The sequence below is a fragment of the Anolis carolinensis genome, chromosome 1, assembly GCF_035594765.1.
Source record: "Anolis carolinensis isolate JA03-04 chromosome 1, rAnoCar3.1.pri, whole genome shotgun sequence".
Taxonomy (NCBI): domain Eukaryota; kingdom Metazoa; phylum Chordata; class Lepidosauria; order Squamata; family Dactyloidae; genus Anolis; species Anolis carolinensis.
In genome coordinates, this window is record NC_085841.1 from 9,926,606 (window position 1) to 9,998,694 (window position 72,089).

Genomic DNA, 72,089 nt, shown 5'->3' on the forward strand with positions numbered 1-72,089 from the left:
TGAAGGAACCCTGGGATGTCCATTCTGAAGGAAAAACAGAACATCTATGAGGAAATTGTCCCCTCATGAAAGCCTTCACTTGTGTGGGGGGCAGGATGGTGTTTGTGGAGGACATGGGCAGAGTTTGGGGTACATGTTCCTGATGCTCACTATAACCTGCATGTCAGTGGGTGTCTCCTACTTATGGGAAGTATAGCTGTTTGTGAAGGCCAGAGGCTGTCTGTGTACGTGGACACCTTCACCACATACACACTGAGCTGCTGAACTTGCAGACCAAAAGATCCCAGGTTCAAATCCCGGGAGCGGAGTGAGCGTCCGCTGTTGCTCCAGCCTCTGCCAACCTAGCAGTTCGAAAACATGCCAATGTGAGTAGATCAATAGGTACCGCTCCGGCGGGAAGGTAACGGCGCTCCATGCAGTCATGCCAGCCACATGACCTTGGAGGTGTCTGCGGATAACATCAGCTCTTCAGCTTAGAAATGGAGATGAGCACCAACCCCCAGAGTCAGACATGACTGGATTTAACGTCAGTGGAAACCTTTACCTTTACTAGTTCACCTTTATCCAGAGAGCCCTGAACCCAGTCGACGATGGATCTGGACCAAACTTGGCACACAGACCCAACATGGCCAACTGTGCATACAGGCCTGGTTTGGAAATAATTGGCCTTGGATCTGAGAGTTGTAGTTCACCCTTATCCAGAGAGCCCTGAACCCAGCCGACAATGGATCTGGACCAAACTTGGCACACAGACCCAACATGGCCAATTGCAAATACTGGCAGGGTTTGGGGGTGATTGCTCTGGGAATCTGGGACTTGTAGTTCACCTCTATCCAGACAGCACTGAACCCAGTCAATGACGGATCTGGACAAAACTTAAGTGATCTTACCTAACGTCTCAAAACAAACAATGCCTTCTTCTAATAACCTGGGCCCTGCCGGGTCCTCAAGCTAGTATCCAATAAAAATACATTTGAAGAGCTAAGCGAACCTCAAACGCATACTTTCCAGCTATCCTGATTTGGCAGGGATAGTGCTGGTAAATCCTGGCATGCCACTTTTTCAGCTCCTTTAAAAATGGTCCACTTTCTCTCTCCTCACATTTTCTGCCTTTGTTTTCTGCTTTCTTCAAGTGCTTCAAATTTAGTTCAAAGTGCAAAGGTAATTAACACTCAATGAATTCAGGGAGAGAGAAATGGGCAGTATCTTAGACATCCCAGGAGGCTCGGGCAAAAGCAAACTGCGGGTAATGCACAGATATCTATAACAACATAGAACAACAATGTATGTGCATATACACTCTTATATTATTCAAAACTGAAGTAGTTATTTTTAAACACAATATCTAATAGTGTGTGGGAGGAACTAGGGATTTGTGTGTATCAAGTATATCTTTAACCACTGTCCTGGCTTCATCTAATAGGATGTTTGTATAAAGGGCCTCGATGTCTTGGAGGCTGAAGTTCTTTACTACGATTGACATTGGCTCAAGATTTCAAACAGCTCCAGGAATAAGATGGACTTGGTTGTTTCCATATGCTTTACTTTATGTCTGTTACTTACTCCTTGAACATTATACCCTTTGTTGGATTATGATATGAAATTTGTACCTTTACTTTTGATACTCTGGAAGTAATTTCTTTATAGATAATATATTTTAAAGTAACTAGTTTGAAGGTCTATAGGACGGCTGGGTTCCCTGTTATAAAACCAACAGCCGCAAATGTATCCTAAAGAAAACGGCAATGTTTTGTGAACTTTGAAGCCTATCCACAGAAATGCCAGCTGATATTATTTCTTTTTCTTTCTCCTCTGCATAAACACACACACTCTCAGGAGACAGGCAGTGAAACCTGTAGGTTTGTTGAGCCTGATTGTCTCCTATATACAACACTCAGGCTGCGTTCGGTTTTTGCGTAACCTGGCTCCCGTTTCTTGGTTGGGAAATGGCACTGGCATACTTCCATGCCTTCTCTTTTCACACCAAAGATCACAACCTCAGCTAATACCGAATCAGGCGCCTGGATCATCTAATGTTGTTTTATCTCCTTGACTGGCAGCAGCCATGTGTGGACTTAAGAGACAAGTGTCTTGCTCAGCCCTTCTACTGGCCAAATCCCTTAAATCGGAGATCTTTGCCAAGGATTGAACCTGAGACCTTTTGTGTACAAAACGCTTTGTCGAATGTCAAGCTGTGAACGTTTCTATAAGGATGATTTTGGGCTGAAGCTTCTCTGACATCTATATATTCTGTATCAGTACACCATCCTGAATCCACCCAATCTTGTCTAGTTTTGGCTGCTAAGAAGGGTTGTGTCGGAATAGCATTCAGAGGCCACCAGGAAATACCTGAGATCTCCAGGTAAGACCAGGAGAGACCAATATCCTACATTAGGTACTTAGTTATGTCAATATCAATGGAGGCTTGTCTAAACAGACATTATAACATGGGTTCAGGCTTCATCTACACTGCGATATCATCCAGTTTCTAAATCTGCTTTGAATTGGATTATATGGCCGTGTAGACTCATATAATCCATATAATCCAGTTTCTGAATCTGGATTCAGAAACTGGATTATATGGCAGTGTAGATCCAGCCACACACTGAGTTGGCTTCTGGCTGTCCTTACAACGTTTCTCCACTTCTGGTAAGTATTGCAAGTTTCTAAATCCAGATTATCTGCTTTGAATTGGATTAAATGGTAGTGTAGACTCATATAATCCAGTTCAAAGAAGATAATCTGGATTCAGAAACTGGATTATATGGCAGTGTAGATCCAGCCTCACACTGAGTTGGCTCCTGGCTGTCTTTACAACTTTTCTCCACTTTTGGTAAGTATTGCAAGTTAAACCAAATTAATATTAGTACAAATTAGTAATATTAGTACAAATTGGAGGCCCCATCCACACTGCTGTATAATGCCACTTGAAATGGCATTATGTGGTCAGTGTAGACCAGAGCTTGCCAAACTGTGTGTCATGACATGTAGGTGTGTCACATGAACATAATGAGAAACCTCTGAGTCTATGTGAAATGAACAATAATTCATATATTTCAAAATACCTATAAATAACAGATTTTCATGAAATATATTGTGTTCTTGTGTATTTCGTTATTACAATTTATGTATGTGTTCGTATCTACTATAGGGGTTGGTTTAACCTCTGGTTTGCTAGGAAACTGAAGTACCGTGTCACAATATGACGCATGTCTAAAACATGAGTCTGGTGTAGACTTATATAAATGCAGTTTAATACAGTTAAAATTGCATTATATGAGTCTACACCAGGCATGGGCAAACTTGGGCCCTCCAGGTGTTTTGGACTTCAACTCCCACAATTCCTAACAGCCTACCGGCTGTTAGGAATTGTGGGAGTTGGAGTCCAAAACACCTGGAGGGCCCAAGTTTGCCCATGCCTGGTCTACACTGACTATATAATGCAGCTTTAAACTGCATTATATGGCAGTCTAGCTGGGTCTGGAGATACTCCAGGATCTGTTTGAAACTCCAGAGCAGGGGTCCCCAAACCTTTTGAACAGGGGGCCAGTTCACGATCCTTCGGACTGTTGGAGAGCTGGACTGTAGTTGGCCACCGAGCAATAATAATAATAATAATAATAATAATAATAATAATAAAAGAGAGTTGGAAGAGATCATTTGGGCCATTGAGTCCAATCCCTTCTGCCTTTGTGCAGAATAATAATAATAATTAATATTAATTATTATTATTAATATTAATAATAATAATAATACAGGGTTTTGGAACACAATACTCCTGACCTTACAATCGTGTTAAAAAACAAAGTATGGATTGTCGATGTTGCAATCCCAGGGGACAGCAGGATTGAGGAGAAACAACTGGAAAAGCTGACACGATATGAGGATTTAAAGATCGAATTACAAAGACTCTGGCACAAGCCAGTCAAGGTGGTCCCAGTGGTGATCGGCACACTGGGTGCAGTGCCTAAAGACCTTGGCCTGCACTTAAACACAATCGGCACTGACAAAATTACCATCTGCCAGCTGCAGAAGGCCACCTTACTGGGATCTGCCCGCATTATTCACAGAGACATCACATAGTCCTAGACACTTGGGAAGTGTCTGGCGTGTGATCCAGTACAACAGCCAGCAGAGTGTCTGCTGTGGACTCACCTTGTTGTGTTTCAAATAATAATAATAATAATAATAATAATAATAATAATAATAAGGGTTGTAAGAGAAGAAGAGACCCCTTGGGTCATTTAGCCCAACCCCCTTCTGCCCTTGTGCCATGGGGGCCGGATTAATGGCTTCGATGGGCCGCATCCGGCCCCTGGGCCTTAGTTTGGGGACCCCTGCTCCAGAGTATCCCTTCAGGTCAGAGGCCATATGGACAACTGGATTGGGTCTGATTTGGACCTGTCTACATGGGCAAAAATTGCATCTGTATCTCTGCTTTTGCCTCTCGCAGCCACCTTCAGAGCTCCAGGTGAGCTTCTGCCCATTGCAGGTGCCCCATTTTGGCATCAACAGAGGTGCCAGCTTCTTTACCTTGCAGAATTACATGTTTGTTTATTTTCTCTATTGGCAGCCTTGGTTAGTTTTTAGAGAAAATGAATTCTATGTATGTATGAAGATTTTTTTTTCCACACCAGTTTCTCCACTCTACTGTGTTCCCACCGCATATATAAACTAATGAGGCAACTGGCTTATCATTTCTTCATCTCCCGTCTGCGTTACAGCTAATATATCATGCCATCACCCTGAGGGTTAAGACAAGCCAGCCTGACCTAACTGTAAGCCTCAGATGCGAAACCTACTCCCCTGTTTCCTTGTCTCTCTTTCTTACTATCATATTTTCAATTTTTTTTGGTCATACAGAGATGTAACTGATTTGGTTAAAATGCTCTGTGCTCCGGCTATAATTCAGTTTGGACTGGGGAGTGATATGAATTTAACTTTTGTGTTATGTACACATTCATCACAAGATGAAAAGACAAGGTGCATTTCGCTAGTCTGATTTTCCTTCAGCAAAATCACTTTCTTGAATAGCACCATTGTTTCTTCTTCCCCATCCCCAAATTCCTAGTTTCGTTACGAAAAACAGGCAAGAAGCTACATCAATGGGTTGCTGTGAGTCTTTCGGACTGTATGGCCATGTTCCAGAAGCTTTTTCTCCTGACATTTTCCCCACATCTGTGGCAGGCATCCTCAGAGGTTGTGAGGTATGTTAGAAACTAGGCAAGGGAGGTTCATATATCTGTGGAGAGAAAACTTCTGGAACATGGCCATACAGCCAGAAAGACTCACAGCAACCCAGTGATTCTGGCCATGAAAGCCTTCGACAATACATAGCTAAATCTTATGGCTGCCTTCAAAGGGTTATTGAAACTATGGATGGAGAATCTGTGGATACAGAGGGCCAACTGTAATGTTTTTATATCTTGGTCAGGACTCTTTAGTTTTTATCCAGTTTGGGTTCCCAAATATAAGGTAAAGGTAAAGGTTTCCCCTGACATTAAGTCCAGTCGTGACCGACTCTGGGAGTTGGTGCTCATCTCCATTTCTAAGCCGAAGAGCTGGTGTTGTCCATAGACACCTCCAAGGTCATGTGGCTGGCATGACTGCATGGAGGGCCGTTACCTTCCCACCAGAGTGGTACCTATTGATCTATTCACATTTGCATGTTTTCGAACTGCTAGGTTGGCAGGAGCTGGGGCTAACAGCGGGTGCTCATTCCGCTCCCGGGATTTGAACCTGGGACCTTTTGGTCCACAAGCTCAGCAGCTCAGCGCTTTAACACACTGTGCCATCTAGGGCCCAAATATATTAATATTCAATAGAGAAGAAGGCAACAGGAAACAAGGAAATTGATTGATATAGTGAAGGAAGCCACAACCAAGGATCATGGACATTGGGTTGTTGTATGTCTTTCGGGCTGTGTGGCCATGTTCCAGAAGCATTCTCTCCTGACGTTTCGCCCACATCTATGGCAGGCATCCTCAGAGGTTGTGAGGTACCTCACAACCTCTGAGGATGCCTGCCATAGATGTGGGCGAAACGTCAGGAGAGAATGCTTCTGGAACATGGCCACACAGCCCGAAAGACATACAACAACCCTGTGATCCCGGCCATGAAAGCCTTCGACAACACATCATGGACATTTCTCATTCATAGGATCACTCAAAGTCAACTTGATGGCAAATAGCATCAACAAAAAGGGAATAAACAGAGTCTGGATAACCATCTTGTGGGAGTGCTTTGATGGTGTGTTTCTGCATGGCAGGAGGTAGACTACATGGTCCTTGTAGTCTCTTCCAAATTATGTGATTCTAAGAATGCATTACTTTTCAAAACAAGGCTGATTTGCTTCAATGGGATTGGAAATCGGAAATATCCATTTAATTTTCCTTCCTACACACAAGTTTGTGGGGTTGTTGTATGTCTTCCGGGCTGTATGGCCATGTTCCAGAAGTATTCTCTCCTGACGTTTCACCCACATCTATGGCAGGCATCCTCAGAGGTTGTGCCATAGATGTGGGCGAAACGTCAGGAGAGAATACTTCTGGAACATGGCCATACAGCCCGGAAGACATCCAACAACCCTGTGATCCCAGCAATGAAAGCCTTCAACAACACACACATTTGTGTTGAATGACAATAGTAGTCCCTTCCACACAGTTTTGTAAAATCCACATTGAACTGGATTATATGGGAGTGTGGACTCAGATAATCCAGTTCAAAGCAGATATTGTGGATTATCTGACTTGATATTCTGGTTTATATGGCTGCCCATTGTGTCATGGAACCAAGTCACCCAATGCGCAACAGAATACACAACCTAATGTGCATCCATGCATACTGTAATGCAATGCATGTACCTGTCTATGTACATTGTGAACCTGTAATATGCTAATCTACTGGATGTGCAACTCTGCTTCTGCCAATGTGAACTCAATGTAGATGTTTTATTAGGGACCAAAGTTGTTAACCATCTGCACAAGTCACCAACTACAAATAGCCAATATCTTTTGCTGTGACTCTCCACTAAACCCCTCAGAAGGACTTATAATTTATTTTTTTATTATTTATTTACAGTATTTATATTCTGCCCTTCTCACCCCGAAGGGGACTCAGGACGGATCACATTACACATTCAATGCCCTAACATAGAACAAAGACAGAGACAAACACGGGGCTCCGAGCTGGCCTCGAACTCATGACCTCCTGGTCAGAGTGATTCATTGCAGCTGGCTGCAGCTGGTTGCTCAACAGCCTGCGCCACAGGCCGGCCCGGCTATGAGGTATTTGCTACAATACCTCATAGCCAAATGAAGACCAATGATATTTTCCATGAGAATCTTGGAGAAGTCTCAATGGCTATTGTCATCATTAGGCCTCCGGTGGCCTAGGCGATAAAAGCCTTGTGACTTGAAGGTTGGGTTGCTGACCTGAAGGCTGCCAGGTTCGAATCCCACCCGGGGAGAGCACGGATGAGCTCCCTCTATCAGCTCCAGCTCCATGCAACCAACTCCGGTTGCTCCTGACACGGAAAAAAGTCATCATTTTGCATCTGGTTGTGGGAATGGCTCACGGAGGGGCTATCGCGGAGATTGGAAGAAAATCCTCCGAAAAAATCATTATCAGGTAGACTTATACTTGATGGGTCACCAGGAGAATGCCAGTCTCCATGGCCAAGCACTGGTGGCTTGCCTTTCCTCCCTGGCTTGTTGCTCACAAATGTTTGCCTTTGAAGATTTAGACATGAAAGGCCTTATATCATGAATCTAAAACAAACAGAAACCATGATAGTGTGTGTGAGAGAGAGGCAGGGTGAGAGGGAGGGAAGTGCGCTGCCCAACCTCTGAAGTTTCACGGTTTCCCATCACAATTATATATCAGCGCTGGGATAGAGAGCTCAGGGCCAAACAGTTCTGGCAGACGTTCAACACTTTCCATGCCTGTAATCTGTCACGACCCAGGCAGCAGAGCACCAATAACCATACGCAGAGGCCAGAATCTATCTAATATCTTTATTAAGGAAATATATAAAGTTAATAAAAGCAAGCGTATGAATTAGTCCAGGAGTAGACCTTTCAGGAAAGGTCAAAATTAGTCCAAAGAAACAATGTCCAATATGAAATATTAAGGTCCAAAGTTGTAATCCAATAACCAAAACACTCACTTGCCAAGCAAGTGAGGGGAGATGACAAGGTCCTTTAGTCCATGAACTTGAGCAAGGCTAGGAAATAACTTGATTCTTGGAACACAAGGCTTGATTCAAGGCAACAAGGAAACGAGGAGCAAGAATAGGATCCGTGGAATTACTTGGCGAGGTCCGGAAAACAAGGCAAGATCCGGAGAGTAAAACAAGGCTGGAAACGAAGGCTTGAAATCGGGAACAAGGCTTGAAACAGGAACGAGGCTTGGAAACGGAGTAGCTGTCCACACACGCTACTCCGGTAGCTGACGAATTGACTCCGCAAGATCCCTTTGTGGGTAAAACACCTAAATAGGGTCCCGTTTTCCCGCCAAAGAGCAGTTCTCTGGAGAACCAGAAACGAAAGCTATTCTCTGAGTCCAGATGTGTGACTCCTTAAAGTTTCACATGGAAAGCAGACTTAATCAGCTGAATGCTTAGCAGCTATCCTCGCACTCCTGCGAGAGGCCGCTTGAACTCCCCTCTGTTGTTTACAAAACTCATGGCGAGAAAACGTAGGAGATTTAGGTTCAGGACTTGTTTGACAGACTTCTGGAAGACAAATCTCTTGCAGGTGCAAGGTTTCCAAATCTGGCTGGGAAAGTTCCAATTCTGACTGAAACGGTGAAAAACCCAAGTTTTCCTCTTCATCTAGCACAACAGTGCCAGGAACGGGACTACATGGCCCATGACTCATCACATAATCCTGGAAAAGAAAAAGAAAAAGAAGAAGAAGAAAAAGGAGGACACTCAGGTGCCTGACCTGTTCTTCTGGACTCTGCTCAATCAGATTCCAGCCTCAGGTAAAATACTCTATTTATCTGAAAGCATTGCTTGGTTGGGCAGGTGGGTGGGTGGGAGGCGAGGAGGGGAGGGGCTCCTGGCTGGTGTGTGGTTTTGCTCATGGATTTTGATATTGCAGTCACAGACCAGGAGTCTTCTCCTTTTCCTTCTCTTCCTCTTTCTCCTCCTCCTGGACCTGAGCCATATAAGTTATTTCTTTGACTACACTTTGCAGAATCCTCTAACCAGCAATGTCTGCTACAGGTTTGACTACTGAAGTTCCCTTCAATAAGGGAGTGGCGGGATGATGACAACATTTTATGTGCACAGAAAACAATACCGTGACACCAAAATACTAATCCCTTTACGAAATATACTTCCCCCCCCCTATACGAATCCCAAGTGTAAATGTAGTCCAGAACAAGTTTGAAGCTGTGAATACTCATCCAAAGCTGACATTTTGATGATATGTTCCTGAATAGCAGAAAGGGGTTGGACTAGATGGCCCTTGGGGTCTCTTCCAACTCCATAACAACCACGACAAAAGTTTTAAAACTAAGGATTGCTCCCTATGTATTGTCAAAGGCTTCCATGCCTGGAATCACTGGGTTGCTCTGAGTTTTTTGAAACTGTATGGCCATGTTCCTGTAGCATTTTCTACTGACGTTTCGCCTGCATCTGTGGCTAATGCCATCTTCAGAGGTTCTGTTGCCAGTGAAGAAAGTGTAGTGTATATATACCCATGGAAGAATGTCCAGAGTGGGAGAAAGTACCCTTGTCTGTGGTTGTTGCAATTAGCTAGCTTGAATTGGCATTGGAGTAGCCATGAAGTTTGCAACGTCAATCACTGAAGGTATCTGCATCAAAGCAGCCTGGTGTCTGTTGCCTGGAGACATCCTCTGTTTTGGATGTGTTAACTGGTCCTTGATTGCTTGTTGTCTGGCCATACAGCCTGAAAAACTCACAGCAACCCATTGTTCCCTATGCTTTCTTCAATTTCCTGATATTCCCCCGGCTGGTGCAATGGGTTAAACCCTTGTGCCAGCAGGACTGCTGACTGACAGGTCAGCAGTTTGAATCCAGGGAGAACGGTTGAGCTCCCTCCTGTCAGCTCCAGCTCCTCATGCGGGGACATGAGAGAAGACTCCCACAAGGATGGTAAAATATCAAACATTTGGGTGTCCCCTGGGCAACATCCTTGCAGATGGCCAATTCTCTCACACCAAAAACATCAAAACATCTGGGCATCTCCTGGGCAAGGTCCTTGCAGATGGCCAATTCTCTCACACCAAAAAATCAAAACATCTGGGCATCTCCTGGGCAACGTCCTTGCAGATGGCCAATTCTCTCACACCAAAAACATCAAAACATCTGGGCATCTCCTGGGCAACATCCTTGCAGATGGCCAGTTCTCTCACACCAAAAACATCAAAACATCTGGGCATCTCCTGGGCAACGTCCTTGGAGACGGCCAATTCTCTCACACCAGAAGCGACTTGCAGTTTCTCAAGTCACTCCTGACACACACAAAAAAACCCTCCATTCGTATTCCCTCTGTTCTGAATTCATATGTTTGCCCTGGATTCATTAAAAAGACTTTTAAGGGTTAAAAAAACTTATTTTGTGAAAGACAGTAAATTTCTCATTGAGCCAAGAATAAGACTGATCAAGAAAAATAGAAAAGGTAAAATTGAAGGGGCTGTCCAGTTGTCTCAATATTAGATTTCACTGCATTTAGGAAATCACACAGTGTTCTAAAAGTGGCTCCTTGACCCTTGCCTTCTCTCAGGGACAGAAGAGTTTCCTGACCTCTCAGTGATCAAAGTCTCGGATGCCTCGCGTAACTGAATCATCGGCTTCGGCTGAAGCATTTTGCTGGACAAATGCAGTCTTCCGAGGCATTGGCAGCATCTCGGCGAGTAAAGGGGACAGCTGGCCCCGGGGGAGACAGTGGGACGAGGAATGAGCAGTGAAGGGTGACCTGCCTGGAGTTCAGCTAGCCAGCCAGCCAGCAAGCTGGGTGGGCGGCCGCAGCGCCCCTGGCATTCAGAGGGCACATTTGTCTACAACCGCCGTGCACGGAGATGGCGTGGCCTTTTCTTCTTCCAATGCGAGTGGCTGAAGAGACACAGCACAGGATGGGTTGCTGTAGAATCACAGAATTGTAGAATCACAGAGTTGGAAGAGGTCACAAGAGCCATGCACTCCATGGTTGGAATCACTAGGTTGCTGTGAGTTTTTCAAGCTGTATGGCCATGTTCCAGTAGCATTCTCTCCTGACATTTCACCTGCATCTGTGGCTAATGCCATCTTCAGCGAAGCAAGTGGAGTGTATATATACCTATGGAGGAATGTCCAGTGTGGGAGGAAGAACCCTTGTCTGTGAATGCTGCAATTAGCAAGCTTGAATTAGCATTTGAGTAGCCATGAAGTTTGCAAAATCTATCAGTGGGGGTATGCATCGAAATAGCCTGGTATCTGTTGCCTGGAGGCATCCTCTGTTTGGGATGTGTTAAGGGCTGGGCTATGGCGCAGCTGGCTAAGTAATCATGAGTTCGAAGCCCGGGTCAGGTTAAGCCCCCGACCATTAATTAGCCCAGCTTGCTGTTTACCTAAGCAGCCCGAAAGACGGTTGCATCTGTCAAGTAGGAAATTTAGGTACACTTTATGCGGGGAGACTAATTTAACTAATTTATAACACCATAAAACTGCCAGCAACACATGGAAAGGAATGAGGAAGTGCAGCACTTGGTGTCACTCATGGATGATGAAGCAAGAACTCCTCTTGTGGTCAGAATCGAGCATATCCTCATGAAGCTGGAAAATGTTAAAATGGCCTCTGTGTGTGTCTATACTGTATGTTGTTTGTCTGATGGCATTGAATGTTTACCATATATTTGTTCATTGTAATCCGTCCTGAGTCCCCTTCGGGGTGAGAAGGGCAAAATATAAATACTGAAATAAATAAATAAATAAATAAACCCCATTGTGCCGTGTAGAAACACACAATCCAAGCCCACCCCACTGATGGCCTCCCAGCTTCTGCTTCGAAACCTCCAGAGAAGGAGACTCCAACATCTTCTGAGCATATTCCACTGCTGAACATCTCTTACTGTGAGGAGGTTCTTTGTAATGTTTAGGTAGAATCTCCCTTCCTGTCATTTGAATGCATTGCTCCGTGTCTGAGTCACCAGAGCAGCAGAAAACAAGCTTCCTCATCCTTTCAAATATTTAAACATGGCTATCATGTCTCCTCTCAGTGTTCTTTTCTCCAAGATAAACATACAAGGCTCCCTCGGCTGTTCTTCATAGGACTTGGCTTCCAAACCTTTGGTCATTTTCCTTGCTCTCCTCTAAACACTTTCCAGCATGTCCATGTCCGTCTTGAATGGCGGTGCCCAGAACTGGACACAAGGTTATTCCAGGTGAGGTTTGACCAAAGCAGAATAGAAGGAACTATGACTTGCGTTGATCCTAACACTATACTCCTATTGATTTTGTTGTTATTTGTTCAGTCACTTCCGACTCTTAGCAACCCCATGGACCAGCCCAGGCCAGAGCTCCCTGTCGGCCGTTGCCATCCTCAGCTCCTTCAAGGTCAAGCCGGTCACTTCAAGGATAGCATCCATCCATCTTGCCCTTGGTCGGCCTCTCTTTCTTTTTCCTTCCGTTTTCCCCAGCATCATTATCTTCTCCAAGCTTTCCTGTCTTCTCATGATGTGGCCAAAGTACTTCATCTTTGCCTCTAAACTCCTATTGATGCCGCCAAAATCAGATTGGCTTTTTCGTTTGCTACATCACACTGTTGTCTCATGTTCAGCTTATGGTCTACTTAGACTCCTAAATTCCTTTTACATGGGCTGTTTTCAAGGCACGGTGAATATCTTTCCATGGCATTCGAGTGGGTCAGACAAAATGCTTATCTTATGTACGGTATTGCCAACAACAACCTGGCAAGGTAGGGTGTGATTATTATTATTTTTTCCATTTTAAGGGATGTGGGACGTGAGATGTTAGTCAGCCAGGCTTTGAATTAAAAACAAAAATATGCTGTTTTAGCAAAACAGGAGGAGCCCCCAGTGGCTCAATGGGTTAAACCCTTGTGCTGGCAAGACTGCTGACTTGAAGGTTGGGCTGCTGACCTGAAGGTTGCCGGTTCAAATCTGGGGAGAGTATGGATGAGCTCTCTCTGTCAGCTCCAGCTTCCCATGTGGGGATATGAGAGAAGCCTTCCACAAGGATGGTAAAACATCAAAAACATCCGGGCATCCCCTGGGCAATGTTCTTGCAGACAGCCAATTCTCTCACACCAGAAGTGATTTGCAGTTTCTCAAGTTGCTCCTGACATGAAAAAAGCAAAAATATGACATCAAGTAAGACCTCCATGACTGAGTAATCCTGCGTGCATTATGTGTTCTGTTTGTATATCCTTTGCATATTATGTATTGTGCAACTTATACTCTGCATTTCAGGTGTGCCGTTTGATGTACAGTAGTTGTATATTGTTCACTGGAGAATGTGAAGACAAGAAATAAAGTAAGAAGAAGGAAATAGGAAACTCAAGGATAAATAGCCAAAACTGTCTGTACTGCCAGCATCTTCCCATGATGAAAATGCCAATACAAGCCACTGGATAAGAGAAGGTGGGCATTTATTTTTGCAACAGAAGTCTTTTAGCGGCCTAAATGAAGAATATCTCTTTGGTTCCCAGGCCACGTAACAACAGGTTCATGTATATGTGCATTTCTTACAGCCTCGCATCAAAACTCAAAGAAGGATTCTCATCACCACAGCCTGCGGGATCTCTTCTGTAAAAAATGAAAAATGAATGAATTATTTTATGTGTCGATAGAGCGCCAGGCATTGATCGATGCAAAAAAGCAGCAATGCGATTCTTCCCGCTCCCCGGCGCTACGAGAGAGTCAGGTTGGGTCGGCAGCTCGGCCTGGCCGGGATTCCACATTATTTCCCCCTCTCCCCATACTCCACCCCACCCTCCCTCCATGGCTGGGCTTCCAGAATGACTCTCTGACAGCCAGCCATTAATTACTATCATCCGCGCCTAATTCATTCATCCCTTTCTCTTCTCATGCAGAGGGACAGCTAGGGCTGAGGGCACTCAGGAAATGCAGGCATGGTTCCATATTCTTTATGCAGAGTGCGCCGCCTGCTACTTTGTTGGGTCGCACTGGCTTTAATTGAATTGGCTTGCCAATAAAGCCGCTGTCATTCAGTAAGTGGAGTGTTGTACTACTCATGCCACAGCTGCTGCATACATCCAGACATTTCCTGAAGGCGAGCCAACCGGCCACTCTCCCAAGTCGCCTGTTGTTTCCTCTCCCTCCTCCTCCTCTTCCATAATTGATCCATACGTTTGAAAAGAAGAACAAGAATCATGCTGGATCACACCAAAGGCTCATCTAAGCCCAGATTCCTGTTTGCACTATGGCTGGTCTGATGCCCATGGGACACCACCAGCAAGGCACAAGTCCATTTCATGTGTCTCCTCCTCTTTTTTCAAAACATATTCATAGATAGAGTGATTTTGGATCAGACCAAGGGCTTATCTAACCTGGCATCCTGTTTGTACCATGGCTGATCTGATGCTCACGGGAAGCTACCAGCAGGACACATGTGTCTTCTCTTGCTTTTCCATAATGGATCCATAAATAGGAAGAGAAGAGTGAGACTGGATCAATTCAAAGGCCTATCTAGAACTGAAACTTGCTTGTGCAATGGCTAATCTGATCCCCAGCAGGACACAAATCCACAATACGTGTCTTCTCTTCCTTTTCCATAACAGATTCATAAATAGGAAGAAGAGAGTGAGGCTGAATCAGACTAAATATGTATCTATTTATTTATTTTATTTACAGTATTTATATTCCGCCCTTCTCAGCCCGAAGGGGACTCAGGGCAGATCACATTGCACACATATAAGGCAAACATTCAATGCCATATAACATAGAACAGAGACAGACGCAGAGGCAATTGAAACCTTCTCCAGCTTCCAGCTTCCTAAGGGTATGCTTGATTCCTGCCACAGGGGAGCAGCTGCTTCATCATCCACTGCGACGGCAACTTCCTCATTCCAATGGTGGCTGGGTGATTTTTATGGTGTCGTAAATTAGCCTCCCCACATATAAGTGGTACCTAAATTTCCTACTTAATAGATGCAACTATCTTTCAGGTTGCTTAGGTCAACAACGAGCAGGGGCTATATTTTTATTTTAATTGTTGGGTGCTCACCCCAACATGGGCTGGCTTCGAACTCATGACCTCTTGGTCAGAGTGATTTATTGCAGCTGGTTGCTAACCAGCCTGCGCCACAGCCCGGCCAGCATTTATACAGTAACCAAATTAATTCCCATTGGAGGTCACCAGAAAAATATTGGGGGAAAAGGTCAAATATGGGATTTTTTTTTATTTATTTATTTATTCATTTATTTATTTACAGCATTTATATTCCGCCCTTCCCACCCCGAAGGGGACTCAGGGCGGATCACATTACAAATATAGGAAAACATTCAATGCCTTTTAACATAGAACAAAGACAAGACAAACATAGGCTCCGAGCGGGCCTCGAACTCATGACCTCCTGGTCAGAGTGATTCATTGCAGCTGGTTGCAGCTGGCTTGCTCTCCAGCCTGTGCCACAGCCCGTGTTAGGATTCCTGACGAGAAGACTCCAAGTGGATGAGCATTTTCACATTTTGGAACATATTCTGCATAAAAATGCACAAGAGTTATTTTGCACAGAAAGTGGCCTTTTCCTCTCAGAAAATATGTTTTCTGCACAGAAAACGGTATTTTCTGCACAGAAAATAACATAGGATTCATTTTTGCACAGAAAAAATCCTTGCCTTCTAAAAGTGTACACTTTTCTTATTACAGTTCTTGTACGCTTGTTGCAGTGAGGATAAAAAGGGTAAAATGATTCATCCTTGCCCGTAAGAATGAAATTTGCAGAGATTTACATCTCTCGGCAGAATACCAGTGTATGTGGTGCTGTGTGCGTGTGTGCCTTCAAATCATCTGTTGACTTTTGGTGACCTATGAATTTCATAGGCTTTTCTCTACACAAGAAATATTCAGAGTGTCTTAGCCAGTTTCCTCCTCTGAAATAGAGCCCACAGCACCTGGTGTTCATTGACATTCTACCAGTCAAGTGCTAACCAGTGCTGACCCTGCTTATCTTCCAGAATTAGACAGGATCTGGAACCTTTAAGGTGCTTAGGGCCTTTAGCCATCCTGATGGGTAGCCATGAATGGCTCTGTCTGCAATGATTTGCTTTTAAAAAACTGAGTTGGCAACCATCACAAGGTCTCATGGTTGTGATTTGTGTTGAATGTAATTCCCACATATAGGACATGTTTAACTATGTCCTATATGACCGCTTCCCTTTCTGTCTTGATTGCTGAGGATATCCCGGTGTGTTAGGGCAACATAACATGACTGCAGGGAATACATATTCTCATTAACAACTACTTTTAGCCATCCACATTCGTGGGTTTAACTTTTGCAAATTTAGTTATTAGATTAATCTGTTCTCTCTAAGAAGCACTATGTCCTCCAGAGTGACCAGCTTTTAGCAGAGGTTGACCATACAGTTGCTTTGGGAGACCTAGATTTCTAGACAGGTTAGGTTAAAAAATTACAGTCTTAAATTCATGTTTTTCCCACTTCTGTGGGGCTCCTATGTCTGTAACCCACATGTGAGATCTATAGGAGTCCAGCCTGTAGTTTAGGTGCAAACGTTGCATTGCCATCCTGGTGCAATTTTGTTCCTGCCCTGTGCCAGTATCACAATTAAAAAGCAACATCCCTTCAATGTAATAAAATTAAAGAGCAACAACGCAATCAGACAGGCACGGCATTCAACACAAATCACAACCATAAAGGCAGGAGACATCGATCAAGCCAACAAATCAATTTACTTGACAAAAGCCCGAGGAAGCAGGAAAGGTTTTGCTTGGCACCTAAGGAATAATAGGAAGGCTTCGGGTTATTTTTCCTCGAGAGGAAACAGTGTGACAATCAGTAGCTGTAAATCCAGCTTCCCTCTCAGTATAGTGTAAATATGCAATGGCACTACTACACAGCCCCTTGCAGAATAGCAACACTACCCAACTCATGTCAATCACTGAGTGCCATTGTGCAACTAGCATCACATTGCTACCTGCACAACTTCATTTCCTCTGTTGTTAGCTGTGTTTGCTTCATCCTAGTGTGACTTATGCTTGTGTGGATCAGACAACCATAGACTTGTTGAGTCAGAATTTCTCAATGTGGTAGCCCCAAAATCACAGATTCATATAGTTGGAAGAGACTCCAAGGGACATCCAGTACAATCCCCTTCTGCCATGCAGGGGTACAGTCAAATCACTCCTGCCAGACAGCCATCCAGCCTCTGTTTAATGAAAATAGGAGATTCCACCACACTCTTAGGAAGCATATTCCACAGCCAAACAGTTCTTACCAGCAGAACATTCTTCCTAATATTCAGGTGGAATCTCTCTCTCCTTTTTTGCAGTTTGAACCCTTTGCTCCATGTTCTAGTCTCTGGATCAGCAGAAAACCAGTCTGCTTTCTCTTCCATAGAACATCCTTTTAAATATTACAAAATGGCTATGGTGTTACCTTTTCATGTACTCTTCTCTGAGTGAAACCAGCTTCCTAAGATGTTTCTCATAAGTTATGGCTTCCAAACTTTTCATCATTTTGGTCACTCTCCTCTGGACACATTGCACCTTATATATATCTTTCCTGAACGATGGTGCCCAAAAGTGGACACTGTAGTATAGATGTTGCCTGACCAAAGTAGAATAGAGGGGTGCTATTATTTCCCTTGATCTAGACATAGAATCATATAATCATAGAGTTAGAAGAGACCTCATGGGCCATCCAGTCCAACCCCTTGTCAAGAAGCAGAAAAATCACCTTCAAAGCACCCCCGACAGATGATAGTCCTATTGATGTCACTTTGAATTGCATTGGCTTTTTTATGCTGTTGCATCATGTTTCTGATTCATAATCAGCTCATGGGTCTCTTGACCCATGCCAGCCCTTTAGCAATTGGTTGCTAAGTTTCCTAGCAGTTGCTTCAGAACAGAAGGAAAGAATTCTGCAACAATTCAATAGTGCAAATGCAATGGTGCACTGGGGAAGAAAATACTAGTCAGATACCATGTCAGATACCCTGAAAAGAACCATCCGAAGTTATCCAAGCTGCTGCAGGAGGTGCCTCCCCATTTGCTGAAGGACCAGGAACAATGTTATGCTTCTATCATGAGTGAATCAACTACCGTGTACATTGATCTCATGTACAAGTTGAAGACATGTTTAAGGGCCATAATTGTGAATTTTGATATGACCCATGGATAAAGTTGAGGCTTATTCTACAGAGAGGAGAAAACACATATACAGGGAACGCTGTGGATGTAAAATACCTGGATTTCAGTAAGGCCTTCAACAAAGTCCCCCACGACCTTCTGGCAAACAAACTAGTAAAATGTGGGCTAGACAAAACTACGGTTAGGTGGATCTGTAATTGGCTAAGTGAACAAACCCAAAGGGTGCTCACCAATGCATCGTCTTCATCATAGAAAGAAGTGACAAGTGGAGTGCCGCAGGGCTCCGTCCTGGGACCGGTTCTGTTCAACCTCTTTATTAACGACTTAGACGAAGGGTTAGAAGGCACGATCATCAAGTTTGCAGACGACACAAAACTGGGAGGGATAGCTAACACTCCAGAAGACAGGAGCAGAATTCAAAATGATCTTGGGAGACAGGGCCGGCCCCACTCATGCGGCAGCTGACGCCGCCGCCTCGGGCGCAGGCCCGGGGGGGCGCCGTCAGGCTGGGCGGGAGGCGGGGCACCGCCCTGACGGTGCCCCGCCTCCCGCCCAGTGCGCCCTGGCCCGTCTGGCCTGCTAGAAAAGGCCAGACGGGCGAGCGGGAGTAGCGTGGGAGGCGGGGCCAGCTCTGACGCCGCTCCCCCCCCCCCGCCCAGCGTGCCTTGGCCCTGCCTCCCACGCAGCGTGGGAGGCGGGGCCAAGGCACGCTGGGCGGGGGGGGGGGGAGCGGCGTCAGAGCTGGCCCCGCCTCCCACGCTACTCCCGCTCGCCCGTCTGGCCTTTTGTAGCAGGCCAGACTCAGCGGAGGTTTCTCCAGGCCGCGATTGCGGCCTGGAGGAACCTCCGCTGAGTCTGGCCTGCTACAAAAGGCCAGACGGGCGAGCGGGGGTAGCGTGGGAGGCGGGGCCAACTCTGGCCCCGCCCCCCCGCCCAGCGTGCCCTGGCCCCGCCTCCCACGCTGCGTGGGAGGCGGGGCCAGGGCACGGGGGGCGGGGCCAACTCTGGCCCCGCCCCCTCACTATTCGCCCTGGCCCCGCCTCCCACGCAGCGTGGGAGGCGGGGCCAGGGCACGCTGGGCGGGGCCAGGGCGCCGGTGGCGGGGGCGCTTTTCAGCACCCCCGCTTTACATCAAAAAATATCTCCGGCCGGCCCTGTTGGGAGACTAGAGAGATGGGCCGAAACTAACAAAATGAAGTTCAACAGCGACAAATGCAAGATACTTCACTTTGGCAGAAAAAATTGAATGCAAACATACAGAATGGCTCGACAGTAATACGTGTGAAAAAGACCTTGGAGTCCTTGTGGACAACAAGTTAAACATGAGCCAACAATGTGATGCGGCTGCTAAAAAAGCCAATGGGATTCTGGCCTGCATAAATAGGGGAATAGCGTCTAGATCCAGGGAAGTCATGCTCCCCCTCTATTCTGCCTTGGTCAGACCACACTTGGAATAATGTGTCCAATTCTGGGCACTGCAATTGAAAGGAGATGTTGACAAGCTGGAAAGTGTCCAGAGGAGGGCAACTAAAATGATCAAGGGTCTGGAGAACACGCCCTATGAGGAGCGGCTTAAAGAGCTAGGCATGTTTAGCCTGCAGAAGAGAAGGCTGAGAGGAGACATGATAGCCATGTACAAATACGTGAGAGGAAGTCATAGGGAGGAGGGAGCAAGCTTGTTTTCTGCTGCCCTGCAGACTAGGACACGGAACAATGGCTTCAAACTACAGGAAAGGAGATTCCACCTGAACATCAGGAAGAACTTCCTCACAGTGTGAGCTGTTTGGCACTGGAACTCTCTGCTCCAGAGTGTGGTGGAGGTTTCTTCTTGGGAGGCTTTTGAGCAGAGGCTGGATGGCCATCTGTCGGGGGTGCTTTGAATGCGATTTCCTACTTCTTGGCAGGGGGTTGGACTGGATGGCCCATGAGGTCTCTTCCAACTCTACTATTCTATGAGTCTATGATTGTACCATGCCCTGGGTGCCAGAGGCCACTGCTGGCCTTCCCCTTCCCAGGCATTTAAACAGGTCAGAAGTGTCATCCTAGCAGAGTTAGTAGAGTAAATGATGCTTCTTCTCTTAGGATGAACTAAGATCTTGTTTTCTACCATTCTACTTGGAGAAGAGGATGGTTCCTTTTTTTTAAATAAGAGTTAAGGAAAAGGACATAGACTGACTCACAGATAAGTCAACCCAGTGTTTTTGGGTTGATTTTTTGACTATGTTTTCTAGACTTAAACATGAGTACATCTTCAAGCGGATTAATCTTCTGCTTGATCTTCCAGCCAAAGACATAGTCCACAAATTAGCAAACAGAAAAGCCACCTCTCCCTCTTTTCTGAACGAATGCATCTCGAAGGCAAGAGGGGTGGGTTCTGCCCTTGGCAATGATGCATTGAAAAGGCCTGGAATGGAATTTGTCGGAGTAGAGGGATTGGGTGTCCAGCCAGACGGTGTGTTTTTTCAATTAAGAGACCGGCTCTGACCCCTTTGCTACTCCGTCCTGGCTCTAATAGAATATCATTGTTTCTCATTGCAAAAATAAATACCAACGATGACAGTTAATACATTTCGTTAGCCTGGGAGCTTAAAGATCTCATTAAGAAGTCAAGCAGCGTTGACGAAACGAGGCAACATTAGAGGCACGCATTTGTTATCCGGCCCGAGAAGCTGTTTGGATGGCAAGATCCGAACTTTTCCGCCACAGTTTTCTAAAATGTTAGTGAGGTGGGGTTGCCGGGCGGGAGGGGGGAGGCTGGCTTGATTTATGAGCCCTGTAAAGTGATAGCAAGACTGGAGCAAAAAGATCTGAGGAAGTACGGCAGCCTTCTGCATTTTAATGCATGGCGAGAGGAACTGGATAGGTACTGAGGCACAAAGAGATGAAGTAAGAGCAAGGAGCCAGTTCTACCATGAGCCAGGTAGCAGATTTGGGTGTTATGAATGGGCAGTAAATTGTTGGGTATTTAACTGATTATTTCACAGCCTGAGATGGGGAGATTATTGCCAGGAACATGGAATTTATTTTGGTCACTTGTGCCATAATACCTTTTGCATAAGCAAGGAGTGTCATTCCCATACTCTCCATAATTTCACAGATAAAACTGGGACAGAGATGGCTGAACCACACCAGAGTCAGGTCAAGATGGGAAAAGTTATCTATAAGAAAGAACACATGAAGTGGGAGAGGCTGCAGCAGTTTGCTTTTTGCTGCGTCTACTGGAAAGGGCAAGATGCTGCTCCTTCCTCCTCTTTCCCTTCTCCTGAATTAATTGAGTGCACTTTGAACTCAATCTGCACCAAATGAAGTAAGAATGAAGAGGGAAAGTGGGAAGAGGAACAGCAGCTGGAAACATGGGATTAATTGGGACCATCCCTGCCAAATAGGAAAGGCGTTATTTCTTGTAGTAAGCAAAAGTCTTAGACGAGTGGTTCACAACCTTCCTAATGTTGCAACCCATTAATACAGTTCTTCATGACGTGGTGACCCTCAACCATAAAATTATTTTCATTGCTACTACATAACTGTAATTTTGCTACTGTTATGAATCGTAATGTAAATATCAGATATGCATTATGTATTTTCATTCACTGGACCAAATACCCGATGCACCCAATTTTGTTGGGTGGAGTTGGGGTTGATTTTGTCATTTGGGAGCTGTAGCTGCTGGGATTTATAGTTCACCTACAATCAAAGAGTATTCTGAACTCCACCAATGATGGAATTGAACCAGACTTGACACACACAACTCCCATGACCACTGGAAATACTGGAAAGGTTTAGTTGGCATTGATCTTGAGTTTTGGAGTTGTAGTTCATCTATATCCAGAGAACACTGTGGACTCAAACAATGATGGATCTGGACCAAACTTGGTACAAATACTCAAAATGCTCAAATCTTGAAGAGAAGGACAGGAGGAGAGATCTTCAGCCTTCTCTGCCAAAGGGGTTCCTAAGACACATATAGAGTTTCGTGCCAATTGTACAATGTGACCATTGCTTTGAAAGGCATAGTATAGTAGCCAAGCTATTCAATGGTGGACTATGCTGCCTGGGAGTGTGGTGGAGTCTCCTTCTCTGCAAGTTTTCGAGCAGAGGCTGGATGGCCATCTGTCAGAAGTGCTTTAATTGGATGTTCCTGCCTGTTATAATGGGATTGGACTGGATGGCCCTTGTGGTCTCTTCCAGCTCTGTGATTCTACAGTTCAAATGTTCAGGTGAATGCACAACAAAATGCAAAGCTGAAAAATAGAACCACCAATTTCAGCAGATGCATATGGAAATAACGTCTGCTTGCCCATACAGATATGTCAGAATTTGAGTCTGATTTCACCAATGGTTCTCAACTTGGGGTCTCCAGGTGTTTTGGCCTGAAACTCCCCAAAATCCCAGCCAGTTTACCAGCTGTTAGGATTTCTGGCAGTTGAAAGCCAAAACATTTGGGGACCCACAGGTTGAGAATCACTGGATTATACAGTTGTACCACATGAGCAGCTTTGTTTCTGTGAATTTGAACTGAGTATGGAAGTTGCACATTTGTCTTAAAAGCCTAATTGTTGCCATCAGAAAAATCATGCATATGTTGTTCTAGTTAGCAACCTTTGCATACCTATATTCATTAACTGTTAGGGTGCATGATTGTAGTTTCCTGGTTTCTTTCCTTTTAAACTTCCTTTCTTTTTCTGCTTCACTCTAAGGTGCGGTCATTTTTCTTCTTTGCTTTCTCAACTCTACTAGACTGTATACACAAGAGATTGTAAGTAATGCTGCTTTCTGTTTATTTACTTTCTCTACTAAACCCTGTGGACTGGTTGTTGTTCAGCTTCCGCCTTGCCCATTTGTTTACTATGCTTAAGAGACCCACTACTATCTCTCACATTTCCTATTACAATGCATAAGATACCAATAGAATTCTAGTTCTTTTCCTAAAGAAGCTGTGAAGCACAGACAATTCATGGAGCCTTCAATAAATTTCCTTTGGTGTGTTTTTATCGGCTCTGCCACCTGGACTCTGCCAGTTATGATCCTCGGCATGACCTGGTTATGTATTGGCAGAAACAGGTCCAACTTTCATACAATTAGTTTGAAATTCACCTGGATGAGACATGCTAAATCGAGATGGTTATCACTTAAGAGAAGCTGATCCATAAAAACCCATTGTGTTGCTCCCACAGTTCCTGATACGGAGTGTGGGCAAAAGTAACCACGCCTTGTTTATTCCATTTGATGTGTCAAAGCTTCTGCCAGTTAGCCTTCTTCAAGTCTCTGCTAGCTAAACTCTCAATCTAGGGGTAATTATCTGCGTAGGAGGTAGAAAAGCCCCAAGGCTCCTGGGATACTCAGCTCCCATTGCATTTTCACATTCTTGTTGTTTGTAGTAGCACTGAAACTCGTATGTGTGTGAGTGTGTTTGTAAAACAAAACAAAAAGAACGACCAAGAAAAACAAAATAAACTTTGAGAGCTCTGAGAGAAACAGAAGTGAAATGCTGATGTGCAGTTTTGAAATTGCATGAGAGGAAAGGCTTTTTTTTTATTGCCAGTGACTTCACTCTTATTGGAACAATGCAAAAACCACACCTACTGGGTGATAGTTAGACTAAGGTTTAGGGGTATCACGAGGCTGGGCTTCCATCTCGCCAATCATAGAATCTGAGCCATGTGACTCTAGATTATAAAAAAGCCCAATCAATCAATCGATCAACACATCATATTTCAAGATAACTCAAAAGTTGGATTCTGATATTTGCATGCAGGTGTTTCATGGTCCAAGTACAGGAATGAGTCTCTTTCCCACTCCGGGGTGTGGTGCCTCCGATCCCGTCTTGTGCTATGGGCTACCCCTGCAGTCATGGGAAATGGAAATGTGTCAATTAAGCAAAAAGTTTGAGAATGAGATGGAGGTGAAATTGGGCCAGACTTGCAGGGCTGGGGAGGAGTAGGAACAAGTTTATTTGAGCTATGAAGCTGCAGTTGTTTCCATATTTACCTGGGAGTCAGTTCTGTACAATACGCTGGGCTAAATCCTATTGTCAGCTCCAAACAGATTAGAGCCATTGAATCAATAGGATTTAATTATGTGTTGACTCACCATTCAATAATTGACTCAATGGGTCTACTCTATTTGGGACTAATGAATGGGATATCAGCTATTGTGATGTTCTTCCATGGTTATGGTTCATTCCCTCCCTCCTGGGTCATAAAAAAATCATAGAATCATAGAATCATAGAATAGTAGAGTTGGAAGAGACCTCATGGGCCATCCAGTCCAACCCCCTGCAAGAAGCAGGAAAATCGCATTCAAAGCACCCCCGACAGATGGCCATCCAGCCTCTGCTTAAAAGCCTCCAAAGAAGGAGCCTCCACCACTGTCCGGGGCAGAGAGTTCCACTGCTGAAGAGCTCTCACAGTCAGGAAGTTCTTCCTGATGTTCAGGTGGAATCTCCTTTCCTGGTGATAAAAGAACTAAAATTAGAAGGAGAAAGATATAGAGTTATAGAGTTCGGCTATATAACCCATTGAGTCCAATCCATCAGTCAATGCAGGAATTCCAGTTAGAACATCCCCACTAGATAGATGTTAAGCCTTCTTTTGAAGACGTCAAGAGAAGGAGATCCCATTTCTTCTCTAGATAATGGATTCCATTGCCAAACCACTTCATCAAAGAAGTTACTTCTAATGTTTAATTGAAATCTACTCTCCTATAATTTCAAACCATTAGACCAAGGCCTATAGGCTTGCCCCATTCTCTCTATGACAGCCCTTGAGATATTGAAAGACTGCAACCCTGTCACCCTGGGGCCTTCTCTTCACCAAAATGAACATGCCCAGATCCATTCGCCTTTCCTCATACGTTTGTTTTGTTCTCTATTTCAAGGTAACTCTTATTATCCTTGTTATTCTTCTCTTAACTTGCCCTTATTTGTCTATAATAGTGGTTCTAAAACTTTGGTCCTCCAGGTGTTATGCGTTTCATCTACCAGAATTGCTGACTGCTGACCAAGCTGCCTGGGACTTCTGGGAACATGTGGAGGACCAAAAGTTGGGAGCCACAATTGAGATGACCAGAAGTGAACACAACGTTCTAGGTGAGGTCCAATTAGTGAAAAATATAGTGGGACTATTATTTCCTTTGTCTTGAAACTATGGCTTGTTAATGTAGGCCCACAAATATAGGGCTCCTTTACCACCTTGGTCACTGTCTTCTGGATGCATTCCACTTACCAATACTCGATCTATGGTGCTCAGAGCTGGACACAGTATTCCAGCTGAAGTCTGATCAGAGCAGATTAAAATGGTTCAACAGTTATTTCCAATTCACTATGGCTGTCAGCTTAAACATAAATAGGATAGTTTGACTAAGAGACTTTGGGACAGTTGGAAAGTTAAGGGAAGTGCTACTTGCTTGATCTTCCCCAGAGAAGCTTGATAATAGGCAAGACACCATCAGTCTTGTTCACCATAATTTGGAAAGAACTTGAAAGCCACAACAAGCAAACCAAAGATAAGTACAGGCAGTCCCCAAGTTACAAGTTTTGTAGGTTTGTTCTTAGGTTGAATTTGCATGTAAACCAGAACAGGTACAAGTCTAACTCCAGCCATACACACACAAACACACACACACACACGTGTGCGCGCATTGGATAGCACAGAGAAGGGTTAGCACCCTGTGGTGTGTGTTTTGCTATCTGTGCCCCTGTTCAGAAGATTTCACCTCACTTTCTGTCCCTGTGATGATTGGATTTTGAAAAAATTGGCTTATTGTAGAAACAAGGATTGGTAATGAAGCTTCAGTGGAGACACCTTTTCCCTATAATTGTTGTGGTAATCTCTGAGCGGTTAGACTCAATTTAACCCTCTCTGGGGGAGATTCCACCAAAAAGCAGCAGAGTAGCAAAAGCAAAAGCTTTCAAATGCAACAGTTACTTACACGGGGTGAGCAAGAGAAGCCTTTGACCATTTAGGATTGCAATGGACTGCAGAGTCTCAATAAAAGTTGAAAAAAAGTATTTATTCAGGTAAAAAGAACTCCATTGTAGATAGAAAGGCTTGGGAGCTGTCTAGTCTACTCTAGACTGGTTTCTAAGGAAAAAAAAGAAAGGAAAAATAACAAACATCTAAATAGTCACATCTTGCCAGGAGAGATGGCGTGTTGTTAGCTAGAAGAACAAAGGGAGAAGAGAGAACCGAAATGGTTCCAACCTCATGGTCCAGTTTATTGGGGCCATAAAAGACATTCTGACCAATGAGAAGTTAGTGTCCCTAAAGATTCACATTTCAACTAACTTCAAAGTAAGGGATGTGATGTACACAGGATAGAGTGAAACACACTAAAGCCTGTCTAGGCATGCTTTGGAAACAGGGAAAGGATTCCCTCAATCTAACTCTATCATCTATCTAACTACATCTAGACTTGAGTAGTCCAGGATGATTCCCAACAATAATAACTTTCAGGAGTGAATTTCCTTCCAAGGAGTAGATTTCTCTCACTTCCTGTTCTCTCCACTGTTAATTATGTGTACTTTATAAGTTGGATGTTTGGAACTTGGGGCCTGCCTGTACAAAGCTTCTTCCGAGTTTGGCCATACTCATCCAAACAATCATTGAATTATTGTGTCTAGGCCCAGCAGCTTATGGAAGGCTATCCTTCCACCCCAAATGCCACCTCAAATTTCCTCCCTCCTAAATTCCACTACCCATAGAAGGAAAGAAGAAGAGGCAGGAACAACTCCATCATGCATCAGAAGCAGATGAAAGGGCCTCCTTCCACCCCAACTGCCACTGCCCTAGTCTCTGAGGGAGAGAAGAGCAGCCAGAACTTGTTTTACTTAATCCCTTCCACAATTGCCAGGCTCGGTTTGTAAGTCTGAGGGGCAGGGAAACACGGAATCATAAGCTGTTCCAGGAGGTCTTTTGTCTAAATGGCAAAATATAAATAAAGAATTAAATGAATAAATACATACAGTCAAGCACCAACATTCATGGGTTTGACTTGTGCAGATTTGATTATTCATGAATTTGATGAAAATATTCATTCTTGCTTTTGAACTTTGGTGCTGGAGGAAAATCCTGAGAGTGCCTTGGACTGCAAGAAGATCCAACCAGTCCATCATCCAGGAAATAATGCCCGGCTGCTCACTGGAGGGAAGGATACTAGAGGCAAAGAAGAAGTATTTTGGCCACATCATGAGAAGACAGGAAAACTTGGAAAAGATCATGATGCTGGGGAAAATGGAAGGAAAAAGGAAGAGAGGCCGACCAAGGGCAAGATGGATGGATGGTATCCTTAAAGTAACTGGCTTGACTTTGAAGGAACTGGGGGCAGTGACGGTCGATAGGGAGCTCTGGCATGGACTGGTCCATGATGTCACGAAGAATTGGAAACGACTGAACTAATAAAGAAGACATTCATTCTTGGAATTTCTAGCACCTCCAGTGCAGTTCTAAGATCCGTATCCACTGGAGGTTGCCCATAGAGTCATGCTGGCAGACCTAGAGATTGCTAGAAAGAAAGCCTCTTTAGAGCCTCCTTCTTAAGGTACATAGTCATCTAGAGATTTTAATAGCTTTTTCCACATTCATGAGGCTCTGAGCCCCTAACTGCAGCCAATGTGGAGGTCTGACAATAACTGCCTTTGACTGAGGCATATTTTGGCCCATCTAACCCAGTAATGAGGACACTGACTGCTCAGAGTTTCAGGCAGAGATGGCCAACAATTGAACCTGGGACCCTCTTCATGGAAAATCTGTACTCCACATCTGCACTTGATGGGATGTGCTTGCTGCTTGGGAATCTCTCTGCCTCGAGCAACTGCTCCTTTGACAATTAAGTTTCTGGCTGTAATTAGGCACCTAGTTCGAGGTTGTGACTGAAGGCCAGGCCCTGGGAAAGGAGTGGTGTGAAAGCGGCAGTAGTGCCGGGAGGCACTTTGACTCATAGAGGCCCCTTGTGAGTCATACAAGCCCTTGCTCCAAGGGGTGAACAAAGGCACAGCTATGCTACTGTGGCTGTCTCACATTTAGCTAACCTGGCGGGTTAGGAGATCAAGCCCTGTCCACTTTCCAGAGCTTGGGACATGATTTTTTAAAAAAGAAATGTAGCCCCATTATTCACATTCTCATTCCAACAGTTGGCACTGGTTGCTGTTTGTTTGAAGTGCAACCCACGGCTTTCATTTCTTGTTGCTTTTTCAGAACCTTACTCAAACATACACACAACAATCATAGGTCACTCAAGCCTGGTATTCCACTACAATTGCATTATCATTGATAGAGGATACATACTGGATAGAGCACCTTTCCTATTGCACCTCTATTTATTAAGGAGCCTCCGGTGGCCTAGGGGATAAAAGCCTTGTGACTTGAAGGTTGGGTTGCTGACCTGAAGGCGGCCAGGTTCGAATCCTACCCGGGGAGAGCGCGGATGAGCTCCCTCTATCAGCTCCAGCTCCATGCGGGGACATGAGAGAAACCTCCCACAAGGATGGTAAAACATTAAAACATCCGGGCATCCCCTGGGCAACGTCCTTGCAGACAGCCAATTCTCTCACTCCAGAAGCAACTCTGGTTGCTCCTGACATGAAAAACAAAAACAAAAAACCCCTCTATTTATTCATGCAATTGTGCCATTTGCAATAGTTTTTAGCCTTCTCTGACAAATAGTGCCAGAGCCTTACCAAACTACAGGTTTCATGACACCATGGTATAGATCCATGGCAGTCAAAGTGGTGTCAAACTGCACGGCTGTGGCGCAGGCTGGTTAGCAGCCAGCTGCAATAAATCATTATGACCAAGAGGTCATGAGTTCGAGGCTAGCCCGTGTCGGAGTGAGCACCCGACAATTAAAATAAATAAATAAAAATAGCCCTACTCGTTGTTGACCTAAGCAACCCGAAAGACAGTTGCATCTGTCAAGTAGAAAAAATTAGGACCGCTTATGCGGGGAGGCTAATTTAACTGATTTACAACACAGGATGAGGAAGTACTCCATCAAAAAAGAACTCCTCGTCACAGTGGATGATTAAGCAGCATCTCCTCCTGTGGCCGGAATCGAGCATACCCTCACAAAGCCAGAAGCTGGGAAGTTAAATAGCCTCTGTGTCTGTCTGTCTCTGTGTTGTTTGTCTAATGGCATTGTATGTTTGCCATGTATGTACATTGTGATCCGCCCTGAGTCCCCTTCGGGGGTGAGACGGGCAGAATATAAATACTGGAAATAAATAAATAAATAAATAAATAAATAAATAAATGCACCCTAGGACTATGGAAATTTGGGTTTGGTTTTCTGCTCAGCCATGGAAACCCACTGTGTGTCCTTGGGCAAATCACACACTTTCAGCCCCAGAAAAAAACTCTCGTCTTAGAATCGCAATAAGTCATCAACATTGTGAAGGCATGTAACAACAACAACAAGGTAGAAACAACAATAGTATTTGTAAAGTAACTGGAACAAGTTATTTATTACACAAAAGATTAACATTACCCTCATTGCCCCGAATACTCTTGACAACGTATGCTGATGTAATCAGAATTTACACCATTGTAACCCTCATCTGTGATGGGTTGGCCTTGAGGTCACCATAAGTCAGAAACAACTTGAAGGCGCACAACATAAATCATTTTGGCACTATTGTATAGGGAGGCATCCAGTATCATCTTATGCAATGTATCCCTGAAGCTGTGCAGTGACAGCTAGATTATGACCAGGAGTAGCTGCTCCCTTACTTAAGTGGCTACTGATTGGCTTTGGAGATGCAGAGAGGAGCTACCTTGGATTGCCATATTTCTGGACCTTCAGATAACTATGTTTAGCTAACATACAGCCTGGAAACTACACAACACTCCAGTACTGTGTAAGCGTTTGACAATACTGTTTTGCAGGTTCAAATCCCCGGACCGGAATGAGCGCCCGCTGTTAGCCCCAGCTCCTGCCAACCTAGCAGTTCGAAAACATGCAAATGTGAGTAGATCAATAGGTACCGCTCCGGCGGGAAGGTAACGGCGCTCCATACAGTCATGACCTTGGAGGTGTCTATGGACAACGCCGGCTCTTTGGCTTAGAAATGGAGATGAGCACCAACCCCCAGAGTCGGTCACGACTGGACTTAACGTCAGGGGAAAACCTTTACCTTTTATGTTGCCATAGCTTGAGAACAGACTTTGCAAACCGGGCTAAACCAAAACTTTATTTGACTTTGATCAATGAGCTGACAGAATGTGATTGCAATTTGCAAAGTACAGACAACCCTCCACATTTTCAAGTTGGATCCATTGTTCATCCTTAGAACCAGAGCAATGTGAAGCACTGTAAGATTTATATCACGAGTCTGTAGGATATGGGCAACCTTCGGTCCTCCAGGTTTTTTGGACTTCAACTCCCACAATTCCTAACAGCCTACCGGCTGTTAGGAATTGTGGGAGTTGAAGTCCAAAAAACCTGGAGGGCCCAAGTTTGCTCATGCCTTCTACAAACCATATGTATCAAAATCCATGCTGTTGGTTTCTTGGCTTTGCTTTCACGAAGAGGGAACAGGGTCACCCAGGGTAAGTAGGACCTTCATCTCCTGGGATTTTGGAGGAATTGGCAGGTATGTGGCTGCTGATGGGCCCATTTCACATAAAAGCAGACAGATTACCCAACCTGGGAGACACTCGATAGCCCAAAGCTGCCGAAGGCAAAGAAAGGAGGTGATGTCATCGTAATTTTTTCTCAACGCCTCTCAAGCAATCTTCCTTTGAAGGGAAAGTCCCCCAGAAGCACATTAAGAAACAAGCAAACATACTTGGAATTCAAATTAAAGCGGGAGGGCCTGACCTGAGGGCCTCATGTGAGAATTAAACCGTATCAGCACAGAGTGATTTGGCAGTGACCACAGGTTCAGATCTGATGCATGGTGCCGCCAGACTGGCGAAGCGGAAGGCCTAATGGAGACGTGGCGGTTCCCACACCTCTGATGCAACCACGGTGTATCAGGTAGGGATGCCAGATCTCAGGGCCTGACCCTGAAACTACAAGTTTGGACTCTCTTCTCCAGCCCGCAGGCTAAAGGGGATAAATCGCAGCATGGCAGCACTGCTTTGAAAATAGTGTGTTCTTCTTCTTCTTATTTTTTTAGCATTTTATTTGAATGGCATACTCTGTAAACTTGGGTGAGTCACACACCCTCAGTCCCAGAAAACTCTGTGATAGAGTTGCCTTAAGGTTACTAATGCTATACGCTGGAAATGACTTGAAGGCACACAACAATAACTCAACGGAACTGTGGTTGCTACTTAATATGTCATACTGTTTTTCTTAATAATAACTTTATTCAGGAAGGAGACAAAATAAAGCACACAATCAAATATTTTAGATATACAGTAGAGTCTCACTTATCCAAGCTAAACGGGCTGGCAGAACCTTGGATAAGCGAATATCTATGATTCTATGATTAAGGAAAAGCCTATTAAACATAAAATTAGGTTATGATTTTACAAATTAAGCACCTAAACATCATGTTATACAACAAATTTGACAGAAAAAGTAGTTCAATACACAGTAATGGTATGTTGTAATTACTGTATTTATGAATTTAGCAAATTAGGTTATGATTTTACAAATTAAGCACCAAACCATCATGTTATACAACAAATTTGACAGAAAAAGTAGTTCAATACGCAGTAATGTTATGTTGTAATTACTGTATTTACGAATTTAGCACCAAAATATCACGATATATTGAAAACATTGACTACAAAAATGCCTTGGATAATCCAGAACCTTGGATAAGCGAGTCTTGGATAAGTGAGACTACTGTATAAAACTACTCGTACTATACAACCACATATTATTCACTTCAACTAAATAACTTTTTTTAAAAAACCCAACAACTTCCAATTTGTTGTCGAAGGCTTTCATGGCTGGAATCACTGGGTTGCTGTGAGTTTTCTGGGCTGTATGGACAGGTTCCAGAAGCATTCTCTCCTGGCGTTTCACCCACATCTATGGCAGGCATCCTCAGAGCTTGTGAGGTCTGTTGGAAACTAGACAAGTGGGGTTTATATAATTGTGTAACGTCCAGGGTGGGAGAAAGAAATCTTGTCTGTTTGAGGCAAATGTGAATATTGCAATTGGTCACATTGATTGGCATTAAATAGCCTTGCAGCTTCAAAGCCTGCCTGCTTCCTGCCTGGGGGACTTCTTTTTTGGGAGGTGTAAGCTTGCCCTGATAAATAAATAAATAAATACAGTAAATAAAGAGCAACACTCAGAAAACAGGGGAATTCCAGACAGGAACAATCAGGGTCAGCTAACACCTCCCAACAAAAGATTCCCCCAGGCAGTTAGCAGCCAGGTTTTGAAGCTGCAAGGCTATTCAATGTTAATCAAGGTGGCCTATTCTCTACCTGATGCTTGCTATCCCTTATTATTCTATCTCTTTAAATGATAATGTGATAACATTATTATTATTATTATTATTATTATTATTATTATTATTATTATTATTATTATTATTACCTCACTTTATCTCTCCCACAGGAAACTCAAAGCACTTTAACATAGAATCATAGAATCATAGAATCATAGAATAGTAGAGTTGGAAGAGACCTCAAGGGCCATCTAGTCCAACCCCCCGCTAAGAAGCAGGAAATCGCATTCAAAGCACCCCCGACAGATGGCCATCCAGCCTCTGCTTAAAAGCCTCCAAAGAAGGAGCCTCCACCACGGCCCGGGGGAGAGAGTTCCACTGCCGAACAGCCCTCACAGTGAGGAAGTTCTTCCTGATGTTCAGGTGGAATCTCCTTTCCTGTAGTTTGAGAAAAGCATCTGCATACAATTTAAAACATACAAATATGCAAACATTAAAACAGGATTAGCTAAAAACAGTATTAAAAATCGCCAGTTAAAAACCATTAAAACATGTCCCAGTGTTGGCAACACTCTACTAATCCACGAACCTCACAGTTGATAAATTCCCCATCATTGTTGTGACAAAGTAATGAACAGGTCCCAGTCTTTCTTAAAGATAGTCAAAGATTTCTCCTTAGTTAGCACAGTCAATTTAATCACCTCAGCTAACTGACTCATCTTCATCAGCTATTTGTCTTGTATTGGGAAACTGGTTCCTTTCATTTTTGAGCATATAGATGGCATAGCATTCGTGGATGATGTTCAACCGACAGTGCCAGCATTTCCAACCCGAAAGACAGTTGCATCTGTCAAGTAGGAATTTAGGTACTGCTTATGTGAGGAGGCTAATGTAACTAATTTATGATGTGCTGAAGTAAGTTAATTTTTTAACTGATTTATAGTGTATTGTACAATTTTTATATATGCATTTTATTGTAAGCCGCCCCGAGTCCCCTGTTGGGTGAGAAGGGCGGGATATAAATATTGTAATAAATAAATAAATAAATAAGTGTGAGGAAATATTCCATCAAGGACTCGGTGTCACAAGTGGATGGTGAAGCGGTAGCTCCCCTTGAGGCCGGAATCGAGCATACCCTCACGAAACCAGAAGCTGGAACATTAAATTGCCTCTGTGTCTGTCTATATGTGTTTGTCTATATATGTAATTGCATTGAATGTTTGCCATGTATATGTGCAGTGTGATCCGCTCTGAGTCCCCTTCAGGGTGAGAAGGGCGGAATATAAATACTGTAAATAAATAAATAAATAAATTCTTGCTACAGTTGTCATATATTGTAGCATTGTCTCAGATTTTATTTCTGAATGATCATTCAACACTCCTAGCAAATAAAGTGTCACACTGTTGGTGCTGAATATTCCAGGGACGTGTAAGGAAAAGGGTGTAACATTATAAAGTGTACACATCCAGTAGCATCACAGGATCTCGGGTTCTGAAATCTTAGGGCCTGGACCTTGATCTCTCAGTCCTATATCAGAAGACTTTATGAAAGGAGAATAACTAGCATGCAAGTGGAAAATGGTGGTGGGAGCGAGAGAAGGGAGGCCCTTCTCTCGTTCCCATCACTGTCTCAACCACGGCTGGTGGGGACGAGGGAGAGGGCCTTCTCGGTCATGGCCCCCTGGCTCTGGCACTCTCTTCCGAGAGAAATCAGATTAGCTCCCACCCTGGCCTCATTCTGAAACGATTTGAAAACCTGTTTTTTCAAGCTACCTTCAATTAAGATGAACAATTGACTGAGTCCCTACCCCGCCCCCCCCCCCCCCAATATCCTAGCCTCTGCACTTTATCACTGTTATTAGTACTATTAATATGATGCACAACTATCTCTGCCCCATGATTGAATAGCCATTGTGTCACCCTTGGCTACTGGCTAGGCTTTTATTGTGTGATGTTGTGATTTTTATAGTTCTGATGTATTCATTTGTTGTAACTGGAATGTATTTTATGTAGTTGTATTTTATGTAGTTGTTTATTGTATATTGGTCCCCATGTAAGCCGCCACGAGTCCCCTCGGGGAGATGGGGCGGGGTACAATAATAAAATTATTATTATTATTTTATTATGACACAGCAAACAAGATAGATATGCTGGATTTCGTATCACAAAATCACAAGTCGAACACTTCCCAAGTGTCTAGGACTGTGTGATGTATTTTCGGATGATCCCAGTAGCGTGGCCTTTTTCAGTTGACAGATCGTAATTTTGTCAATGTCTATTGTTTCCAAATGCCAGCTGAGATCTTTTGGCACGGCACCCAGTGTGCCCATCACCACTGGGACCACCTGCACTGGTTTCTGCCAGAGTCTTTGAAGTTCAATCTTGAGGTCCTGATAGCGGCTGAGTTTTTCCTGTTGTTTTTCGTCAATGCGACTGTCACCTGGGATGGCAACATCAATGATCCAAACCTTTTTCTTTTCCACAACTGTTATGTCTGGTGTGTTGTTTTCCAGAACTTTGTCAGTCTGGATTCAGAAGTCCCACAGTATCTTTGTGTGCTCATTTTCCAATACTTTTGCAGGTTTGTGATCCCACCAGTACTACTACTACTACTTCTTCTTCTTCTTCTTCTTCTTCTTCTTCTTCTTCTTCTTCTTCTTCTTCTTCTATTAAATGGTAGCTTGTTGATCTAGTGCTGGGGATTTGGATAGGGATACAACTCCTAGATATCCCACTGCTAGCATGCTAAGCAGTGGGTTACAATGTTGATGATGATGATGATGATGATGATGTTTATTATACTCCACTTTATCTCACCACAAAGGAGACTCAAAGTGGTTTCCAAGGGTTTCCAGGGTGTATCTGAGGGTCCTTCCAGACATGCGTTATATCCCAGGATCAGATCACTTTCTACTTTAAACTGGATTATATGAGTCCGCACTGCCAGATAATCTGGGATAAACAGAAAACCTAGGAACAGATCCTGGGATATAGGATCTGTCTGGAAGGGTCCTAAGAAATCTTTAATCTCTTTTCTGTTAAATTAAGATCCTTCCAGTTTAAAACATAATATGGGATCTTCTGTATGAAAAGTATAAGGGGAGCAGCACGGATATACTTTAGCCATGTGGGAAATTTCAGTTTCCTGTTGCATCTAGGAATGGTAAGAAAGTCATTATTACTTCATTAATAGCTACATGTGTATCCTGGTGTTCTTGTGACGAGCTCCTCCTCATTTGGTCTTCAAAGAAACCTTGGAACATAGTCAGGTGGAGGGAAATAGAGAGACAACTCCAAGATCACCCTGTAAATTTCCTGAGTCAGGCTGTATCTGCACCGGTGGTTCTCAACCTGTGGGTTCCTGGATGTTTTGGCCTTCAACTCCCAGAATTCCTGGTAAACTGGCTGGGATTTCTAGTTGTAGGCCAAAACACCTGGGGACCCACAGGTTGAGAACCAGTGGTGTACGTGAATATTAAAGCCCATACATCAAATCCACTGCTGGCTGTCTACATGACTCAAGGGGACCCCTGCAAGGGGCCGGGCTGTGGCGCAGCTGGCTAGTAACCAGCTGCAATAAATAACTACTGACCGAGAGGTCATGAGTTCGAAGCCCGGGTCGGGTTAAGCCCCCGACCATTAAATAGCCCGGCTTGCTGTTGACCTATGCAGCCCCGAAAGACAGTTGCGTCTGTCAATTAGGGAAATTTAGGTATGCTTTATGTGGGAGGCTAATTTAACTAATTTACAACATCATAAAACTGCCAGCAAAACACGAGGAAAGGAATGAGGAAGTACAGCCACTAGTGGACAGTGAAGCAACAGCTCCCCCTGTGGCCGGAATCGTGAAGCTGGAAAAAAATGTAAAATGCCTCTGTGTCTGTCTATATATGTTGTTTGTCTGTTGGCATTGAATGTTTGCCATATATGTGTTCATTGTAATCCGCCCTGAGTCCCCTTTGGGGTGAGAAGGGCAGAATATAAATACTGTAAATAATAAATCTTCCTGGGGTTTTTGGCTTTTTTAATCTCCTCTTTAAGCAATGTCAGGGGAAACTCTGGAATGTTGGTTCAATGTTCTGTCATTACACAACACAGGTGTAATGTGGGAAAGCCTGTCTCTATGACCCCTTCTAGATTGCCACATAATCCAGATTATCAAATCAGATATTCCTCACTGATTTGAACCAGATTATATGAGTCTACACTGCCATATAATCCGGTTCAAAGAAGATAACTTGCAATGTAGAAGGGGCCATGTTGCCTTCCTTTCATTTTTCTTCCAACCTCCCTTTCATTGTCACTGTATAGCCTGATAAATATGACTTTCTAATTCACCATAGCCCCAATGATGGTGATTTCTGGACAATGGGAAGCCGGATGGTGCAAAGCCACCGTGAATTACCTGTCATCCTGGAGAGCTGGGGCGAAAGGGGAAGTTATTTACATAAATTATTGGAGAGCAGTAAATATTATTTCATGATATCACATCACGATTAAGTTAATGAAACTTGATATTAAGAGGCACAGAGATTTGCTCTTACTCAAAGACAATTAAAGAAGGTGCTTGAGGGTAAAGAAGAGAGCCTACTTAGCAATGTTCTTTTCTTCCCCCCGAACACAAAGGGCAGGCGAACCTCTACCGGAGGTCATTTTGATTTTCCAATTTATACAAAGGATGCTAACTTCACCGTCTTCCATGTTTGCTCACATTTATGAGAACCTTTCTTCCTCCCCAGCCCTCCCTTAATTCCAAATTGCAACTTTTCAAGTCTACCAGGATGTGAATAAGTGTGCTTTTCTGCTCTCACCATTTCTCTATGCATAGGCTGAACTATTGGAAAGTGCATGGGGAGAACCCCAACTAACTATGGTACCCATGTTACGTCTCAACCCATCTCTATGTATTCAATGAAATAGTATATGAATGGTGTGCCATGATGGGACATGTATAACTCTCTGCCCTTTTTTGGATAGTAACTTCAAATATCTCCTTTCCCACAGCCATGATGGTGAAGTGACCCTGGGTTTGTAGTCGCAAAGCAACCTTTCCAAGCTCCGCATATTTGCATCTCTTTAAGTACAGGTTTCTATTCTCATGTTCTTCTAAATCAGAAGTTCTCAACCTGTGGGTCCCCATGTGTTTTTGCCTACACCTTCCAGAAATTCCAGTTGACCAGCCGTTAGGATTTATGTGAGTTGAAGGCAAAAACATCTGGGGACCCAAAAGTTAGAAACCACTGTTCTAAATGCACAAAAATTGGGAGTCTCCCAGTTTTGGTGGGCTTAGTTTATTTATTTATTTATTTTATTTACAGTATTTATATTCCACCCTTCTCACCCCGAAGGGGACTCAGGGCGGATCACATTACACATATAAGGTAAACATTCAATGCCTTGACATAGAACAAAGACAAAGACAAACGTAGGCTCTGAGCTGGCCTCGAACTCATGACCTCTTGGTCAGAGTGATTGGTTGCAGCTGGCTGCTCACCAGCTTGCGCCACAGCCCGGGCTCACTTCGTTGTGCTCACTTCGGCAGCACATATACAGAATTGGGAGTAGTCCCAAAAATTGCATTCAGTATACATTTGGCAGGTCAAAAACAAGTGAAACATTGCTAAGGATTTGTATAGAATGTGAAAGATATTTTTGGCGAATCAGGTGGGACTAGATTAGCAAAACTGATGCAACTATTTCACACAGTCTTTTTGCCTTCCATTATACACTGTGATGGAAGGTCCCACAGGGACATAATTCATCATTAATTTTCTACTTGAAGTAAGCAATGTGTAATTTTAGCAGCTTCCTTCATGTTGCAAGAAAGAATCTGAAAAATATGCAGTTCTGTGCAAAATTTTCAAGTGGTTAATTTTCACTGAAAACAGTGATCCCCACTTCTCCCTGGTTATGCTAGTGCCTTTGCTGTTGTCAACAAAGGAGTCCTATGATCACCAGGAGTTCTCCAAAGCTCTGTGGCCACCTTCTGTGGCAACAAGGTTGGGGTGGGGTGAGAGGGACCTGGGCACAATTGTCCCATTTTCCCTGTGCTGCTGAATAGAAGGGAAAGGGAAGAGGCCTATGTGGACAATGGACACATAGTGCAAAGCTGTTCTGGAATTTCAGTGAAACTCCAGAGCATTCCCAACTTTGCTTAAGTTTAACACAGGTTACACTGGGTTAAGGATTGGAAGTGTCTGGATGTCATCTGGACATCTGGGTTCCACTCCTGGCCCACTTCAGGGTAAAGGTTGGGTGCTGATAAGTCAGAGGTCCCCAAACTAAGGACCATAGGCTGGATGTGGTCCTCCAAGGCAATTTACCCACCCCCCGCCTTAAACTTTAGATGTGGGGTTGCCCTAAGTCTGAAAAGAGTTGAAGGCACACAACAACAACCCTAATTAACTTGACTATCTCATCAAAGGCAGTCCCATACGTCCCACTGAAATACTAGCAAGTTTATGTTGATTAAAATGATTCCCTATTTTAAATATTGTATTGTTCTGTCATGTTTTTGCACTACAAATAGGATAGGTGCAGTGTGCATAATAATTCATTTGTGTTCTTTTCAAACTGTAGTCCAACCCTCCAACAGTCTGAGGGACCATTAACAAGCCCTCTACTTAAAAGGTCTGAGGGCCTCTGAGATAAACCCTTAATCTATGAAAGCTTAGGCTTCCAACTTTGTTCTCTTGCGAGTTAGTTTCTAAGGCAGTGGTTCTCAACCTGTGGGTTCCCAGATGTTTTGGCCTTCAACTCCCAGAAATTTTAACAGCTGGTAAATTGGCTGGGATTTCTGGGAGTTGTAGGTCAATCCACAGGTTGAGAACCACTACAAGGAGTTACAAGCTCCTTTCATACAGATATTCCAAAGTAACGTATTAGCTATGTCTTTTAGTTCTATATTTCAAAATGCTTAATTCAAGTTTTTACATATTGGGGATTGAAGGAAAAAATCATTCGGGTAGGGAAAAATTCTTATTTTGAAGGGAAGTGGCCTCAATGTATCTTTCCATAGCTATATCTTTCCTGTCAATTTTGTTGTTGTGTCCTTCAAGTAATGTTTTATTTTACTTATGGTGACTGACTGTCTGACTGACTTATGGTGACCACAAGGTGAACTTATCATGGTTTTTTCTAAGCAAGGTTTGTAATAGTTGTCCTCTAAGACTGAGATAATTGGACTTGCCCAAGATCACCCAATGGGTTTCCATGACTAGGAGGTGATCCAAACCTAGGTCTCCTGGAGTCCTACCCCCACCCAAGCACACTCCTCCTTTCTTATCTTTATTACTATCCCTGATTTCTGTATGGTGACATTGTTACTAATTACTAAGGCCTCTACTCTGCCTTGGTCAGACCACACCTGGAATACTGTGTCCAATTTTGGGCACCGCATGTTGACAAGCTGGAAAGCGTCTAGAGGAGGGCGACTAAAATGATTAAGGGCCTGGAGAACAAGCCCTATGAGGAGCGGCTTAAAGAGCTGGGCATGTTTAGCCCGCAAAAGAGAAGGCTGAGAGGAGACATGATAGCCATGTATAAATATGTGAGGGGAAGTCATAGGGAGGAGGGAGCAAGCTTGTTTTCTGCTGCCCTGCAGACTAGGACGTAGAACAATGGCTTCAAACTACAGGAAAGGAGATTCCACCTGAACATCAGGAAGAACCTCCTCACTGTGAGAACTGTTTGGCAGTGGAACTTTCTGTCCCAGACTGTGGTGGAGGCTCCTTCTTTGGAGGCTTTTAAGCAGAGGTTGGATGGTCATCTGTCAGGGGTGCTTTGAATGCGATTTCCTGCACGGGGTTGGACTGGATGGCCCATGAGGTCTCTTCCAACCCTACGTTTCTATGATTCTATGATTCTATCCATTTCATTGTCCTTTGAGGGACAACACAATCTATTTTCTTTTGCTTTCATGACCTTCACCGTATTCATATTAAACAAACAACTGGTTTCGGAAGAACTGGGGGGGGGGGGATCCACCAGTCAGTTGTTTCCTTTAAATCTTAATGTTTTAGGCCTCAGGAACATCTGAGTAACTGTTTAATGAGAAGACGTCTGGTGGAATGTAGGTAAGATCTTAAGGAGTTTAATTGTTCCCAGGAGGCAGCTGTCAGGGTTAAATAACAGCATTGAACTTGTGTATGAAAAGCATTTGAGAGCCAAAGAATGGTTCTGAATGGGAGACCAAAGACAAGAGCTGCAATGTTGAACAACGCAACCGCCCTCCTGTTTTATTTAGTGTGCTCTCTGTCTTTCTCATACTCATGCTCTGCTATGCCAGAGGTTGTTTGCTGTCACCTCTGATGGTAAAAAAAGAGCCCGATGTCTTTCAGCCCGTGGACGTTGTGGGGGTGAGTAGGTTGGCCTGCAAACCCTCCACCCAATGCGCCTGGCCGTGGTAAGCAGAGAGCATGGCCGTTGTTCCCACCAGCAATGGGAAAGCGGGCCTCTCTCCCCTGTGGTGATCCAGACACCAGAAGCGGAAAGCAGGGCAGCTGGGAGATCTTAAATTTCAAAGGTTTGAAGCCTTGTGGTCAGAAGTGGGGAGGGGAGGGGAGGAGGGCAGAAAGGGGAAGCCAGCAAAGGCAGAAATGTAAAGAAATTGGAAGCAAAGACTTCTCAAAAACTATACCATAATGTCTCAGAGTGAAACACGTTTAACCGTTGTGGCTCCAGCCTACAGAAGCCAAGGATTTGTAATTTGTACGTGCATGTGACTTCAAGTTACCCCATGAGTTTCATTGAGTTTTCTTAGGCAAGAGATACTCACAGGTGATTTTGCCAGTTTCTCCCTCTGAAATACAGCCAACAGCACCTGGTATTTGTTGGCAGTCTCCTATCCAAGATTCTGCTTAGCTTCCAAGACCAAATGGGACCAGATAGTTTGATAAGGAAGATTCAGTTCTTAGAATCAGAGTTTTGTTCCCAAGGAATCCTGATTTACGGCCCATTCACAATACGTAATTGTAGCAATATGATCTCGCTGTAACTACTATGGACACATCGTATGAGATCTTGGAGTTTGTAGTTTTTCTGAGTTCTCTGATAAAATGCCCTACATGCTTCTACTTAAGTTGCAAATGGGAGTTGTGCTTTGGTGAAGCACCAGCACAATTTGGCAGTGAAGACTAAAGGCCTTGCAAAATTACAGCTCTCATGATTCCATAGCATTGAGCCATGGCAGTTCAAGTGGTGTCAAATTGCATTAATTCTTCAGTGTAGATGCACCCATGGTGTTGTCATTGTGTCATGTGATTGTGCCCTGTATCCACAATACTTCTTCTCATGCTAATTTGTAAACTGTTGTCCAGGCAAGGCACTAAAGCTCTCTAGCAGAGAATTCAGAGCAGAGAGGAGGAAATCTCCCTCATCTTCTCCCTCCCTTTCCAGTTTTCCCAGTTGCCCCAGTTTATGTGAGGGCAAGTGACAAGGAACATGTAGGTCCCATGTCATGGCTGGAAACCCAAGTTTGGGGTACATGTGATGGCACAGTAGACAGTCCCAACTGTCCCCATTGTCTCTAAGTTGGAGAAATGTCTAACACCAGATGCAGGATTTGGACCTTCATCTGACTTTGGTCAATGTGGGTCAAGGCCTTGTCAAGGTGACCTTGTCTACATTACCACAGATCAGCTCCACGTGGTGCTTAGCAGAGCTGAGCTTCATCTATACTGATCTACGTGGTCAGTGTAGATGGGGCTGAAGAGATGATGATGAGGCCCAAAGCTGTATATAATATAATGAAACCTGTCCTGTGCTCATGAAGCTAGTCTGCGGTGTGCTCATGAAACTAGAAACTAGTGTAACGAAAGACATCACCCCATTGTCAATGTTAAAATAAAACTAATATGTTAGTCTGGTCAACTTGTGTATATGGGAATGTACAAACATTATTGTCTCGTAGGATCCATGCCAATGCGGTAATGAATAATCTCTAGAGTTTAGTCTCAAGTTTTAATGAAGTGTCAAAGATTTTGAAACCTTATTTCCAAAATAACTCTTTTAAAGTTTGGATCAAAATACAGAATGGATTCACTGCCTCACTGGCATCGAAGCTACCAGCCATCATTGATGGGTTGATGCCATCTTGATCTTTGTTCAATCAGTCAATAGTCATTTTCTAGTAGCAATGTAATTCTCACTAACCCACTAAACAACCAGCACACAATTTTTAATAATTGCCCTTTTGCTGCTGGAAAGCCCATGAAAATTGCAGTATTCGCTACTTTAGATTTGTTCTGCACAAAATTTGGAATTGCACAGAAAGCAGCATTTTTCATACAGGGGGTAGAATTTCTGTGCAGAAATATTAGTTTGTGCAGAAGCCTTTTTCTGTATGCACAAAAATTTCTGGTTGTCCTTCCCTTGGCAGGCAACATTTTAAAGGGCTGGCTTACGGTGGTGAATCGCTTTAAACTGAATTGTTTTCAATTAATGTTTATCTTTTAGTGTATATGTTTACCTATCTGAATACATCTCTCTTTGTGAGCCAGTTAGAGCATTAAGATCAGCTGGAGAGGTCTTGCTCTTGGTCCTGCCGCCATTGCAAGTGTGATTGACGGGGATGAAAGACAGGGCCTTCTTGTTGGTGGCCCTTCGGCTGTGGAATTCCCTCCTCAGTGAGATTAGATCGGCTTCCTCCCTCCTGGGGTTTAGAAAACAATTATAAACTTGGTTTTGCAAACAGGCATTCAGTGAATGACGATAGTGAATCAGACAGATGACAACCTCGGGATTAGTGCAAAATTGTTTTATGTTTATTTTTGATGGTTCATTGTTTTTAATAGTCTTATAAGGTAAAGTTTTTCCCCTGACGTTAAGTCCAGTCGTGTCCGACTCTGGGGGTTGGTGCTCATCTCCATTTCTAAGCCAAAGAGCCGGCATTGTCCATAGACATCTCCAAGGTCATGTGGCCGGCATGACTGCATGGAGCACCGTTGCCTTCCCACCGGAGCAGTACCTATTGATCTACTCACATTTGCATGTTTTTGTACTGCTAGATTGGCAGAAGTTAGGGCTAACAGCGGGTGCTCATTCCGCTCCTTGGATTCGAACCTGCGACCTTTTGGTCCGCAAGTTCAGCAGCTTAGCACTTTAACAAATATGGCTAACAAAAGGCAAAAAAATGGAAAGTTAAAATGCAATTGAACTACTCACAGTATGAAAACCATTAAAACATATTTATTTATTCATTTGCATTTATATACCACTTTTCTCACCCCTGGGAGTGACTCAAAGCGGTGCACATCAAATAAATAGGAAAATTCAATGCCTCACATACAATAAAAACAATATGTCATGCATCTAAAACAATTGCATATGACTATAAGTGTGTTAAAGCGCTGAGGTGCTGACTTGCAGATCGAAAGGTCCCAGGTTCAAATCCGGGGAGCGGAGTGAGCGCCTGCTGTAAGCTCCAGCTTCTGCCAACCTAGCAGTTCAAAAACATGCCAATGTGAGTAGATCAATAGGTACCGCTCCGGCGGGAAGATAACGGCGCTCCATGCAGTCATGCCGGTCACATGACCTTGGAGGTGTTTATGGACAACGCTGGCTCTTCGGCTTAGAAATGGAGATGAGCACCAACCCCCAGAGTCGGACACGACTGGACTTAACGTCAGGGGAAACCTTTACCTTTACCTTAAATACATAAACAAAGAAATAACTGCTGTGGGCAGACAGGGCATTCACTAAGTTTTGGGGAGATTGTTCATACTGTATTTTTTCACTTTTTAGAAGGGCAGAAGGAAGGCTCCTTGACTTACCACAAGCCAGCTTCAGCATTTCATATTCAACAGAAACCTGAATACTCCAGGAGGGCATTTGCAGCACGGTCACGGGAATACATGTGGCCGAGCAGAGATAACATGAGAAAATAAAGGTTGAAAACCCCGAATATAGGGCAGAGATAAGTAACAGTTGTGTTTCAAAGAGTGAGGTTGAAGCGAGGAAGCGCGTTGGGTTGATGTTATGGACAGATGAACGTTGAAGACTTTGATGTAATCCTAGACCTCAGGCATGAAACTTTGCTTGACCTTTTCCGTTGGGTTCTTTTATGCAATGCTACTGGACATTTAGTCACAAGAAAGGAAACGAGGAAAGGATATCAGTTCAACCACATGTCAGCTCTGGGATGTTAAATGACAGGGAAAGGAAAGCCTTAGATGTGCAACAAGTTCTGGTTAAAATATATTTTTTAAAAAGGAGCGTTGCTATGAAAGATCTCAGAGGGACGTTTGCCTTTGCTGTAGGGAGGCTACTGGTTCAAATTTTGCCAAGGTCAGTGAGAACTGAGACTTGGGTTGAATGAATGAACTGTGACAAGAATGTCTTTCAGTAGATGTTTCATAAAATATTGATTCTTTTTATATAAAAAAAGAAATGGTTAGGTCTTGAGAATATTCCTGGGAGACTTGGTGCTCACTGATGCAGCCAGTCAGTTTGCCCACAGAAACCATTTAAAGCCAGCCATGGATGCTGTGGTAATGTAGATGCAGTAGGTTAGTGTGAGAAGCAACTATCACCATTAATCCTTTTGAAAGCTTTCTCTTCTAAGTTACATCCTGCCTTACCTCAAGGTCTCTGATTGGGCGACAGACTTAAAAATGTGGTCAGTATTCTACATCAGCTACTTAGGGACTAAACAACACAACATAATTGCCAAAACTGTCATGGCTTTATTGGCCCAATAAAAAAGCAACAAATCCATCATGCAAGCTTTCAAATTTTGATCAGCTTTTTCATCAGGGAAAGATGTTAAAAACCATAAGAGGAGAAGAATAACAATAGTAGGTAAAGGTTTTTCCCTGACGTTAAGCCTACTCGTGTCCGACTGGGGGTTGGCGCTCATCCAAGATGAAGAGCCGGTGTTGTCCGTAGACACCTCCAAGGTCATGTGGCTGGCATGACTTCATGGAATGCTGTTACCTTCCTGCCAGAGTGGTACCTATTGATCTACTCACATTTGCATGTTTTCTAACTGCTTGGTTGGCAGAAGCTGGGGCTAACAGCAGAAGCTCACCCCCGCTCCCCGAATTCAAACCACCGCAAGTTCAGCAGCTCAGCGGTTTAACCCACTGCATCACCAGGGGCTCCATAACAATAGTAGTCCCATCCATATGGTAATCCCCGCAGATTCATCTTCAACTCTGATGAGTATCTTGAGTTTTCTGCCCTTAACCTGACTAAGTCCTGGCTTTAGGCAAAGTTGGGGGAAACTCCAGACTTTGCATCAAACACCAGAGTATCCATGGGCTGCTCATTTGGTCTGATCCACTGAAGACACCAGCAAAAGGGAAGGGAATGGATCATCGCCATGTCACTGCCACTTTTCATTGCTGGCCGTCGAGCTCACTGTGAGCTTTTGGCCATCCCAGTTGCATCTACATCTACATCTACCTTATCAGCGAGAAGGATAGGGTTGCTCTACCACTACTTTGCTGGTTATGTGAGCTCCCACCTCTGACATCAGTAGATGTGACGGACAATGGTCAAACGCTCACAGTGAATGCCGTGCACAGCGGGGAGTGGTGGACAAGGTGATGTTACAAAGAAATCATGGACTCTTTGGACTTTCTGGATGTCAACATGGCACCAAAGTCGGTTCGGCCAGGGGAGGTCCCACCATCCTGGTCACTGCAGGGATTTAGTGGTGAGTGAAGATGCAACTTTACACACTGTTAGCATTGTTTAACAAAATATGTAATAAACACAAATGCATACAATGGATCCTTGGAATCCGCTGCAGTTTGGTTCCAGGACCTCCATAGACACCCAAAATCCATGGATGCTCAAGTGATGGAGCCTATGAAAGTCCTTATTTCATTTCATTTTTAATTCTGAGATCAAATCATAACAGTGCCAAGGGTTAGTTCAATTGAATTTCCTTTCTGATGACTTCTAAAGGATCTCCTCCTACTATTTTTTTTTCGTGTCAGGAGCAACCGGAGTTGCTTCTGGAGTGAGAGAATTGGCTGTCTGCAAGGACGTTACACAGGAGACACCAGGATGTTTTTTGATGTTTTTACCATCCTTGTGGGAGGCTTCTCTCATGTCCCCGCATGGAGCTGGAGCTAATAGAGGGAGCTCATCCGCACTCTCCCCAGGTGGGATTTGAACCTGGCAGCTTTCAGGTCAGCAACCAACCTTCAAGTCATGAGGCTTTTATCCCCTAGGCCACCGGAGGCTCCTTCCTACTACTATGTACTACTCTGTATACTATGTGGTGGAGGCTCCTTCTTTGGAGGCTTTTAAGCAGAGGCTGAATGGCCATCTGTCAGGGGTGCTTTGAATGTGATTTCCTGCTTCTTGGCAGGGGGTTGGACTGGATGGCCCATGAGGTCTCTTCCAACTACTATTCTATGATTCTATGATTCTACTCATGTATAAGTCTAGAAATTTTAGTCAATTGACCCACAAACCTGGATCAACTTATCAATGGCCAATGTAAATTCGACACCTTAATTTTGATTTTTTTAAAGGAATATTTTTCTGTAAATAGAGTGGCAAAAGACAATAGCTTAGTCTGTCCCAGCAGAACTTCAGAGAAACATTGACTCCTTTTATTTTCTCTACAGAAATGCAGCTTCTGAGCTTTTTGAAGGCTTGGATTGGAAAACAGCAGCGTCTAGAGGCAACTGACCCCTGAGGTGACACTGATCCTTCTCCATGAAATGCCCCTCGACTTACTCACGGGCCACATCAACATCCATAATGTTGGCCCCCAAACCTACCCTTGAGTAATACATGAGGTTGACTCATATATGGGTATCTACAGTAATTTTTTGGTCAATGTTTGACCTTGCATGACAACAGGTTTAGGGTGCTCTTAACAAAGAGCATCCACTATATTTTATAAGACTATTTTTGTAGTCTTTTTCTCTCTCTCTCTCTCTCTGTCCCTGCCTGCAGCACCCTGGGCAAGGCAAGGATATTACGACGAGAAGTCACGCACCAGATTGTATTCCAAACATTGCTTTATCCCTTGGGGTGTTCAAGACAAAGAGCAACGGCTGCTACTGTTCTTTCGGCTTTCTGGATGATCTTTTATATTTTCCTGACCCCAGGCGAGATCACAAACAGAGCATGGGCTACAGACAGAGAGCCGACCTCTTTATTTCCTGACTGTGTTGGAAGCAGCAGACCTCACCCGAAACCTTTCCCTGAGAACCATCCCAACAGCTTGGTAGAGCGCTGTGCTAATTCCAGAATGTCACTTTAACTCTGTGCTGGTAGACCTCTGGGCAGAAGGGATAATGTCTGAATCTGAAAATGACATGGTATTTATCCTTAGTGTTCATTATTTATTATTAGGGTTTTTTTCATGCTACCCCGTTATGACACTTGAATTGCCATGGGCCCACCCTATGGAATCCAAGGATTTATAGCCAAGTATTTAGAAATTTTCTCAGTAAATTCAAGGGCCCAACCAAACTGCAAATCCCATGAATTTGTTGGGTTCAGTCATGGGAATTTCCATCAAATTCTGTCAAACTCCTGTACAACTTCCTTAGTTGGAATCCTTTAACCAGAGATATTCTAAAATCCAAATATTTCCTGAGGGGTGGGTGGGGTGGGGGTAACACCATTACTTTTTGATGGTTCAATGTACACCAACTTTGTTTCATGCACAAAATTATTAAAACATTGCACATAATATGGAACATAAATGAATTTTGTTTTTCCATCATCAGCAAGGAGAGGGTCTTTTCCCCAAGGTATTTCATTATGTATATGTAAGTGAAAATCTTAAAGAAAAAAAAAAACAAAATATGAAAGGCTTCTTGTCCTAAGCATTTCAGATAACGGGTGCGCAACTCATATCAGTTTTCATAGAATCATAAAAGAGACCACATGGACCACCCAGTCCAATCCCCTGTCATGCAGGAAAACCAAAATCAAAGCAACCCAAACAGATGGCCATCCAGCCTCTGCTTGAAAGCCTTCAAGGAAGGAGCTTCCATCACACTCTGAGGCAGTGAGTTCCATTGTTGAACAGTTCTTACGGTCAGGAAGTTCTTCCATTTTTAGGTGGAATTAATTCAGGGTCTTTGTCATTTCCAGACTGAAAATTGGATATGGCTCCCTTATCTTTAATGGTTGTGTAGAAGAGAGGTTTTGAGAAGGAGTAGACGGTTGCTAATGAGGAAGTGTTTTGAGGAAACTTTCCACGGAAAGAGGCCTTGATTTCAGCTTTAAGAAGAGCTGCTTCTGAGAAAGATTTTCAGAGGTGGTAACTTTGCTCATCGAAAGTGTTATTCCTGTTTCATAGACCCTTGTTTCATGCTTCATAGAATCTTATTTCATGTTCCTGTGGACTTTCATGCCAAGTTCATGTAGCCTTGTATGTTGAGTTTGCTTGTTACCCAGTTGGTTGGCAAGTAACCCCCGATGAAATTCCCTCTTCTACACCTGTGATCCTTAAACAGTGGGTCCTGACCCCCTATGGGCCCCCCTTAGCTTAGTGTTGGGGTCATGGAAAATTTAGCAAAGTAAAAGGTTTCTGAATGCCATACATTCACACAAATCTGTTAGCAAAAATGTGCAGTGTTTACCCTGGATTTTGCATAAAATGTTTCAGCTATATTCTAAAAAAAAAGAAAGCCAACCTGGCTAGCAAGCCATGCAAATGCTAATTGATTATCAGTAAATGTTATACCTATTTTATATATCATATATACTCGAGTATAAACCAAGTTTTTCAGCCCTTTTAGGGCAGAAAAAGCTCACCTTGGCTTATACTCCAGTGAGGGTCTTGGTTGGCTTATATTCGGGTCGGCTTATGCTCAAGTATATAGGTATTAATCAGAGTTGGACAGTCTTATATTATTAAAGTCTTATTATTATCTTAAATTACAGTTTTATGTAAATTAATGTAGTTTTATTGGTTTTTATTTTTATTTTTGAAATTTACCAGTAACTGCTGCATTTTCCACCCTCTTTTTATTCTCGAGTCAATAAGTTTTCCCAGTTTTTTGTGGTAAATTTAGTTGCCTTGACTTATATTTGGATCAGCTTACACTTGAGTATATACGGTACCTATCTATACGGAGCACTTCTCTCCTGATTCAAAGACACTGCATGCTCTACCCATGATTGTTGGTGGTTCTCATGTCAGTAAATAAGCTCTGGTTTTAATCTAAACTCTAATGGCACTCTCCAGTGTGCTGCATCTACTTTGGGGATGGGATTCAGAACTTTGGATCAGGGCTTGTACTAAAACTCAGAACAGATTTGTCAACAAACTAACATGGAAGCCACAAGTTGTCATTGATGCAAGCTGGGTTACATCAGCAAAGAGTAAGAAAGAAAGTGTTGGTTTACTCTTTTATCTGAAACATGATGGACATGTTCATGGGTGCACACTGAATTGAATAAAATGAAAAAGGCAGTTTGGAAAGCTCCAAATTCATGAATTTATTCAGAGCAAATTAACTTGGAAAAGTGACTTTATGTGGGATTTTGAGAGTTGTTATCCAAAGAAATAACTTTTCCATGCTTTTTGTGAATTGAATTAGTTTTTCAAAAAGTTTTTCAAAAATACAGTTTTAAAAAAAATGAACTTTCATGTCTCATAAACAGTTAATGAAGCAGTTAATCAACTAATCAATCGATCGATCGATCAATCAATCAATCAATCGATTCAGTGCGAATTAAATGGCTAATCTCTTCTACCTCAATGTAAGAATCTTTTCAAAGTTGTTTGAAATTATTCACTGTGCAATCCCATGTATACTTAGAAGGAAGTTCTGTTCTATTCAACGGGGTGTCTTCTCTATCAAGAGGGGATGCCATTTTTAAAAAATATATTGCATTCAATACTTATTGATTAGTACTAAATCATTTAGTAATCATCCCCCCCCCCCACACACAATCTTTGCATATCTAAAATCACCTCTGGAATTGAAAAGGAACCCTTTGCTCTGAGAGCCCAGCAATTAAAATGTGCTCCCACCGATTAATGGATGCTCCAGCTGATTAATCGACCGATTAAATGAATTTACACTCACAAAGCTATTTTCTTCTCACCACTCTCTTCCTCCTCTTGCCTTTTTAGCCTCCCTGGTTGAGACGTTACAAAATCATGTCGCTGTTGGCCTAAGGATCTATTGATTGCTGCCAAGAAGAATTTGTGCAGAAGGTTAGAGATCTAGTGCTTTGCATAATGCCCTGCTCATCTCCTTTGTTAACTCGCCCCTGCCTCCATCCCTTGTCCCTATCAACGCCTTGCCTGCCCAGAATCAATAGTGGATCTCTGAGTGTGCAAAACTGGACCATATCCATGACAGCTTGCGTGACCAGCTCTCCTGGTAAGGCTGTCAAAAATCATTGTAATTACTTTTATAACAAAGGCCATTTGCATGACCCAGACATTTTGTGATGGCGAAGGGAGATGGGGAACAACGCACAGAGAACCTTTGATAGGGCATTGCTTCGCCAAAGCAAAAGAATGCCTTGGACAAAACGGGAGTCATTTCTCAAATCTGCTGCCTGGATTCCCGAAGGATTGAACCAGAGAAGGGAGAGAATTTAATGTAATGGAAACAGAACCTGTCAGATTCAGTTGTCAAGGTCCAGGGCTTTGAATAAAAGAATTAGAGTTTATCTCCTTTGCAAGCCTAATTGCTTGTTTGTATTATGGAGATGTCTTGTTTACTTTTAAAAGCAATTCTTTCTGCATTGCTCTGATCTGCAGCTATCTTTCTTTCCACTCCCTCTCTCCTCCATTTTTCCGACTGTATACAATTAATTTGGATGTAATACTACTTTATATGTTTCATAAAGGAAACTAAGATGGGTTTTTTACTCTCCTAAATCCTTTGTGTGGATGTGGGACTGGTGGTTGTTCAGTATCTGCCATAACAATTTATTTAGTCTCCTAGAAAGAAGCAGTACTATCTCTCACCTTTCTCAACAGAACATCATGGCCTGAATCCCTTGGTATTCAATCAAGTTAGTCCTGAATTAAGATTGCTATCTCTTACCTTTCTGAGAGGCCCTTTATTATTGACACCAATATGACAATCAGATGTAACATAGTCTCCTAAGAAAATTCCACATTCAGTGTGATGCCCACATTCATGGGACTGGTATACAGGGTTTCATTTACCCGTGTTCGATCTAAGGTGACACCTAAATATCTCAGAGTCACCTTAGATCGAACACTAACATTTAGGAAACACTGTATGTACACGAAGCACAAAGTAGCTGCATACAATAACATCCTGCAGAAACTAACCGATAGTGCATGGGATGCAGACCCAAAATTAGTAAGAATATTGGTCCTGGCCTTGTCTTACTCAACTGCTGAGTATGCCTGCCCTGTTTGGCACAAGTCTGTCCACACAAAGCAGGTGAATATAGCACTGAACAAGACATGGAGAATAATCACAGGATGCCTCAAAGCTACACCTGTTGATAGACTCTATAAGCTAGATGGCATTGCCTCCGCTGATGTGCGATGGGAAGTTGCTGCCAACTGTGAGAGAAATAAGGTTGAACATTGTGAAAGCCACCCACTGCATGGCTATCAGCCTCCACTCAGTAGACTTAAACCAAGGAAAAATTTCATGAGAACCACCACTCCTCTTAATGTTTCCCCAGCAACAGCAAGAGTATCCTTGTGGGCAGATAAACCAGGAAATCCCAAATGGATGCTCCCCTACGAGGGTCTACCTCCAGGGTCAAACCAAGAAGAGGAATGGGCAGATCAAAGACAACCTGACAAAATAGCACGACCTACAAGAATCCCTCACCTTGTGCGACTGTGGAGCAGAACAAACAACTCTGCATCTGTATGCTTGGCCACAATGCCCTGCCTCATGCACAGAGGAAGAATTGTTTAAAGTCACAGATAATGCGGTCGCCGTTGCCCGTTTTTGGTCTAAAATTATTTAGCCGCTCATGTTTCTTCTATTTTATCAGTTTTATAATTATTTATGCAACTCTTTTGACACGAAATAAATAAATTTACCCATGTTTGAGAAAATATAGTTGTTAGTTCAATAGGGTTAGCTATTTTATTTATTTATTTATTTACAGTATTTATATTCCGCTCTTCTCAGGGAAGATCACATTATATACATATAGGGCAAACATTCAATGTCCATATACACATAGAACCGAGACAGAGACAGACGCAGAGGCAATTTAACCTTCTCCTGAGGGGATGTTCGATTCTGGCCACAGGGGGGAGAAGCTGCTTCATCATCCACTGTGACGACACTTCCTCATTCCAACATCATAAATTAGTTAAATTTGCCTCCCCACTTTATAAGTGGTACCTTATTTCCTACTATCTTTTGGGTTGCTAGGTCAGCAACAAGCAGGGGCTATTTTTTATCTTTTTAATTTATGAGTGCTCACCCCGCCATGGGCTGGCCTTGAACTCATGACCTCATGGTCAGAGTGATTTATTGCAGCAGGCTGCTCACCAGCCTGTGCCAGAGCCCGGCCCCCTATTATCTGTAATTTCACATATGTGAAGTCTTAGAACATATCCCACATGCATATGGGACTTAGACTGTAATTCTAGGTTTAAAGAACTGAATTGAAAGTGGTGTACATCTTCTTAGACCTCAGTTACAATTTCCTAAGAGGGGGTATATTCATGATGTAACGGGACGGGAGCTAGCTAATGAGATATTCTCCACAACTAACTTTACTCCACTTAAGCTCTGACACTTAGTACTATTGTAGAGCTGTAACTTCCCCATGTTCATCCTGGGAAAGGAAAATCTCCCTTTGCTCACAGAGCAGCCGAAAAACCATCAAACCAATTCCACTGCTCTTAGAATGTCATGTCGGTCTTTTCACCCTAAGACGTTTTAAGTGGTGTGACATCAAATGTTCTTTAATGCCAATATTCACTTCAAAAGTAACACATCTAATGCTGCTGAAGAGATGATCAAAAATTACTCACCTTGTTGAACATTTATGTTTTGATGATGTTTGGTGCCCCTGGGAACGGTGAGGGCAATGAAAAAGACAGGGAATGTGCCAAGTTTCTTATAATCGAAATAATGCGGATGTGCTTGCAAAGAGTACAGAACAATGTATTAAAAATTGGGCACTTCTCAGTGCTAAATATAAGCACAGAAGTCATGTTAAAGACGTCATGAAGACATGGAAGCTGAAGGGTAACATTATAAACATCTAAATACAGTAGAGTCTCACTTATCCAACACTCTCTTATCCAACATTCTGGATTATCCAACGCATTTTTGTAGTCAATGTTCTCAATACATCGTGATATTTTGGTGCTAAATTCATAAATAGAGTAATTACTACATAGCATTACTGCGTATTGAACTACGTTTTCTGTCAAATTTGTTGTATAACATGATGTTTTGGTGCTTAATTTGTAAAATCATAACCTAATTTGATGTTCAATAGGCTTTTCCTTAATCCCTCTTTATTATCCAACATATTTGCTTATCCAACATTCTGCTGACCCGTTTATGTTGGTTACGTGAGACTCTACTGTATAAGAAGGGATGTCATGTAGAATACGGAGTGAGATTGTATGGACATAATAATAATAATTTCATTTTTTATCTGCTTCTCCTTGTGGCTCAAGGCAGGTTACAGAATAATTAAAACACATACACATTGCAAAAATACCACAAATATTACATGAGGTAGACAAAGCAGAATCCCTATTGCACATGCCATGCACATCCCAGTGCATGGAGCCCCTGGTGGCACAGTGGGTTAAACTGCTGAGCTGCTGAATTTGCTGACCATAAGGTCGGTGGTTCGAATCCGGCAAGCGGGATGAGCTTCCGCTGTTAGCCCCAGCTTCTGCCAACCTAGCAGTTAGTAAACATGCAAATGTGAGTAGATTAATAGGTACCATACTGGCGGGAAGGTAACAGCGCTCCATGCAGTCATGCCGGCCACATGACCTTGGAGGTGTCTATGGACAACACCGGCTCTTCGGCCTAGAAATGAAGATAAGCACCAACCCTCAGAGTCGGGTACAACTGGACTTAATGTCAGGGGAAAACTTTTACCTTTACCAATGCACATCCCACTGTTGGTTTGGTGCCTCCACACAATTAACTCGGTCAATTGCCAGTCCTGCAAAATTTTCTTCATCTATCTTGTGGGAAAGATCTGTTCTGCTTTTATGGTGACATGCTGGCAATGAAGTGACATCAGGGGGTGGGATTCTTCCACATTCCCCCTCCAAGCTGATTTTATTTTATTTTATTTTATTTAATTTAATGTTTTACTGTATGCTCTCACCTTGAGATTTCTCCCCTTTGCTCTGAGGACTGGGGAAGTTTTGAAATTTAGGACCAATAGCATAACTAGGTTCAGTGTCATCCAATGCAGTAACTTATGCTGTCATCTCCTCGGACCTATTCCCATACCACACCACACCACATCATATCATAGTATTATAGCTAAAATATCAGAACATTTGTAAAATAACCACTATTAAAAATAGCAACAAAAAAAACAGCATGCATTTGTAGTGCATGCATCTGAACTACATGATTTGAAGTATCGTTATTGGGTAATTAATGACAACTTTGACTGGGCTGCATGCACATTACAAGGTTCAAAAAGTACACTAGCAGAGAGCTTTAGCCTTGTAAGTACATGTCAGCTGACCTTACAAAAATAATAAACACTCCACAAAAGTTTTGTAAGCAGTCATTATGCTGGGTTGTTGTATGTTTTCCGGGCTGTATGGCCATGTTCCAGAAGTATTCTCTCCTGACGTTTTGCCCACATCTATGGCAGGCATCCTCAGAGGTTGTGAGGTATATGGAGAAACTAAGCAAGGAAGGTTTATATATATATCTGTGGAAAGTCCAGGGTGAGAGAAGAACTCTTGTCAGTTGGAGGCCAGTGTGAATGTTATAGTTAATCACCTTAATTCACATTGAATAGCTTCATCTCCTGGCTTCTTCCTGCCTGGGGGCATCCTTTGTTCAGAGTTGTTAGATGCCCCTGGTTGATTCATGTCTAGAGTGTTGCTTCTTATTTATTCAAGAGTTTTTCTCTCACCCTGGACTTTCCACAGATATATATAAACCTTCATTGCTCAGTTTTTCCATACCTCACAACCTCTGAGGATGCCTGCCATAGATGTGGGCGAAACGTCAGGAGAGAATATTTCTGGAACATGGCCATACAGCCTGAAAAATACACAACAACCCTGTGATCCGGGCCATGAAAGCCTTTGACAACACAGTCATTATGCTGTTTGATGGTGTCACCCCCACCACCGTAAAGACGCCCAAAATCCTGCTAGTAGGCCCGGGCTGTGGTGCAGGCTGGTGAGTAGCCAGCTGCAACCAGCTGCAACAAATCACTCTGACCAGGAGATCATCAGTTCGAGGCCAGCTTGGAGCCTGCGTTTGTCTCTGTCTTTGTTCTATGTTAAGGAATTGAATGTTTGCCTTTTATGTGTAATGTGATCCGCCCTGAGTCCCCTTCGGGGTGAGAAGGGCAGATTATAAATACTATAAATAAATAAATAGTAGCCAGAACTGAGTTCTGGGAGTCATAACAAGGCTATGATTTGCAAATATATGTTACACCTATACCTACATTTTCTCATGAAACACAGGTGGGAAGAAAGAAAGTGAGCCCTTTCCTGGTCACAGGAATCCCCAGACCTCTTCCTCCACCTCGGCTCTTCATTCTCAGCAGTCCTAAAAGCTTCGTTTGTTGAGACAGATGATCCTCTCCATTCCATTTGTGAGCATCTCCCCTGCCTGTGCTCTGACTTTGAGCGTGCGTTTGGGGGCTGTAAGTCTCCATTCCGACAGGCATTTATGTTTACAACTCCGACTCCAGCAACTCTTTCTTGTAATGGCTTTGAGGGACAGTTGCACCTGGAATTAAGGCACAGGTTTGCCTCAGGAGAGCCGACAACCTGGATGTCGGGCTGTGTGCCGTAATGGAGAGCAGTTGGATCTCTTACAGGCTGACCTGCAGCCTCCAAATCCCAGAACTCCTATTTGAGACTGGAACTGACTGAGGGTCACCGGTAAGCTGAGTTCCCATCCTGGTTCTGTTTACTACGGCTCAGCTTGTACTGGCAAGGGAAAGACGCTCGTGGAGGCAAATTGTGCCCCTGCCAGCTTCCTTCCAGGAGGTTCCTGCCTAAATGCTCACATGACTTTCTAGAGATACACAAGCAGAGCCATTTACATTGCACAATTAAAGAGCTTTGATACCACTCTAATTGTCATGGCTTGAATTGATAGAATCTGGAGATTTGTAACTTCAGGGAAAAAAATACCGTATATACTTAAGCCAACCCGAATATAAGCCGAGGCACCTAATTTTACCACAAAAAAAACTGGGAAAACATTGACTCCAGTATAAGCCGAGGGTGGTAAATTTCAGAAATAAAAATAAATACCAATAAAATTACATTAATTGAGGCATCGGTAGGTTAAATGTTTTTGAATATTTACATAAAGCTCAAATTTAAGATAAGACTGTCCAACTCTGATCCTATCATTATTCTCATCTTCTTCAATGTAAATGTGCTTATGTGCTTATCCTTTTAATAATAATAGAGTAAAATAATACATGTAATAATAATAATAATAATAATAATAATAATAATAATAATAATAATAATACAGGAAAATAATAAATGCAATAATAATAAGATCAAAGTGAAATAAGAAATGTATTAGTAATAATAATAATAATAATAATAATAATGAGTAAAATAAATGTAATAGAGAAAAATAATAGAGAAAAATAAATAAATGTAATAATACCAATAATAATAGAGAAAAATAATAAATGTACCATATATTCTCGAGTATAAGCTGACCCAAATATAAGCCAACTAGGACCCTCACCTGAGTATAAGCTGAGGGGGTCTTTTTCATTTTTTAAAAAAGGGCTGAAAAACTAGGCTTGAGTATATACAGTACTTAGAATCCCGATAGTTCTCGTGCATCATCAAATGACAAATTCAAGGAATCTTTAGGACACACTGTATATACTCGTGTAAAAGCCAATCTCATGTATAAGTCAAGGGCATGTTTTGGGGCCAAAATTATAGATTTTGATATGAATCACTGTGCATTCAAGTGTCATCTGCAGAGAAGAGAAAGGCCCAACATCATCAGAGGGTCATTTCTCCACACAGGATTCAAAGACTAGAAGTGGCACCACAGCAAACATTGGCAGAAGTTGATGCTTCTTTTAGGTTCGCTAAATTCCTGCCTTTCACCTCTCAACTTAGGGCCCTTCCAGACAGACATATAAACCAGAATATCAAGGCAGATAATCCACAATATCTGCTTTGAACTGGGTTATCTGAGTCTGCACTGCCATATATTCCAGCTCAATGTGGATTTTATACAGGTGTGTGGAAGGGTCATCAGAGAAGGGAATAGTTACTTTAAAAAAAAAAGAGTCACAATACAATACGCTATTCACATTGACTCATGGATAAGTCCACCCAGCTTTTTTGGGTCCATTTTTGACTAAAATTTCTAGACTTACACATGTGTATATATGGTAGCTAATGCCAGTTAAAGTAGAGGCTTCCCTCACCTTTCAACTATGACTTTCTGACTCATTCTTTGGTTACTTACAAGTTACAGACACTTCCTATTAATCTGAAAAAAAGACAGTTCTTTTACCAGTTCTTCTTCCCATGTGGCTCACATGGGGCTGCTTGTGAGCACGTGCATGGTCCAAAAGAACAGATCTTTTCTATGGAAAGAGTAGATCTCTCATTGAATCACTTTTGAAAAATCTCTTTTAGGTTTATCACATATTCTGAAGTGATCTATACAGTACTATTTACATTTTTTCAGCAGTCAAAATGCATTTGCAAGCTAAAACAACATGGTTTCCACCTTTCATCCAATCTCACTTTCTGACAGTGTTACTGTCTCTAACCCGTCAGATAACTGTAGACTGAAAATGCAATAAAATATACTATGAAATACCTGTTGTTGTTGTTGTTGTTGTTGTTGTTGTTGTTGTTGTTATGTACCTTCAAATCAAACCTGATATATAGTGACCTCCCTCAGGAGTGTAGATACAAAGACGAGGTCAAAACAAGCACATTTCTGCATCAAATTAACCACCATCCCCAATTTCTATTATTGTAGAGATGAAATGTTGAAATTCATTCATGCTGAGAGCTCTTATATTTGATGTGCTCACATTACCTTGGTAAATCAGTGTGTTTATAAGTCTTCAAGTTGCCTATCGACCCCATGAATGTCATAGAGGTTTCTTATTTATTTATTTATTTATTTACAGTATTTATATTCTGCTCTTCTCACCCCGAAGGGGACTCAGGGCGGATCACATTATACACACATAGGGCAAACATTCAATGCCCACAAACACATCAAACCAAGACAGAGACAGACAGACACAGAGGCAATTTAACCTTCTCCTGAGGGGATGTTCGATTCTGGCCACAGGGGGGAGCAGCTGCTTCATCATCCACTCCGACGGCACTTCCTCATTCCAACATCGTAAATTAGTTAAATTTGCCTCCCTACTTTATAAGTGGTACCTTATTTCCTACTTGATAGATGCAACTATCTTTCGGGTTGCTAGGTCAGCAACGAGCAGGGGCTATTTTTTAATTTTTTAATTGACGGGTGCTCACCCCACCGTGGGCTGGCCTCAAACTCATGACCTCATGGTCAGAGTGATTTATTGCAGCAGTCTGCTCAACAGCCTGCGCCACAGCCCGGCCCAGAGCTCTTATATTTGATGTGCTCACATTACCTTGATAAATCAGTGTGTTTATAATTCTTCAAGTTGCCTATCAACCCCATGAATGTCAAAGAATATTCAGGGGTTGCTTTTTTCAGTTCTTTCTTCCCAAATCCATTTCCCTTTGTATCTTCTGCCTATTGTAAGCTCTCCAGGACAGGAAACCTCTTTCTTCCCAGAATACTTTAGAAAGTGATGGATTGCAACTCCCAGCATTCCTCACTGTCAAAAATGGTGCTAGGACATGCAGTCCAACGACATCTAGAAAGTATACCCTCCAGCTAGTTAATTTGGCAAAGACAGAAATGTTTGAAGGTATGAAAGAGGGCCACCTGATTCCCACCCCTGTACCATAGACACTTTGATGGACTATTGAGTTGACTCCATATAAGGGAAATCCATATTGTATCTGTGCATCATGGAGCTTAACAAGGCTAATATAAGCAAAAGACTATGAACACATTGAAGACATTCAATGGCTCTTGCAACAGGAAAAAGGTCTATTCTAAGTCTTGTGGTTATCTGTCATGCATGGCCACTGAACTGTCCCATTTTTCAAGTTTGCTGGCCACAAGTCATGCAAGCTCACCTGAGGTCTTTGGAACCAGCTTAAGACGGCAACGCGATGCATGCTTACCAGGGAGTAAATCCGACAGAACACAATGGGACTTCCTTCTGTACTTTAATATACTTTTGAACAAAGCCACAAAGAGGAACGTTTACTTTAGCTTATATTTTCACTTCCTTTTTAACAGCACTTACATTTTTATTTTCAGATTACCTTTGTATGTAAAGAACACTTCTTTGTCAGCCTCTGGTCAGATTGGTTTTTTTCTTCCTTTATGATCTTACTTTTTTTTTTTTAAAAGTGAGCTGTAATTGTCAAGATATGTTCAGAGATTAGGTTTGGAATATCCCAGGACCTGAGATTTCATCATCATACCTGAGACCTTGAGATGATTTCTTCTGAGGACATAGGAAGCAGGTTGTGTTGATGTGAGTGTATGTATGTGCCATCAAAGTTCCCAAACCTATGTATTTCATAGAGTTTTATTAGGCAGGAATTGCTCAGAGGTGTTTTTGCCCATTCTATCCTCTGAAATTTAGTCTACATCACCTGGTCTTCATTCAGTTTCCCATCCAAGTACTAACCATGGCTGATCTTGCTTAATATATGAGATCAGACAGGATCTATTGATGTAGTAAAGGTAAAAGTTTCCCCTGACATTCAGTCTAGTTGTAGAATCATAGAATTGTAGAGTTGGAAAAGACCTCATGGGCCATCTAGTCCAACCCCCCGCTAAGAAGCAGGAAATCGCATTCAAAGCAGCCCCGACAGATAGCCATCCAGCCTCTGCTTAAAAGCCTCCAAAGAAGGAGCCCCCACCACACTCCGGGCCAGAGAGTTCCACTACCGAACAGCTCTCACAGTTAGAAAGTTTTTCCTAATGTGTCAGATTCTGGGGGTTTGTACTTATCTCCATTTCTAAGCCAAAGAGCCAGCATTGCCCATAGACACCTCCAAGATCATGTGGCCGGCATGACTGCATGGAGTGCCGTTACTTTCCCACTAGAGCGGTACCTATTGATCTACTCACATTTGCATGCTTTCAAATTGCTAGGTTGGCAGAAGCTGGGGCTAACAGCAGGAGCTCACCCCACTCCCTGGATTCGAACCGCCTACCTTTTGGTCAGCAAGTTCAACAGCTCAGCGGTTTAAGCAGGTCAGGGCTCCCTATTAATGTTATGAGAGTATATTATAAGCAATAGCCCTTGGGGATGTCATTCTGCATGGATATAGGCAATGCTTGCATTGTTCTATATTTATTTATTTATTTACAGCATTTATATTCTGCCCTTCTCACCCTGAAGGGGACTCAGGGCGGATCACATTACACATATAGGCAAACATTCAATGCTTTTTAACATAGAACAAAGACAAGACAAACATAGGCTCCGAGCGGGCCTCGAACTCATGACCTCTTGATCAGAGTGATTCATTGCAGCTGGTTGCAGCTGGCTTGCTCTCCCACCTGCGCCACAGCCCAGGTGTTTGTACCTCACTCTTCAGCCATAAAGGATCTCAAAGCAGTTTAATAAACAGTTGGGAGGAAGCAAAGGTCTTTCGTCCACTTCTAGGTCCAGGGATGATGGAGATGTGTCTGCTTCTTCTTCTCTACATCAGAGGCCAGGGCAATGGCAGTTGGGATGAAGGGTCTGGACCTAGGGGTGATGGAGCCATATCTACCCTGTCTTCTTTCCCTTTGAGGTTAGAGCAATGGCAGTTGAGTTGGATGGAATGTCTTTCATCTGCTTCTGGATCTCAGCATGATGGAGCTTTCCTTCTGAGGCCAGGGAAGTGGCAGTTGGGATGGATTAGCCTGTATTAGCCTGTTTTTGATTTTCAGGTAGAATCCATTTTTTTTTGTAATTTGAACCCATTGGTTTGTATCTTAATCTCTGAAGAATTTTCATACCTAGGACTCATTCTGTGCAAAATTTTCATTCATTTTTTGTGTATGTGTGTGTGTAGAATACATCATTGTCTATGCACAAAAATCTTGCATGTAAATTCCACCAAAATAAATTGCAAACTGCCAATAACTTTTGGAAACTGTACCATTTTGAAGTCTTTCTTACCTCAAGAAGAAAATGCCTAAAATTACTCATTGCTTCCTCCGAGAACAAAGTATCACATTTCTCATCCTTGATGTTATTGTGCCCGAAGAGCTAGGATTAAACCTCTGTTGCTTGGCTTCTCTTTGTCTTCCACTGGGCCATTCCTGGTTTAAGAAAACAAGACATGTTCCATGAGAACTATGGAGAGTTTGAATACTAAATCAAGGTATCATAGGAAAAAATAATCGGGTAAACCCAATATTCAGTGGGAGACATGTCCGAGGTGTTTCACCCCTGCATCTCATTTGGTGTGTAAGTGTATATCAAAGTACTGCTGGGAGAGGGGGTCAGGATGGTGACCTTTCATAAGGGATTGTATCCTGAGACCAATTTTCCCAGACACAGGGTGACCTTTCAAACCAGACTGGGGCAAGCGGCTTGTGTGTGGGGTTTGGACGCTCAACTGGCCGGGTCCTGCTGGGCCGCTCTGTTTGCCCAGCCTAGGTTTTTCCTCTTTCCCCCTTTCTCTTTTCTTTCTATATGATTATTGTGTTGCAAGGGAGCGTTCTGTATGCAAAGCAGGTCGGGCTGCCAGCCCTGAACCTTTGCAAATCAATTTGTCTGTGAAGAAGAAAGCACGCCGGCCCACTGGAGTGAAAGATGGGGCAGGGACTCTGCAGCAACCCCCTTGTCCCCATTTCTCTTTGTGGAGCAAAAAAAAAGCTCCCATGGCTAAACCCCTAAAGGGGGTTCCTTGCTGTGAAGAATTCTCCATTTGCAGAGTCAAACTCAGCTTTGGGTTCAAATGAACTGGTTGCAGGAAAAATGTAGAACTATCCAATTAAGTCTTGCCCCTCTTCCTGCAACATATTTATTTATTATTTACTACATTTATATCCTGCTTTTCTCACCCCGAAGGGGACTCAGAGCGGCTTACAAATCAAATGAACATACAATATATTAGTATCATAGCACAATATAAGCATTAAATTACTATATTTATGTATGTTTTAAATGGATTTTCAAGTACAGTATTTATTTACAGCATTTATATTCCGCCCTTCTCACCCCGAAGGGGACTCAGGGCGGATCACATTACACATATAGGCAAACATTCAATGCCTTTAACATAGAACAAAGACAAGACAAACATAGGCTCCGAGCAGGCCTCGAACTCATGACCTCCTGGTCAGAGTGATTCATTGCTGCTGGTTGCAACTGGCTGCTCTCCAGCCTGCACCACAGCCTGGGCCCAGTAGAGTCTCACTTATCCAACACTCGCTTATCCAACATTCTGGATTATCCAACAAATTTTTGTAGTCAATGTTGTTGTGGTAATCTCTGAGCGGTTAGACTCAATTTAACCCTCTCTGGGGGAGATTCCACCAAAATCAGCAGAGTAGCAAAAGCAAAGCTTTCAAATGCAACAGTTACTTACACTGGGTGAGCAAGAGAAGCCTTTAGGATTGCAATGGACTGCAGAGTCTCAATAAAAGTTCAAAAAATATTTATTTAGGTAAAAAGAACTCCATTGTAGATAGAAAGCCTTGGGAGCTGTCTAGATTACTATAGACTGGATTCTAAGGAAAATAAGAAAGGAAAAATAACAAACATCTACATAGTTACATCTTGCCTGGAGAGATGGCAGGATGCTGCTTGTTAGTTTGAAGAACAAAGGGAGAAGAGAAGAACCAGAATGGTTCCAACCACATGGTCCAGTTTATTGGGGCCATAAAAGACACTCTGACCAATTGGAAGTTAGTGTCCCTAAAGATTCACATTTCTACCAACTTCAAAGTAAGGGACGTGACGTAAACATGATAGAGTGAAACACAGTAAAGCCTGTCTAGGCATGCTTTGGAAACAGGGAAAGGATTCCCTCAATCTAACTCTATCATCTATCTAACTACATTTGGACTTGAGTAATCCAGGATGATTTCCCAACAAATGTTTTCAATACATCGTGATATTTTGGTGCTAAATTCGTAAATACAGTAATTACTACATAGCATTACTGTGTATTGAACTACTTTTTCTGTCAAATTTGTTGTATAACATGATGTTTTGGTGCTTAATTTGTAAAATCATAACCTAATTTAATGTTTATAGGAGCCCCGGTGGCAAAGTGCGTTAAAGAACTGAGCTGGAGACCGAAAGGTCCCAGGTTCAAACCCCGGGAGCGGTGTGAGCGGCTGCTGTTAGCTCCAGCTCCTGCCAACCTAGCAGTTCGAAAACATGCCAATGTGAGTAGATCAATAGGTACTGCTCCGGCAGGAAGGTAAGGGCATTCCATGCAGTCATGCCAGCCGCATGACCTTGGAGGTGTCTACGGACAACGCCGGCTCTTCGGCTTAGAAATGGAGATGAACACCACACCCCAGAGTCAGACATGACTGGACTTAATGTCAGGGGAAACCTTTACCTTTACCTTTAATTTAATGTTAACTAGGCTTTTCTTTAATCTCTCCTTATTATCCAACATATTCGCTTATCCAATGTTCTGCCAGCCCGTTTATGTTGGATAAGCGAGACTCTATTCTATGAACATTTTGCTCAATTCTGAGAAAAAAGCAAATTGATGATGATGATGGTGATGATTTAGCACAGAATGAAATTTTTTTTGGAGAAATACAGTGATTTTACCTGTATTTTCCCTTTCCTCAGTCAGGTAAAGCAAGACAAGGTGCTTTGAATAATGTTTAGGATTGTTATGGTGTGTTCAGTTTATTGGACATCTTTGATCTTCCAAAGATATTTGTTGGATCCAGGACTCTCTTGCAGAGATAACCCTCACTTGCATGATGCTACACATTTTCATTTTCTGCATTTGTTAGATCTATATTCTATTTTTCTCTCCAAGAAGCTCAGGACAACATGCCTGACCCTCCTTTTACCTATTTCAATCCTCAATCAACAACAACCCAATGAGATAGGTTAGGTTGAGGGATAGCAAAAGGCCAAAGGTCACCGAATGGGTTTTGTAATTCACTGGGCATTGAAACCTGTATCTCCTGAATTTGAAATGACTTGTTAATTCTGCTCCATGATACTGAGTGGGAATCCTGAGGAGTTGGGAGACTACCCGTCTCCTCATTGAAGATTGGGGAAACGTCATGGGATGTCAACCCACAATGGTAAGGGGATGAAATGGGAAGTTGTTCCATGGTTTCCCCTGCTGTCCCCCAGCTTCTGGACCTCTATGTGATGAGGTCCTTGGTTTCTAGGGAAAATTCTGCTTAATTTGTCCTGGGACCTATTTATTAGACCTTTTAGCAGCCCATGGTATCTACAGGATACTTTCCCAGGATCACATTTCAAATGAGTTGATTCTCTTCCTTGCAGCTTTCTTCATTGTCCAGCTTTCATGACCATATATAGCAGTGGTTTCCAACTTATTTTTTTGACCAAGGACCACTTTGACCAGGGACCACTTGATTGGAGACCACTTTGATCAGAAACCATTCTCCAACATTAGTACCAAAAGGGTTACGAATCAGTTTTTGGACAACTTTAGATTTGGATTGGTTATTTGAGGTGCTTATTCAGAAAATTGCACTGGATAGACCACATCAGCTCTAGTTTCTGATACAGAACATATGCCATCCAATAGTCACCATCTGCTCACCCGCAGAAAGCGGGCCGGGCTGTGGCGCAGCTGGCTAGTAACCAGCTAGCCTGGCTTGCTGTTGACCTATGCAGCCCCGAAAGACAGTTGCATCTGTCAAGTAGGGAAATTTAGGTACACTTTATGCGGGAGGCTAATTTAACTAATTTACAACATCATAAAAACTGCCAGCAAAACACAAGGAAAGGAATGAGGAAGTACAGCCACTAGTGGACAGTAAAGCAACAGCTCCCCCTGTGGCCAGAATCATGAAGCTGGAATGCCTCTGTGTCTGTCTATATATGTTGTTTGTCTGTTGGCATTGAATGTTTGCCATATGTGTTCATTGTAATCCGCACTGAGTTCCCTTCGGGGTGAGAAGGGCGGAATATAAATACTGTAAATAAATAAACATGTAATAATTTAGAGCTGATTTTCCCCGCATGTCTTATGGATCTTATTATAGGTCTCATGGCCCACCAGTGTGCCATGGTCCACAGGTTGGGAACTGTTGATATATAGAAATGAGGAATATAATGGCATAGACAATCCTAACTTTAGTATCTAGTGATATAAAAACAATGGTAAGAACAACAATTAGAAAAAGAAACTTCGTATATCTCAATAGTAAGAAGATAACTACTTTATTGTCTTTGAAGCAGTAGGCAGGAAGTCAATTTTAATGGTTATAAATTTTCTGGTATTTTTATATTTAATTGTAAAGGGGGATGGGGCAGATTATTTCTTGGTAGGAGGATATGTTTTATGGGAGAATTGTATTTATGTAATATGAGTGAGCAAGAAGACATCAAAATCAGTTCTAGCTTGAATGGTACGTTTTATAATACTTAAAGCCTTCCACTTTGTATTGGTAGGGTATAGCAACAGTGCTATGGATTTTGGAGAGGTATGAACAGAGGGCAAAAGGAAGAAATGTGCTGAGAGGAAGGCGCATCAAGCAAACCCTTGTTATGACTGCCTTCCACCTGGAAATCTTGTTGTGGTAATCTCTGAGCGGTTAGACTCAATTTAACCCTCTCTGGGGGAGATTCCACCAAAAAGCAGCAGAGTAGCAAAAGCAAAGCTTTCAAATGCAACAGTTACTTACACGGGGTGAACAAAGAGAAGTCTTTGACCACTTAGGATTGCAATGGACTGCAGAGTCTCAGTAAAAGTTCAAAAAGTATTTATTCAGGTAAAAAGAACTCCATTGTAGATAGAAAGGCTTGGGAGCTGTCTAGTCTACTCTAGACTGGTTTCTAAGGAAAAACAAGAAAGGAAAAATAACAAACATCTAAATAGTTACATCTTACCAGGAGAGACAGCAAGATGCTTCTTGTTAGCTAGAAGAACAAAGGGAGAAGAGAGAACCCTCATGGTCCAGTTTATTGGGGCCATAAAAGACATTCTGACCAATGAGGAGTTAGTGTCCCTAAAGATTCAAAGTAAGAGATGTGATGTAAAGAGGATAGAGTGAAACACACTAAAGCCTGTCTAGGTATGCTTTGGAAACAGGGAAAGGATTCCCTCAATCTATCATCTATCTAACTACATCTAGACTTGAGTAGTCCAGGATGATTCCCAACAAATCTATGTTCTCATTGTGAAAGACCTTGTGGATCCAGAATAGATCTTCACAGCCATTTACGGATCCACCACTAAGACTCAACCTTTGGAAAACAATAATAATTCACCTTGAGGGATTGCTTATGATGGTGGAGGTTGTGGGTTCAGAGGAGACTCCTCCTTGCATGCCTGAATCCTCAGGCAGTTACGGATAGGGAGATATGCTCTTTCAACTCTCATGGTCCCAAGCTGTTTTGGTCTCCATTGTCAAAATAAAAACATTGAATTCAGAAAAGAATGTAATTAACATGCACATTTAGATATCAATTATTTTTGTTGCTGTTATCTATTTTTGCCTTGTTACCATCCCAAAAAGACCCCAAGACCAAATATACATTTACACTGTAAAATGTGCAATTTGATATCACTTTAGTTGCCATGGCTCAATGCTATGGAATCCTGGGAGTTGTAGTTTTCCATGACTTGAAGGCACACAACAACAACAACAACAACAATCCTAATTAACTTGACTATCTCATTGGCCAGTAGCAGGCCCACACTTTCCATTGAAATCCTAATAGGTTTATGTTGGTTAAAATTGTTTTCATTTTTAAATATTGTATTCTTTCGTTGTTGTTGTTGTTGCACTACAAATAAGACATGTGCAGTATGCATAGGAATTTGTTTGTATTGTTTTTTCAAATGGTAATTCGGCCCCTCAACAGTCTGAAGGATTGTGGACCGGCCCTCTGCTTAAAAAGTTTGGGGACCCCTGATCTTGGGCCTTCTCTGCCAAAGAATGCTGTGGCCTCACCAAACTACAACTCCAAGAATTGCAAAGTAGTGAGCCATAGCAGTTACTGGTTCAAACGGCATTAATGCTACAGTGTGGAAGCACCCGCCGTCTATTACACCAAAATGATTATCTTTATATATGACCAGTCCAGGCAGCATTTAAAGAAACACATTTGCCAACACACATCAGGTTTAGCTGATGGAAGATATTGGAAAAGTTGCTTTTTTAGGGGGATAGACAGTCTGTAGCTCTTAAAATCCCCAAGAAGGCTAGCTGGGGACTCTGGAGTTGTTGTCCAACAGTAAATTTTCCAGTCTCTGGCCCTTCATATCTGTACATCCGAATATAAAACTGAGATGAGAATAAACACACACGTTTCGATGTTATGTTTTGTGGATGGCGAGATGTTCCTTTCACAGCGCTTGCATGCGCACACTTTTCTTTCACATAAATACACTTTATTTTTTAAAAAATGCTGTAAGTTGCTTGATCCTTTGGGAAAGGACGGGATAAATAAAACGGAGAGAAGAAGATAAAGCAGAAGCTAGATTTTCAATGTGTTTACTCTCTTATTTAAGGCCTCTTTTTAGACACCGAGAGGACTCATTTACATGAGCAAAATGGTGCTTTTCGGAGGCTTTGCGACAGTAGCCAAATCCTGAATCACAGGACGGGGGTCATTCAGAAACGGCACAGTAGGGAACCCTCCCACCAACTGTGTATTTATGGCCAAGACGGGGGGAAAGAGGAGCCCAGCTTTTTCCTCCTGAGCTGGAAAGAAATGTGGTGGTGCAAAAACATTGCCCTCTATAAACAGCCCCCTTTCCGAAGGGTTAATGGTATTGATTTCTGACAGGTTGGGCTCAGCATTAATCAGCATCTTTCACTCCAAAACACCAGCCAAAAGCCAACGGAATGCAATTATTTTGCTTCCCAAGTTCCAGATTTTTTTCCATGACAAGGGCTGCTGAAAGATATGGATATACCCAGTCTTTTTCGAAGCAGATTAATTCTGATGTAAGCAATTAATCTTTTTAAAATAAGAGACAGGGAGCAAAGCAGCAACCTCACAGGACAGGGGCTGGTTGAATGAAACTACTTGGCAAATAAGGGAGGACACAAGACTCCCAGGATACCTCTATGAGTCGCTCTTGCCATTTATATCCCACTATGTAGAGGAGTGGTTAGAGTTGCTGGACTAGAAGGCCCAGGTTGCTCTATACTGCTAAATTAAGTCACTTTGACTCCACTTTAACTGCTGCGGCTCAATGCCTTGAAATCCTGGGATGAGTACTTTGGTGAGGCACCAGCACACTTTGGCAGAAAAGGCCAAAGAGCTTGTAAAACTATAGCTCCCACGATTCCATAGTATTGAGCCATGGCAGTTCAAGTGGTGCCAAATGGTGCCAAGTTCTACAGTGTAAACAAACCCCCAAGTTCAAATTGTGTGTCTATGTACCTTCCTCTAAAATCTAACTTTCAGCACCCGGTATTTAGTCCCATCCAAGTACTAACCAGGACTGCTCCTGCTCAGCATTCAAGATCCGACGAGATTTGGTGCCTTTTTGGAGCCGTAGTGGCGTAGTAGGTTAGATTCTTTAGCTGCTGAACTGCTAACCTGAAGATTGGATCAACTGCTGATCTGAAGGTTGGCAGTTCGAACCCGTGAGATGGGGTGAGCTCCTGCCTGTAAGCTCCAGCTCCTGTCAATTTAGCAGTTTGAAAACATGCAAATGTGAGTAGATAAATAGGTACTGCTTCAAGTGGGAAAAGGCAAAGAGAGGCTTCAAGCAATCTTATCTCCAGCCACACAACCAGGAGGTAACAACACAGGTTTCTCAGCTTGAAAATGGAGAAAAAAGCACCTCCCAGAGACAGAGATGGGCACTGCCCTCAGAAGCCAGAAATGAAAAGAGAAGTCTCTTCCTTTGTTTGTGTTTGTCTGTCCCATTGTATATGATTGTAAAGGCATTGAATGTTTGCCTATGTATGTAAACTAATTTACAACTCCATAAAAATCATCCAGCTGAAGTTGGAATGAGGAAGTGCCGTCGCAGTGGATGATGAAGCAGCTGCTCCTCTGTGGCCGGAATCAAGCATACCCTCAGGAGAAGGTTAAATTGCCTCTGCGTCAGTCTCTGTCTTTGTTCTATGTGTATGGCATTGAATGTTTGCCTTATATGTATACAATGTGATCAGCCCTGAGTCCCCTTCGGGGTGAGAAGGGCGGAATATAAATACTGTAAATAATAATAATAATAATAATAATAATAATAATAATAATAATAATATTTATGAATGTTTTTAAATGTAATTATAATTTTGTGATGAATTGGAGTGTTACTGGGATTGTTTATATATGTGTTTTATATTTTAAGCTGCCCTAAGTCCCTTTATTGGGTGAGAAGGGTGGGGTAGAAATACTGTAATAAATAAATAAATATGTGTATAAAGTAACTCATGGTACTATACAAAATGCATTTGTGGCACCTTTGAATCCACTCTTTATCTCCATTTTGGAAAAGGTTTTTTGGGCAATCCAGTGTCTTAACTTTGTTTATATCCCTGAAGTTTCCTATCTAAGTGCTAACCAGGTCTGGCTCTGCTTAGCTTCCAAGATCAGATAGCATCTCGTGCTATTTAGGCAGGACAAAAGAGCCACTGTGAGTTTAAAAGCACACAACAATAACAACAGCCGGGCTGTGGCGCAGCTAGCTAGTAACCAGCTGCAATAAATCACTACTGACCGAGAGGTCATGAGTTTGAAGCCCGGGTCGGGTTAAGCCCCCGACCATTAAATAGCCCGGCTTGCTGTTGACCTATGCAGCCCCGAAAGACAGTTGCATCTGTCAAGTAGGGAAATTTAGGTACGCTTTATGTGGGAGGCTAATTTAACTAATTTACAACATCATAAAAACTGCCAGCAAAACACGAGGAAAGGAATGAGGAAGTACAGCGACTAGTGGACAGTGAAGCAACAGCTCCCCCTGTGGCCGGAATCGTGAAGCTGAAAAAGAAAAGTTAAATGCCTCTGTGTCTGTCTATATATGTTGTTTGTCTGTTGGCATTGAATGTTTGCCATATATGTGTTCATTGTAATCCGCCCTGAGTCCCCTTGGGGGTGAGAAGGGCGGAATATAAATACTGTAAATAAATAAATAGCAACAACAACATGCCAGGCAAGCCTTCATTTCGGTGTGCATCTTTAATGTTGCTATGTGCAGTGATAGTTTTTCAGCACTTTAATTCAGATGCAAAAACGGGCATTGACAACCAATATTTTGGGAAATGTTGCTTGGACTGTTGGTCAACTCAGCTCTGGCATTTGACCAAATATCATTTAGGTGTATAGAGTATTAAGGAAGTCTTGTCTTGATCCCTGTTTTAAGAGGATGCAGAGGAAGAAAGGAGGAGGGGAAAGAGAGAGCGTGCTCTTGGCGTTTTATGGTGACCGTGTTTGTCCCACGAGGCCGAGTGCCTAATTAGAGCCGACACCGGGAAAGCATTTCTTTGACATTTATGCCAGTGTCTTTCAATCTTGGGAAGCACTTAAAGTCTTGTGGGAGGCACAACAAACAATGTCAGGCCTAACATAAAACCCTCCGGTAGTCGTGACCCACGGAAAGGAGAGCAGGAGGGCAGAGACGGGCTCGGATGTGGCTGCGGATAGGGAAAAAGAGAAATCCCCCACACTTGCTTTTATGGGGTGCATTAAATGGCAAAGCAGAAGTCTAGGGCTGTTTTATGTGCACCTACTGTGGACACATGTGGGAGGGTTCTTGTGCTTGTAGGAAGAAATAAAACGGCTCATTTGAGGAGGGAAGGAAAAGACACCATGGATGTCTCTGGAGACCAAAGAAAGGGGAAAAAAGGGCAATCACTTGAACAAACTAATCACCTGGTAATGAAAGGCAAGTTAGAAGGTGGTTTACAGACAGATACTTTAGATGAAGTTCCAACCAGGCATTGGAAAAGGCCTCTCGTGTGGCATCTTTACTGTAAAAGAGATTGCAAAGGGAGAGCAGGGAGAGGGATGTAGACAATTAAAAACAGGACAGTCTGGGGAAAGGGAAATTGGGCATTTAGGAAACTTCAAACCCTG

The 72,089-nt window shown here is 42.9% G+C and overlaps 1 long non-coding RNA gene across 1 annotated transcript; it reads left to right on the forward strand.

The window, feature by feature from the left end:
* Positions 1–7,628: 7,628 nt before the first annotated feature.
* Positions 7,629–29,553, forward strand: LOC134296122 (uncharacterized). Its single transcript, XR_010002694.1, has 5 exons — positions 7,629–8,985; positions 13,438–13,608; positions 23,017–23,075; positions 25,279–25,406; positions 27,381–29,553. It is a non-coding gene; the product is annotated as an uncharacterized LOC134296122 (long non-coding RNA).
* Positions 29,554–72,089: the final 42,536 nt, after the last annotated feature.